We start from the raw sequence: 69,071 nt of genomic DNA, 5'->3' as shown, positions 1-69,071 counted from the left end.
ATGGGTTCAAAACTTTCATTATCCATTTGTCAAACTACTCAGCAAATGGAAATTTTCCATTTCTGCACCATGGTTGGACTGAACCAAATGCGCCAAGGGATGTACAGGTGGCGCCTCTTGCTAGTTGTAGAGATAGGCTATGAATGATAGCCTACAGATAGAGTAATCAAGTCAAATTCATGCCAAGTGAGCTCGAGATGTAGGCCTACAGTATCTACCAGACCGACTGGAGGCGATTGAGGACAGCTCAAATCCTCAATCCCTGCGCCCTCGATGGTTAGACTTCACAGACCTTCAGATAGCCTACAGTAACTTGTCACATGCACTTGTTGCAATCTCTGCTGGTGGTGCTGATGTGTGTGTGTGTGTGTGTGTGGGGGGGGGGGGGGGGGGGGGGGTCTATGGTGCAGGGTCGGTGATGCTTTGATGTCGCCTATGGAGGCCTATGATTTGTTCACGGTTGTTGATGGTTTGAATAAATGTGAGAAACACTACCCATGAATAAAAACCTCTCCACCAACATGCCTACAGAAGCTGTTAAACAAGTTGACAAGAGTAAGCCCATTAATAACATTCCATTCTTAACCCAAGCAGACATCGGGTGAAGTGAAACCTCTGGGCCACAACGCAACTCTCCTCGGTAACCCCAGCGTTCATGGTTCAGTCCAACCCCAAGCGCAAAAACACAAAGTTAGAATATTGAGTCATCGTTTGACTTTCAAACTTCTAAACGAGAAAATCCCAAATGTAGTCAATGCAAAAAATAAAACACGCAACGGTCATCAATTTACCGAGTATAGGCTGAAAAATGGATAATTGAAATGGAATTATTTTCTTTTCATGTGAAATCTGCAAATAGAACAAAGCACTGCAAAGCGTTACACGGACCAAAAACAACCTCCATGATTCAGCACCACAGAAGCAGTTGGTTACTGGGGCAACAGTGTGAGCAAGGTCAATGATTTACACACTTTAGCCAGTACACCTGGGAACCCCCCTCTTTGTGATAAGTGCCATGGGATCTTTGATGACCGCATAGTGAGTCAGGACCTCAGGTTAATGTCTCATCCGAAAGAGGGTGACTCAGAATGCAATCAAGCTCATCCATGTGAAGCTTTTGGTATAGGTGCATGAGGTCATTTCACACTCTAACAACTGTTGGTGCGTATCGGCGTGCAATTGAGCTGTGATTTTGGTTTGTTTCAGTTGTTGAGTACCAAGGGGCGGTACGTGAGTGCCCCAGAAGACAGATCTGAGGTACCGTTCACGGGAATACCAGTGCGGCGCAGACTGGAATGATGACTGCTGATTCATCCAAATTCCCTCACTTTTATTTGTGTATTTAATATTACCACTCCACCCAAGACATCACACATGCCTGCCCTTAGGATTCCCCTGCCCCTCTCTCTCTCTCTCTCTCTCTCTCTCTCTCACACACACACACACACACACACACACACTTACAGGCTCCCTCTACTATACTAGCATGACCCCAGGCAGTTGGGTTGGCCCCTTGAGCTGTGGATATGCCCAAGGTTTCTTCCTGGACAAGGGAGTTTTTCCTTGCCCCTGTTGCCACTGCATTCTTTACTTCGTAATCATAATATGCATGTGACAAATAAACCTCCTTGTATCCTTGTATTGAAGAAAACTAACATTCTTTAAAATACAGTGACAAGAGGACAGCTACAGTATGGTAAGCTTCAGGGAACGTGCATGCTCCGCAAATGAGTCTCAAAACTGCCCTGTCTCCACCAAAATAGTTCAGATTCTGGAAAAACGTTAACTAGCACAGCATGCCAGTTTCCACAACTTCTAAATCGTGTCACCATCACCTCCGTTTTAGTGAGGATAGAACAAAAATCACTTCATTCCAACAGAGAGTAGCTGTGCCGCCAGATGATAAAAATCAAGGGTAACAGGCCCCAACAAAAAAAATAGGATTCCTTAGGTTGAAGAAGCAAATGACAATGCTTTCATTAACAAGCTCTTAAGTGCTGAGATCTTATTAGGAGCGCTCTAAGAATGTTCTAAGAACGCTCCTAAGAAGATCTTAGCATTTAAGAGCTTCTTAACGAATCTGGGAAACGCGGCCAATTTCATTAATGGCTACTCTTAATAGTGGGAAAAAATATGGGATCAGTTGGACCCCGAAAAAGAATATTAACGGCACATTATTGCAGCGTGACTTAACAACCGAATAGCCTCTCTGGCCCCCATTGCCAGGGGCCCTTGAAGAACCCCTCAGAATGCCTTGGGTCTGGATTCCATTTGGGAAAGTATGCAGGCCCTGGTTTATAGTGGGGGGGCTGAGCACTGAGCACGACGGACCAACTCAGGACCAATGTGGTTTGTCAGCTGATACGGCCGTCATCTTTTCTTAATGACTAGCAGGTTATCTGCAACCACAGACGAATGGGGAGACAAATGTGGGCTTTCTCTTATCCATTTTGAACCCAGCTAAAAAACCTGGTACTCTCCACTAGTAATTCCTGTGGACTTTTGAATTACTGAGAGCATGATAGGATTGATTTATTAAAATAACTCTATTGGCTAGCTCGGGGGACGGCGAGATTTATGAGAACATCAGGGCCGATGTAACTCAAAACAGACACTGTGTTTTGGACTAGGAAATGGTTGCATAAAGTAAACTGAACAGAGGCATTGCAGTAATTTCCCTTGTATAAGCTGCATTGTGTTTAATGCAAATAATAGTAATAAAACTGTGTTCTAACTGCAGTTCCTAATTGCTCAGAATGAATCAGTATCAGATTGTGCTTTAATCATAAAGAAGTGTGAAGAAGTTCCCATGTACTGTATAGCCCATTCCTGTGTATTGACCTTGGTGGTGCATAGTGAACAGAAGCAGACAGAGGAGTAGAGGAAGGGAGACCATCTCTCTTCAGCAGCATCTACAGCAGTAAGACCTCAAATTGTTGCATGAGTAAGTAAGATCAAAGGGTTATGACACATGAACCCTAACCCTAACTTGTCATGACAAAAACTGAATGAGACTTAATGACAGAAGCGTTATGTCATAAACGTTTATGACTTGTTTATCATTTTTATGGCACGTTTATGATAGTGTCATGTCATTCTAATGTAGATACCTTTAAGTCAAGTCAAGTCAAGTCATTTTTATTTGTATAGCCCATTTAATGTGCACAGAGTGTAACCCAAAGCGCTTTACACACAAGACTGATACATAAGACAGTGCCGAACGGAGCGGCGTAGTCGCCAGCGTACCCGTGACAACAAGACATGAACAGACATGTAACCATCCAAATTAAGTCAGATTTTGTTTTTATTTTGTTTGAAATTCCTTTAGGGTTCAGAATATTCAAATACATACTGTTACAAAATAGCATGATAAATGTTTTATCTTACACCTTAATACGACACTATTATCAAATTTGTAAGTCTGGCTTGTTCCATCAGTATTCTCAATTTCTTCACACACAATAAGGATTATTACCCGGTATTACTACCTTCTGTGGCATGTCTGATAAGGCCAACTGATCTAAATGTGTTTTGGAAATGACACATTCAACTTACAGACAGTGACAGACGACAGATCATTTTGAGGTTATTGTTGCTCTCGCAGCAGTGTGTGTAAAGTGTGGGTCCAAGTTGTGCCGTGAACCACATGCAAAGCATCATGAAGTAATCACGCTGTGGTTTTCTTTGACCAATGTGGAATCTGCTAATGTCACATGGTCATATGTTACGCATTACATGAAGCACCAGGTGGTTGCAATGGCATACTGATTACTGATGGGGCAATTCCCAAAACCATTCTAGTCACATAACAGGATCGTTCCATTCCATGCAAGTACAGCTGGAATTCTTGGAAGCATCCTTGTGAAAACACTATTATTATTATTACAACCATGGTTCAATACATGACTACAATCCCCACCCTTAAGGCGACAACAGAACACCAAACGCAAAACTGCTCTCCCATGCCAATTGGCTGGCAACACAAAAACACACACAAACGCTTACTACACACAGACACAATGTCTCCTTTTCGAATGATTTAATTCCAGGTTCGCCACGTGTGTTTATGAGAACAGCTGAGCCATTTCAACAGTACAGTCTGTGGTCATTGGATGGTCCTTCTTTCTGAAGGTTGAAGGGGATTCACAACATTTTAAACTACAACAGACATTTCGTTTAAATGCTTAATTACAAGACAGCGAAATGTCTAAGTATTTGAACGGTTACCACAGGAGATGTATCATGGTGTCTAGGCCCAAATATGTAAACGCAGCCAATACAGCGCAACAGTCATGCTATTGTTCTTGTGATCCAAAGCAATCCACTGTAAGATTTATGCTTGTAGCATATTGTAGTTTTGCGTGTTGTGGTGACGTCTGTAGAATGAAGACAATACACAGTACAATACCCACATGTAGACAATAGGGCAACACACTTATCCTAAATGTCTTACGTATCTCATTATCCAAAAATGTTTCAGTGTCTCAAAAAAAAAATTGCTAATATTTCAGAAAGTGGTAGCCCACTTGTGGCACAATAATTGAAACCTACAGTATCTGTTCATTTATCCCTGGTGTGCGGAATCACCAGCACATTCTCTGCCTGACACTCATTTAGCCATTTGAAAAAAACACACTTTTTGCAAAACACAGCTCTTTATTTGAAACTTAAAACCATGTGCTGGGTGAAATCAAATCAAAACACAGACATATTTTCATGCTTTGAGTCACAGCTTTTGTTAGTTTCAATGGAATACAAAGGACGAAATAAGACAACGTTTTGCAAGATTGAAATAGCCGCTGCATTGTTACTACTGAAGCTATTAATCCATTTTTTTTTTCATATACAGTACCTACTGTACAACACCTGGAGACATACTGCTATGTTATGATGCTATGTGAATAAAATGAAATTCAGTTGAATCAACGCATGGTTGCAAGGTTGAGTGGTTGGAACTATCACAACCACTCATTTGTGGTATGATGCCACCTAATTAAAATAAAATCCCTCTAAATGCAAGTGTCATGGAATTCCGTTCACCGGGCCATACAATAAATTGAATTATGTGTAAATGTAGTGATATGCCAATTGGCCTATAGATGGTGGAGTTGAACGAAGGGTTCCCAGTACTTATTGCACTTCTACAAGCACACGCACACACACACACACACACACACACACACACATACGTGCATGCACGAATGCACACACACACACAAAACCACACCTACACACGCACAGACACTCACACACAGGCATGCACACACAAGCATGCAAACTAACAGACACACATACACACACACAAACATACTGTACATAAACACACACACACACACATGCATGCACACACACAAACATACATAAACACGCATACACACACACAAAAAGACACACACACACACACACACACACACACACACACACACACACACAAACATACATAAACACACACATACATACACCATAACCCCCACACACACAGTCACAAGCGAGCACACACACAGGAGGTTCGTAGGACGATTCAAAGGGCCAGCAGTGACAGGGGACCCCCCCAACAAATAATACTAACCGGGGGGCTTAGAGTTATTGTTTGTCATAGGGCCCACATTTTCGAGCAGCGCTCCTGCTCTGGACAGACATTATTTTGAGATAGTTGTCCTGTGTGTAGTTATACTGTAGGCCTATATGAATGCACTTTTAGCCCTTCAACTGCAAAAATAAGCCATTCAATAACTGAGAAATGTAACTCTTTGAAGAGTTGTATTTTCCATTTGAAGCAAAGTATTGTGACTGCATAGTTTCATTTTGCAGCATAATAAGTGTTTCACATGTTATGACTGTTGTTGTGTCATTTGCATCATTTTGAAAACAAAACAAGACCTACATCCAGAATGTCTGTAAACACTTTTTAATAAACTGCAAAAAGATTCAGGCCTCTCAAGTTTAGACCGCTGCCTTTTAAGGTGGTGGAACCCTAGATGATCTGTATACACCATGTTTTTAGATGTAAATATTTCCCTAATGTGGTGGTGTTTTGCTCCATTTTAGTGTAAGCATGCTTCAATGCGGACATCCTGCTATGAGGGATACACTCTGAGTTTTTCAATGAGACGGACAAAATCTCGACCCTCACCAAGTTGGGGATAAGGTCACACAGGTCAGGTTAGGTCAGATGTGCATTCAGCAATGTATGTGGTCAGCAGGCACGCCTGCAGGAATGACCGCTATGGTACGCACATACATCTACTTCTCTGCTTGCTGAGTGTGCACTGTTTGAGAGGGAGATGGACATCGGTCCAGCTCAGATGTCTTCTCAGTTACAGTATTATTTACTTGAACGCTGCAAAACACCACTGACTAATGTTTCGATGTACAGTAGTGACATCTTCATCAGAGTCCCTTAGTCAGTGATAGTTTGCACCTTTTCAATAACTAAAAACTGAGAAGACGTCTGAGTTGTACCGGTGTCCCTCTCCTTCACATGATCTGTCCTGGCCTGGTTGCACTAGTTTGTTGCTAAATGGCAGAAGTGCGGAGAACCTTCCTTTGTCTGTGAGCACTGTTTCTTTTTTCCTGCTCAAACAAAAGGTGTGTGTGCCTATAGTTCTGCATTAAACTGTTTGATAATGTGATTTCAAACTTTACTTTACTTTACAGGACATTGCAAATAGCCTACGATCATGCAGTTAATGGGATATTGTGCAGAGTTGGGAAGTTATGGTAGGTCAACTTGGTGTGAATACACGCATGGGAAATTCTCAGTACAGTAGGTAAGGCTGCACACGTGCAGGCGAGCCTGGTGGTCAGAAATGGGTAGGATGTATATAAAATACGTATTTGAAATACATACGTTTAATAGTATTTTGTCATTTGTATTTTATTGGGTTGAAGAAATGACTTTGTATTTTGTGTCAAAATGCTTTATAGCCTATAGGTGCGTTTTTTTCTAGTTTAAAATATTGCGCAAAACCAATACTTTTGATGATGTGATGACATCATCATCAAACGTGAAAAACAATGAATGTACTGTAGCCTCTGACTGGACTGATTTAATTTGTCCACTCTTGTGATCAGAATATTGAGATTCAGGGAGATGATCTAGTGCATGATGAGTGATGTGTAGGTTGCGAAAACAACTACACACAGTGATGTTTTTTTCTTCTTCTTTTTATCTATCTGATCAATAGCTTCACATTCTGTGTCTCTGATTTCTGATAGGCTATGAGACTGTACAGGCAGGTAGTTGATCTGTTGACTGTTTTCAGATATACAGTAGGGCATGTCTCCTTGGCAGAGAAAAAGCTGTTGCTCTCTAACACTGCCCACTTTAGGTGCTCTAGGCGATGTTGAGTAACGTCACCTCTCTAACGTTACTCAACTTGCTGTAGCGGGGGGGGGGGGGGGGGGGTCACTTGTGCCTCAGCCTGATTGGTGCTCATGGAACAGGACGTAGGGATCAGTGGGGGGACCCGAGGTCAAACTGGGACCAAGGAGCGAGACCGGAGCACTCACACTTTCAGTGTTTTTAATGGTGCAAAGTGACTAACGTTTCAATGCCCAAGTGTCTTCGTTTGACTCTGAAGAAGACGCATGGCCATTAAAACGTTAGTCACTTCGCACCATTAAAGCATTGAATAGTATTGAGTGCTCCAGTCTCACTCCTTGGTCCTAGTTTGACCTTGGGTCTCCCCACTGATCTCTTGAACTTGCATCTTGTTGGTGATAGGTGATTATTTCATGGCCAAGACTGGACCAGGCTGTTTTTGTTGTTCAGGGGACAGGGGACAGGCAGCTAGCGGATGGTTTGCTGTATTTAACAAAACATGCTTTAGCTTAGAAACCGTGTGACATTGCTTAGAGCACCTTTAAATAGATAGATAGATAGGTAGGTAGATAGATACTATAGATAGATAGATACTGTAGATAGATATGTAGATACTGTAGATAGATAGATAGATAGTATTGATCCCCAAGGGGAAATTCAAGGTCCCGGTGGTTTAGGACACCACACACAACATATTCTACAATGTTAACAGGATGATGAATGATTTTTAAAAAAATCCACATGACTAAAAAGAACTGCAAAATATTCTAAAGATACTAAAACAAGGATTCACATAAATGTACCGAGGATGCATGGGCGCTTGCAGTTATGGGGCAGGATCTGACCCTGAGATCTAGTATGAGGTGTGTGTCAAGGTGGTACTGTAGTGCAAATAAGTCCAACAGTGCAACAGTGTAGGTTTCAAGTCTGGCGACATGAACAAAGATGGACAATAAAATGTAAGCATAATAAGGGAGGGAGGGGTTGTGCATGTGAGCCAATGTAGCCAGTAAACAGTGTAAACAGTCAGTTTACACAGCATTGTTAATGAGGGTCATCATGGAAGTGTAGAAGAGGGTGGAGATGCAGATAGACTGCAGAGAAGTCTATCTTTCCTTTTCCCTTTAGTGAAGCATTGAAGAGTTGTATGGCCCTGGGTACCAATGACTTCCTCATATCTGTCAGTTGTGCATGGCAGTGAGTATAGTCTCCAACTAGTCAAGTTCTTCTGCTGTATGATAGTGCTGTGGAGTGGATGACAGTCATTGTCCAAGATGCTGATTAGTTTGTTCAGGGTCAGGGTTTTGTCTGAATATTAAAGTGAAGGTTGAGCTCGCAACATTGCACAAAGTCCTCCACCAGGCTCCTGTATTCCTTCTCCTGCCCATCCCTGTTTGTGTGTGTGTGTGTGTGTGTGTGTGTGTGTGTGTGTGTGTGTGTGTGTGTGTGTGTGTACAGTCCTGTATGTAAAACAATGTGTGTGTGTGTGTGTGTGTGTGTGTGTGTGTTTGCGTGTGCATACAGTCATGAATGTTTAATAATGTATAGGACTTCATTTCCAGTTGTTTTGTTTTGTTGTCAAGTGGGTCGTCAAGAGAGAAAAAAAGTAAATGGCTCAGAGCGCTACGAGGTGACTTATGCCACTAATCACTTCAAACAGGTGTTCTTTTGTAGCGAGTGTGAGCTAAGTCAAATAGAAAACTAACAAAAGAAAGAAAGAAAAGCCTTTAATTAAACATGGCAACTAGATAAAAGCACATGGGTCTTCAAGAGCTTCTTGTAGACTTTGTTGTTAAGAAGGATGCCCCTGTTCTGGTGGGACTTGGCTGGTCGATCCAGCTTGAGGGGACTACAAATGACTCTGGATTGCAGTATGTGTGGTTGAGTGGTAGGGCTAGACAACATTCCTTAAAGGAACGCAGTGGCCAAGGGGCTATGTATTATAGATAAGCATTGGTGGCAGAAAATGTCTTCTCGCATAGGTAGGCTATGCTACCCCCCCCCCCCCCCCTCCATTACATCCATTGTATACATTACAGAAGAAGTAAATAATATTGCAAGAGAAGACATTTTTTTCCATTGTTCCATTGTAAACTAAATTATTGTGAATAAGGAAGATTTAATTTGACGACTGATGAGAAATTGAAGTTGAATGCATATGCCTAGATAACCCTAATTCAGCAGGTGACTTCAAATAACCCCAACAGACCATTAACATTAATAAATCAGTTGATTAGTATGTTAGCTATATTATACTGTATTTCAATACCTTCTTATTTCTTTAAAGTGTAAGTATTTTCTAACTACTTACTGGTGGTCGTGGGAGCTCATTCCTATGTGGGCATAGATGGCTCTCCGGAAACGTGCCTTGAAATGGTCAAAGAGCGGCAAAATGGCAAAGCAGAGAATGTCTACTCTCTAGGCAACTACAGTACGCTGTCTGCAGCGGGAAAGGGTTAAGCGTCACGTGGTGGTGGGTGATATTGTCACCCTGGCCATGAAGTGGGGGTATAAGAGTGTAATTTGAAGAAAGGACAAAGAAATCATAGCACATAAAAGTTCCAGTCCTCTGTTCTGACAATTTGCCTCTGCGCAAAGCGGATCGCCATTTCTCTCCATAACGCACGGTTGGCTTTTCTGTGCGAATCGAACTGCAGCAGGTTCGATCGGGTTCATCACAATGTGGATCTCTTGGCTTCTCTCGAACACTATCGCCCTTCATTTTCTCTTGTGCCTCGACTGTTTGCCAGTTGTGGAGAGAAGGGACTTTGACAAACGCAAAACAGCAGAGGTAAGTCACACGTTGGTTACCTCGTTCTTGCAATTTTTAAGTTATACTTGCAAATCAGTTCTAAAGTTGTAAAACAAAAGCTAAACTTCTTACTTGACTTACTTGTTTCATCACAAGCTGTAGAGTGCTGCCCAATAATAAGGCAGTAATGCCAAACATAAATAAATGCATACTATTTCATCAGTTTTGTTACGGAATGAACATATCCAGTTTTTCAGACAGGTGAATAGAAACTGTTGCATGGGTATTTCAAAGAAAGGATGGATTTCATTGTTGGAGTTGTATGCACTTTTGGGATTAATGTCGGAACTCACAGGTTTTATACAATATGTAAATGATTGTCAACGGATCGCATACCATGAGATTGCTTCAATGTGTTGTATTTCATAAGTGTCATTCCACTTCGATTTTGCCTATTTCCTTTTAAAGCACTACAAATACACATGCTTCATTTAACAGTTTGGAAGAGAGTGGTTGAACGATTGCTTCTCTACATCCTAAGTACATTGACGAAATGTACAAGGTGCACAAGAGTTTATTACTTCCGACTGGCAGACTGCCGCAGTTCTTTGTTGGCGATGGTCATTGTGCTGATGTGCCTTGATTGTAGACTACAAAGTGAAACTTCGCAAAGAGCACCTAACTTTTGTAACGCCACAAACTTGAATCGTAACGGAATTGGTGTTGTGTCTTGTCCATGTGTGAAACGTTGTCTAATCTAAGCATTGGTCACTTTGTTCTCTGTTGTTGACCAAACGGCAGTATAGACTTATTCGGGGGAAGGTTGCCGCTGCCATCTGTGGCATCTTGCCAGAAACTGTAGGCTTTGTATTCGCACCGGCACATGCAAGCTATGAGCTATGGGACCGGTTTTCAGAAACACTCCCTCTGGCTAGAAAATGTTTTAAGGCTAATTTGAAGTGGAAAGTGTTTGGGCTAGTCTCCTATGGGAGTGTATGCCACAAACGTGGCATACACTCCCATACAGACAAGACAACTTTGTGTTCTCACTTTGTTCAGACAATTATAATCAGTTCATTGATGCGCAGGACACTTTTGCTGAGATTTCAGACCACATTCAGTAGTATTGAGTACTTATCAGCCGTAGCTTGTCTTATTCACTGTAAAAGTAGGTATAGGGCCCTTACAGTACATCAAACCTCATGTACCCTGTCCAACTCACCAATCTTCCAAGACAGCTGTCCTGAGAGCCATTGCTTTGTTAGACAGTAGGCACTCTGAGTGAAACTCTAGTCCCTTGAGTCCTCATTTATCCTGGGGCTGTTGAATATTTACTTGAAACTGGGCCAGCGATATACATGTTAGGTCATCATATCTGTCAATCAGTGGGTCACATGTGTCTTGCATATGTCTCAGATGTAGTGCAGCAACTCCCCCCATGTAACCCCCCCCACCCCACCCACCAAAACACACAGCCCCCCTTCTCATGTAAACAACCCCCCCCCCACCCCACTCAAACACACAGCACCCCCCTCACATGAGTGGGTCATACCAGGGTAGCATGACGTCAGTTTATCAGCCCACTGCTCTGAACAACAAGGAGGCTGCTTCGAGACAAAACAGTGTGCTCTTGAGAAGTCTGTTGTAGGTTTGTGTGTTGTAAGTGTGTGTGCGTGTGTGTGCTCGTGCGCATGTGTCTGTTTATGCATGTGTGTGTGTGTGTGTGCAAGCATGTGTTTGTGTATGTATGTGTGCATATGTACGGGTTCTCATGCATTTTGTTTGTGTGTGTGTGTCTGTATATACTGTATGCACTTGTGGCCCAGATGTTGATGTTGATGCTGTATGTTGATTTGAGGGTTTCTGTAAGTGAAAACGGAAGAATGTATCGGCGCCTCACCATGTGCTAACTTTCAGAGAACATCTCACTGATCCCCCTATCTCCTGAAGAGTATCACACTGATCCATTTCCTGATGCCATCAAAGCCAAGATACACTTAACATAATTCCTCTTAATCCGCTGTGTTTACGGTTGTTATCTAGCAAAGACTTTCAGGAACTCAGCTAAGCGCTGTATGTCTCGTGTGTCCTAGACAGCACACCTTGCCGTTAAAAAAGACAGTGACAATTTCCCCCCTGTAATGTAAAAACCTGGCTCCCCCACAAGAAAATGAATGCGTGCCATTTGTCTGGTGGGTTAAATAACAATGATAGGCACAGAATATGCACCGTGGGGTATTGAAAATGCTATTTGGTGATGAGTGAGGTGCTATCTGGTAGCTACATAGTTACTAAACATATTGAATAGTAGTAGTCAATTCTCCCTTTCAGGACACAAACATCTGTTAGTGCATGAGGCATATTTATCATTTATAAAGTTGTAGGTCAGTGGAGACAAATGTTATTTAAATGATCACTTAATCATTTTCAGGTTAATCAGGTGATCCGAGATCATTTCACAACCATGTCAGTACAGCCGTGCTGTGTGAAGGTAACGTCTCAGTGTGAGAAGTGCATCGTCGTGGCACAGCACAGCACAGCGCAGCACCTGTTCCCCTGTCTGTGAGGCGGCGGTGGGACCTGCTGGTTTTGGCGCGGTTGCGGAGGATGACGGCTTGGGTAAACACAGTGGCTGTCCCCAGGGCTAGCTGGCTGTCTGCTCCCCAGAGCCAGGGCAGGAGGATATCCTTCTCATGCTCCCATTCAGGCGTGAACATGCAGAGCCCAGCCCCCCCCCCCCCCCCCCCCCCACACACACACACACACACGCCCGACACAGCCTGGGACAGACCATGCAGCCAATCCAGCTACCAGTGAACAAATCCCAGCCAAAGACCTAAAGGTCCGCCAGTGATTAAATGCCTTTCTCACTCTTGCTGTCTCTCTCTCTCTCTCCCCCTCTCTCTCTCTCTTTCTCTCTCTCTCTCTCTCACACACACACACACACACAGAGCCATGACTCCTCTGGGCGATGAGCCTGCACTTTCTCCCCAGTGGCCCTGAAGTGGCACGTTTCTCAGGCATGCAAACTATGTTACAAGGTCAGCCTGGTCAGATCTCCTGTGCTGGGGCTGGATCATGGGGGAGCCACAGCACTAAGCTGACTACGTGTGCATTTAGCGTGTGTTTGATTGTTAGCCCATGTAGCATAATGAAGAGCTTTGTGCTTGGAGTGCCTAAAAGTCTGAGTTAAATGAACGAGCTAAGAAGTAAAAGCATCTGAATGGAGTCTAAGGAGAGAAAAAGCCCACATAACCCAAACCCCAACGGCAGCACAGTGAGTGTCGGTTAAAGTTTCACAAAAGATAAATGCCAACGGCAGCACAGTGAGTGTTGGTTGAAGTTTCACAAAACCTAAATGCCAGTGGTAGGACAGTTAGTATTGCAAACCCAAACACTGGTGGCGGCACAGTCGCCATTGATTTAGGGAGTCTGACTGGACGATAGATTGGCATAGTGCATATCCGAGTCATCTGGTTAATCTGACAGGTAGGTGTATGTGTTATTCTCATGATTATATGCCATGTTTTTAATATAATAGTACAAGGTACCTGTGAAAAACAGGCAAATTGTTCAAAGCCTCATTTGCTAAGTGTTCAAGTGTACATTCACTATGTAAATGTATGGCTTACTGACAGTTTCTTAGTAGCAGGATAGTTTTGAAACATCTTATTTCTTTTCAAAGGACTGTTGATGTCTGTTGTTGTTGTTTATGTTGGTCATTGGTCCTTACGTAATCGCACTGACGCCTTGGCTCCAATGCAGTCCCACTGATTCCTTGGTTCCAATGCAGTCCCACTGTTTGACTTTGACATTGACATTGACATTGTCCACACCGGGCCCTGTTGGCTGCTGCGGCTCTCGCAGGTGTTGCACAACAGCACGCTGTGTGGAGGCTCGGCTCCAGCAGGCAAAGAGTCGTATATAACAAGGCAAATAAAGGCCTGTGTCTGTAGTTCCCCCTCCTGCTCCATCGAGTCTGCCCAAACATGTCCTCTATTGTTTTGGAATGGTCTGGTAGCCATTTGTCTGTAGCTGAAAACAGCTGTGTGTGTGAATATGTGTGTGTGTGTGTGTGTGTGTGTGTGTGTGTGTCTGTGTGTGTGTGTGTGTGTGTGTGTGTGTGTGTTGGGGGGGTGGTTGCTGACTTGTATGGAAAGCACCGCTCCTTCAAGTCTGCACCAGAACAAGCCCCCTCTATCTCACCCAAACAAAGCGACTGCAGCACTCACACAGAGGCCCGGCTTTGTGCCGCGCAGCCGAGACAAAGGGATTTGATTTGAAGTCGTTTTGGGAAACTGTGTCTTTCACTCGGCGCATTCACAATATGTGTGTGCTTGTGCCTGGGGGGCTGATAATCATGCATGTATGCGGGTTTGCTTTGTGTCAGCATGTTTATGCAGCCAGTTATGCTTGTGTGTGTGTGTGTGTGTGTGTGCCCGTGTTGAGTGTGTGTGTGTGTGTGTGTGTGTGTGTGTGTGTGTGTGTGAGCGTCCCTTTGCAGTGGGGTGCTGTATATGTGTGTGTGTGTGTGTGTGTGTGTGTGTGTGTGTGTGTGTGTGTGTGTGCGCCTGTGTGTGTGCGTCTGTGTGTGTGCGTCTGTGTGTGTGCGTGTGTGTTTTAATGAATGTGCATGTCTATTTGTCATAGCCGGCAGGCAGGCAGGCAGGCAACATAAACGAGAGTAGAATCCCAGCTCCCCACTGACTTCATCAGGGAGTAATGCAAACACAGGCTCTGCTCCGCTCCGCTCGGCCCCGCTCCACTACGGTGGGGCTTTCAGAGGCCAGCCACCGGCCCCTGCTCCCAGCACATTCCAGGAGGATTCCCGCTGACCATTGTCCTTATTATCCCCCCCCAACTGTAGCTCTCCTCCCCACACACACACACACACACACACACACACACACACACAGCCTCCTCGCTCTCCGCTCGGCCCCGGGCCTCTGCGGTGGAAAACAGCGCTTTATCGCTCTCTTTACGGGCGTGTTTACATGGGAGAGCAGCGTGGGGGCGGGAATGCGGCGACTACAGTTGTGCACAGTGTTGCACTCGGCCTCCGCTCTGCCTGTGCAGGCTTGTCCACAGGTGCCACTATGGTGAGAGGGACAATCAAGATATTTGATGTGGTGAAGTATGTGACTGAAGAATGTGAGAGCGCATACTCATCTGTATGTGATTAGATGGTAAGCACACGTACTGTACTCGTCTGTACTGTATGTGACGGAAGTATGATTACATACTGTACATACTCCTCTAATATGTGATTGGAATGTAAATACACATACTTACCTATATATGATTAGACTGTGCAGTGTTTCCCATACATTGACTTACAGTATTTGTGGCGGCCCACCACAACATCAACACTGACCACCACACAGTGATTTTCTATGTTGTACTGCTTAAATTGAGACTTTCGTGCAGCCTCCCCATGTGTCTCTGTCCCTCAACAAACCTGCATGTACAGTACGTTTAAAGAAAACATTAAAAATCCTGTTTGTTGTTGGCATAGAAGACCACTGGCTAAATTGTGATTAAATCCGGCTAGCATCATAACCACGTTGCGCACATTTTGTTTAGAACTGTGACATTCGAATGAGTCGATGGTCATATTCAAGTTTGCAGTAGTCTCTTAATTTTGAATAGGACAAGTCAACTCTTGAATGTCACTCAGCAACCGTGTGGGAATGTGGCTACACATACTCGTATGTATGTACTAAAGTATGTGGATCATAAGTATGTATGTAGACATATCTACATATGTATATGTCTATACTGTATGTACTGAAGTATGTATGCACACATACTGTACATAGAAAAAAGACACATCTCACATGCTCATCTATCTGTACTGAAGTATGTGAGTACACACACTCCTTGATGTACATACAGTACGTGAGTGTGTCCCACGTGACAGGGAGTGCTTAAATAGAGTAGCCAAATGCGAGTCCTGAAGTGTGTGAGGAATGTGGAAATCATTTAAACTCATTGATACTTTTATGATCTGATATTGAGGCTGTATGCAAATCTATGGTTTGGTTGCACATGCCCACAGGTGACAGAAATACTCTGTTAAGAGCCAGCGCTGGCTGAACATGCACACAGTAGACAGGAAAACTCTGTTAACAGCCAGCGCTGGCCGAACATGGCCACAATAAACAGGAATACACCGTTAACAGCCAGCGCTGGCTGAACATGCACACAGGTGACAGAAATACTGCTCTGGCTGAACATACACGCAGTAGACAGGAAAACTCTGTTAACAGCCAGCGCTGGCTGAACATGGCCACAATAAACAGGAAAACTCTGTTATCAGCCAGCTCTGGCTGAACATGCCCACAATAGACAGGAAACCTCTGTTAACAGCCAGCTCTGGCTGAACATGCCCACAGTAGACAGCATAACTGTTATCAGCCAGCCCTGGGTGCATATGCCCAGCTCTGTTATCAGCCAGCTCTGGTTGCGGAATGAAGACGAAAGCACTGATAGGGTCCTGAAGCACAACATGATGAACAGATGACCTGTCATGGTAATGCTGTGCCAATCTCTCTCTCTCTCAGTCTGCAGTACATCATGAAAGATACAGGACTGCCCTGTCATGGTAACGCTGTGCCAATCTGTCTCTCTCAGTCTGCAGCACATCATGAAAGATGCAGGACTGCCCTGTCATGGTAACGCTGTGCCAATCTCTCTCTCTCAGTCTGCAGTACATCATGAAAGATACAGGACTGCCCTGTCATGGTAACGCTGTGCCAATCTCTCTCTCTCTCAGTCTGCAGTACATCATGAAAGATACAGGACTGCCCTGTCATGGTAACGCTGTGCCAATTTGTCTCTCTCAGTCTGCAGTACATCATGAAAGATACAGGACTGCCCTATCATGGTAACGCTGTGCCAATCTCTCTCTCTCACCATGTACCAACCGGACAAGATGCGGATGAACATTAGCGGCAAAATCTGTTTAATTACATTGTTTTCAATTGGGGTGTCCGGACTGCAAGCGACGCGAGCAGCACGATGCGAGGCAACATTTTGAGAGGACTTTTATCGGACGCCCTGTTTCTATTTTCTTTTCGTCGCTCGCTTTGCTCTGCTCTTTTTTTTTTATAATTTTTTTTGGGGCTTTTTATGCCTTTAATCGGACAGGACAGTAGAGATGACAGGAAATGAGTGGGAGAGAGAGTAGGGGTGGAATCCGGAAAGGACCACGGGGCGGGAATCGAACCCGGGTCGCCGGCGTGCGGTGCAGGTGCCCCAGCCAGTCGCGCCACGGCTGGGGCCTGCTCTGCTCTTTTGAATGAGAAATACGGAAGCCTTCTTATGCAATAGCAGGCCATATTTAACGGATTCAGTGTAGACGACGGACAACATTGACATGTCGCTCGCTCAGAGCCTGCTAAGACACGGTGTCAGTCTGAAGTGTAACCGTTTGTCTCTCTCAGTCTGCAGCTTGGCCTCGGAGCCCTGGCACCCCGGGCCTGAAGAAGAGAGGGCAGGAGCCCCATCCTCAGGACACGCTCAAGTCACCGGTCTGGAGCAGCGCCCCCCACTGGAATGAGACGGGATCCTTCAATCGCCCGCGGTGCGGGGTGCCAGACTACCCCACGCGACAGGGGGCGCTCAAGAGCAGAAGGCAGCGGCAGAAACGCTTTGTTCTCTTCGGCGGGCGCTGGGAAAAGACTGACCTCACCTACAAGTAAGAGAGATGTGCATGATGTGTGTGTGTGTGTGTGTGTGTGTGTGTGTGTGATAAAGAGAGAGAGCGTCCCTTTTCAGTGGTGTGTGTGTGTGTGTGTGTGTGTGTGTGTGTGTGTGTGAGAGAGAGTCCCTTTGCAGTGGTGTGTGTGTGTGTGTGTGAGAGAGAGAGAGAGCGTCCCTTTGCAGTGGTGTGTGTGTGTGAGGTAGCGTCCCCTTGCAGTGGTGTGTGTGTGTGTGTGTGTGTGTGTGTGTGTGTGAGAGAGCGAGAGCGTCCCTCTGCAGTGGTGTGTGTGTGTGTGTGTGTGTGTGTGTGAGCGAGACAGCGTCCCTCTGCAGTGGTGTGTGTGTGTGTGTGTGTGAGAGAGCGAGAGCGTCCCTCTGCAGTGGTGTGTGTGTGTGCTTCCCCAGGATAATGCGCTTCCCCTGGCAGATGACGGAGGAGAAGGTGCGGCGGGTGCTGCAGGAGGCGCTGAGAGTCTGGAGTGATGTCACTCCACTCACCTTCTCAGAGGTGCACAGCTCAGAGGCCGACATCGTCATCGACTTCAACAGGTACGAGGGACGCCAAGCCCGCCCCCTCCCCCTTTACCGTCAACCTGATCCTCAGAGGGCACAGAGCCTGGGCTCCAGAGGCTGCTAGCAGCCTGAGGCACGCACTTTGCATTGACTACGCTAATGCTATATCTATTTTCAAACATTTGACCAGAATTATTCATGATTTAGAAAATGAACACACAAGTCAACAATGTGTTAATGTGTTATCAATGTGACCAATGTTTCTGGGCATATTCTTCAGCCATAGACAGGTACCTTATGTGACCCTAACCCTAACCCTGACTTTAGGCAGGTATCTTATGTGACCCTGATACTGACCTTAGGCAGGTGTTTTATATGACCCTAACGACAGCCTTGACCTTAGGCAGGTGTCTTACTGTATATGACCCTAACGACGGCCTTGACCTTAGGCAGGTATCTTATATGACCCTAACGACGGCCTTGACTTTAGGCAGGTGTCGTATGTCTTTAACACTAGCCCTGACCTTAAAAACCCTGATCTTATACGACCCTTATACCTTATACCGTATACTTTCTGAAGCCGGATTTGTACACCTCTGCCCTAAGCCTTCCCCTGACCCTGACCTTGTATGAGGCCTCTGTCATTGCCTCCCCTCTGATCTCATCTACAGATACTGGCATGGCGATAACCTGCCCTTTGATGGTCCTGGCGGGATTCTGGCCCATGCTTTCTTCCCCCGGACCCACCGGGCAGGAGACATCCATTTTGACTATGATGAATCTTGGACTGTAGGCAATGAGATGGGTAGGACGCCTGCTTCTTCGCCCTCGCAGATACCTGAAGGGTAGAAGGACATACAGGGTCCTAAAGCCCCTTGTTCGTTTCCAGATACTGCACTACTTGTGTCCAAGGTTCACTGTGCAGTATGAAGTATGGCGATAATCTGTTTTGTATCCATAGTGAACCCTTAGTGTGATCTGGGGTTTGTATCCATTCGTTTGTTAAGGCGAGACACGGCAGGTGAAAACATCGTTTTTGTGACCTCCGGTCAATTTCAATATTTTGTGCTAGTTTGCTACCTTAGCATGTATTCTACCACCCTACTACAATAATAAAGTCCGATTTGCACATTTAGGTGTTTATTTCATGACATTTTGTCTACTCGCGCCTATATATTTCTCCTAATTTTACCAAAAGTTCCCATTCTAAAGTGTCATGTACTACCGCGACCGTGATCCAAATCATATCGTGTTTGATACCGTTGGAAAGCCCTTTTCCCCCTGAATGACGCTATGCAATCCAAATATGGACATTTCCTTTGTATTAGCAACCAATCGCGAAAGTTCAAAGGCGAGTCTAGGCTTAGAACGTATCCCATTGGCTGTGTTTCAAGGCTGTTTTCTCAAAACGAGTTTCTTCTCCCACTCTGAGAACATAATCTCCACTTCTGAAGCACTTACATGCACCAAACTTTCCAGTCTTATGCCAAACTATATTTACAAGACTTTTACAGAGGGGTTTGTTGAAATATGATTCCTAACCTGATATATATGACATTTTATGCTTAAAAACATGGCAAAAAACGATTTTTCAAGGCTATTGACACTATATGCTGATTTACAAGACAACAGAAGTAGATATCCATAAATCCCTCTGTAATTTTTCTCCCATCTAATATATTAACACAATGAAAAAATAATTTTGAACCTGGCTTTATCCAAAACTCAGATTATGTATTTTGAAATATATGCAAATTAGCGCATATTTAATGAGATAATGCCTAATTTGCATATTTAAACATTAAATTACAAAAAACTTGTAATACATTTTTTTCTTATGTTGATGTAAGTAATCAACTGGGGAAGTTTCATAGTGATATCTGCTAGTTAAAAAAAATACCCTATTCACCTGTAGTGTCTCGCCTTAAGTCCGATGTCACGGACCCAGCAGCTATTTTGTGAAAAGACGTTTATTAGCGCAGCCAGACGGTTTTTGCGACTTGTAAACGTTGTCATCACCACCTTTGTTTTAGCGGTTTTAAAACAAAATCGCTAAACTTTAACAAAGTAATCACTGTAGCTATGCAGCCAGATGATATATTAATGGGTAACGTCCAGGCTTCCGCGAAAAATATAGATTTGATTAGGTTGAGGCAACAAGTCCATATAAGATGACAATTTTCTTACAGGCTAGTCAGAATAGCGGAAAATAATAGTTTATTTTACTGTCTATGGAGAATAACATGTGAGTTTGAAAGCCGTTGGACCCGGAAAGATATTTATTATCCCATTATTACATCATCACTTAATAACCGAATTGTGTGAACCCTTACTGTAACTTGGGGTTCGTATCCATAGTGAACGCTGAGGTGATTTCCCAAGATCACTCATCACCCTGCCAGCCACAGTAAAAAGGGATCTCAGAAAGCGATTGTTTTTGCACTCAGTGACCTTGAGAAACTGTGTGTGTGTTTTCACGATGTGAAAACCGCCAAAATTCTCCTTTGAGTATTGCAAGAATCCCAACATTTTCCATGACATCCGGAAGATATTTTTGTCATTATATTACATTACATTTCGCAGACACTTTTTGTCCAAAGTGACTAACATATGGCAACTATATTAAAAGGGACTACACTGTCCCCGGAGCAACTTGGGGTTAAGTGCCTTGCTCAAGGGCACAATGGTGGAAGCCGGGAATTGAACCAGCATCTTTCAGACATCTGCCCCTGAACACTAGCACTGATATAACATGGCATCTGCCCCTGAACACTAGCACTGATATGGCATCTGCCCCTGAACACTAGCACTGATATAACATGGCATCTGCCCCTGAACACTAGCACTGGTATGGTATCTGCCCCTGAACACTAGCACTGGTATGGCATCTGCCCCTGAACACTAGCACAGATACAACATGGCATCTGCCCCTGAACACTAGCACAGATATAACATGGCATCTGCCCCTATATGGCATCTGCATATGGGTGGATTATGTTGTCAGTGCCAAATGAAAAATACAGTACCAGAGACGTAGCTCACCCCTCCCTCCAGTATTCCCGGTTTTTAGAGCCTGTTTTTTAATTTCTTTCAAATGTGTACTAACGGAATGGGCAGCTAGTGGGTTGTGAGGAGATGGTTGCTGAATGTGACAAAAAAAAGAATTGGGCTTGAAATTGTGTGAGATCGCTGACTACGCCTTTAACCTTCAACCCTCAGCAGCAAAAGCTCCTCAAAAAGGTCCTCAAATGGAGACATTAAAGCCTTCCTGGGAGGTTGCTGCTCTTCTTTACTGTCCTCTCCTTCAGTTCCCAACCATAACAGCATGTCACATTGTGTGTTGTCCGTACGGGGATGCCTTTTGATTTGTGTATATATATAGCTCTTGTGGTTGGTAGTATTGGTGGTATGGGAATGAGTTTAATGGGGGCTGTGGTGTGTGGTTCTGCGTTTCTCAGTGGTCACCTCTCATCCTTGTTGTCTTTGCAGGCACAGACCTCCTGCAGGTGGCGGCCCACGAGTTTGGCCATGTGTTGGGCCTGCAGCACTCTCTGGAGCCTGGGGCCATCATGTCCCCCTTCTACAGCTTCTCCTACCCACTGGAGCTCAGTGACGATGACAAACGAGGCATCCAATACCTGTACGGCCCTCGGCCAGAAGCTCCGCCTCCACCACCACCTCCACCTCCACTGCCAGGAAATACAGAGACCAATGAGATCACTCCCCATATGGTAAGGTGTACAGTATGTTGCAGTTTAGGATTAGGTGGATTCGACTTCATGAAGCCGTATTTAGACGACTGCAGACGTGATTATTTCTGACATTCTGATACGTTTTCAAACCGGAATTGTGCAAACGTCATGGTTGAAAACGCATCAGAATGTCAGAAATAATCACATCTGCAGTCGTCTTAAAGCGACACTAAAGAGTTTTTTGTCCATAAAATAATGTTCCCAAAATCATTTCAGTGGCTTATCAACTCATAACAGGGTGAACGGCACTTCTGCATTTGCTTTGCGGCCCTCTATCGGCTATAACCGCACTATGTAAGATTACCAGATCGGGTAGTGGTTCTGCAGTACGATGGAATGAAACCGTTTTTTCATATTAAACTACGTTATTCCCTTAACTAAGATGAGTTGATACATACCTCTCACGTTTCAATGCATGTACTCACTGGCTCTGGTGTGCGGCGCAACTTTGATAGCACTTAGCTAGCCCAGTTCATTCATTAGGATCCAAACAGAGATGAAGTTAGAAGCGACCAAACACCTCCATGTTTTCCTTATTAAAATGCAGTGACACGAGTAGTCACACGACCAAGTATGGTGAGACCAAATAAAATGTGGTGCGTTTCTAAGCAGGTAAGAGGGATAACTATATTGTGTGGCACAGTAATATCCTCTCTCTTGCACTTTCAGTTTCACTTTGAAGTGAGGATATTACTGCTCCCAATTGTTACTCCGCCACACAATATAGTTATCCCTCTTATAAGCTAGATTTTTCCACCTCTGCCAAGTACTATTGGTACAAAAAAAACTGTTTTATTTAGGCCGAGTTGCGGCAGTCAACAGTTAAAATAGCCAGGCAGCTACAACGTTACACTCTGAGGGCATGTTCATATGAGCCCCAATGCTCATGCCTCCAGAGTATAGCATTGTAGCTGCCTGCCTGCTCTAGCTGGTGGCTGCAGCTACTCGGCCTAAATAAAACTGCCTTTTCGTACCAACAGTACTTGGCAGAGGTGGAAAAATCTAGTTTGAGAAAGGAAAAGTCCCCCAAAAGTTAGAAAATGTATCCAAATTTGTCGCATGGCAGATGTTGATTTCGTACCCTTCTCACAACCAAGACCAGACCACTACTGGCCGGCAGGATAGGTAAAACCCATTGTTTTAGTAGTTTTTCGAACCAACAGTACTCAGTGACCTCGAGAAATGGAGATCTATGTGAAAAATCACGGGAATTCCCCTTTAAGAGCATGGCGTGCATAAGAGCATAGTGCTGTTATGATATAATGATGAGTGAGTGCATCTCTACAGAAGGAATCTGCTTGCAATCGTGACTGTATATGCAACAACAGGATTCCACCAAAACTTGCTTGCTAACACAGGTGTGTGTGTGTGTGTGTGTGTGTGTGTGTGTGTGTGTGTGTGTGTGTGTGTGTGTGACAAGCAGAGTACACACATCTGTACTCACCTAGTAATTGGACTTGAAGGCTGCGACAAAACAAAGTCTTACTCTTAGTGATTTACTGCCACAGCACTGATTGACAAGGGATTATAATTGAAAACATAGGCTGAAAAAAGCAACACTTAACCCAATAGCATTCGAATGACTGAATAAGCATGCTAATAACACTAGCACAGTCTTTGTTGCCGGGGACTCGTTGCTAAGGGTACGCCACCTGGTGATTTCAATAGTGAAATACAGCACATATCACTTTAGACCAGGTTTTACTAGTCAGAGGTGTTTTGAAAATAAAAGTTCCTGGACACATTGCTTGTTGCGCACAGAGATGGCAGGTGAAAAGTCCTCCTTTTCACTCTCCAGAGTGGTTCATAAATTAAATGTACACATATTCTATGTATTATTTATTAATATTATGTTAAACATCTCATTTTACTTGAAGGCCTTTGTGCACTAGTATGTGGCCTGTGTGCCCTATTTTAATTTTTTTTGTGATAATGAAGGCCAGATGATGTCTAGAATTACAAAATTCCAAGCTTGACATGTAGTCATGAACTTATAGAAAACATTTCATAACAGAGGAATGTAACACTGCTCAATGGGGCCCTACTTAGATATACTGTATGTTTACCATAATCTGATTGGCTCAGCCATATTTGGGGCCGACGTCAATCTGTTTTTCCTTCTTTTGCATTGTGACTATAACTTTCTGCTGCAAAAAACTTAGCGCCACCTATCCTCAAACCTCCCATATTATCTCTAAAACCCATCTTCAACTGGTCTTGACCAAATAAAAACGCTTCAACAATACTGTACTTTGACTAGTATTAAACTTCTGCACCCTTATCCTCTGATATTAGTATTTATTTTAGCAGTGTATATTGTTCACTATTAAAATAAATGTCTGCAATGTAACTTAAATGTTATTCCTCATCATGTAAGTTGCTTTGGATAAAAGTGTCTACAAATGAATAAAAGTAAATGTACATTTGTGCAACTAAAATTTCATAGATATTTTCATTTGGTATTATTCCATTCCCTGCTTTCTCTCTCAAAAATGCACATGTTGTATTTGTTTGAATAGTATATTGAAGTAAAAGTGAGAGGCAACGCTCTCTCTTTCTTTGTGTCTCTTGTTCCCCAAGTCCAAGACGTGATCTCATCCTTATTCTTCTCACACGTCTGCCGTTTCTCTGTAAATTCCCTTTCTCTTGTTTCTGTGATGACAGCCGGATGCGTGCCACACAGACTTTGATGCGGTGTCAGTGATCCGTGGGGAGCTCTTCTTCTTTAAGGACAGCTACACCTGGCGCATCCGAGAGGGCCGGCTGCAAGAGGGTTACCCCGCCCAGGCCTCCCGGCACTGGAGGGGAATTCCCCAGCCCATCGACGCCGCCTTCGAAGACAAATCTGGCAACATATGGTTTTTCCAGGGTAGGTTACTGGTGCCATGTGGATGGGTGGGGGCAGAACGGGATTCTGAGGGTGGTGCTGGGTAGTTATTTAGATGCCAACCGCTTTATGGCTGCAGGGGAAGGTGGCAGACTTCAGTGGGATCCTGTGGCAACATTTTGGAATGGAGCCAGAGTTCCCATGGGCCCTTGGCCCCGTATGTGGTTGGGATACTGTGGCTGGCTCCATATCTCCCTGGTAACAGCTTTTGAACTGATACTACAAGAGTAGTGGTGTGTGAGGTGGAGTGTGGTTGTGTGGTCCCTGTCTGCACTTGGCTGGGGGATTGGGCTGGTGTATGGTGGTGTATTGATGTGTGTGTGTGTGTGTGTAGTTGGTGGGTGTGTATGTGGTGGAGCGAGTTAGTGTGTGTGTGTGTGTATGTGGTGGAGTGTAGTTGGTGAGACTACGGGGTTGAAGTTAGAATACAGGTTTTAGGTTAGAATGCGGGGTTATGGTTAGAATACAGGGTTATGGTTAGAATACGGAGTTATGGTTAGAATACAGGGTTATGGTTATAATACGGGGTGGTTATAATACGGGGTTAAGGTTAGAATACGGGGTGGTTAGAATACGCAGCTGGGGTCAGAATTCGGGCTGGAGTCAGAATACGGGGTTAAGGTTAGAATATGGAGCTGCATGGACTCTGTGCCCTCAGTGATCTGTGTCTGTGTTTACCCCTCCAGCTGTGTGTCACTTCGTGGGCATGACCAGACAAGACAGCAGAACTTACGTGTGTGTCCGCATATACAAGCATGCACACACGCAACCACTCACACAGCCACTCACACACACACACACACACACACACACACACACACACACACACACACACACACACACACACAAACACACACATACACAAACACATACTGACAGTCATACATACACACAAACATAAACACTCATAAAAAACACCAACAGAAACTCTCAGGGTTACGTACAGTACATAATGGTTATGAAAACATGTCCACACATGCACACACACAAACACACCACTTGAGGGTGTTGTTGCACTGCACAACACTTGCTCGGTCATATGTAATCATTATTGTTTCTATAGCTGAGATTCCTGAGTGTCACAGTTTTGTGATCACTATTGACCTGATTGTTCCTATATCGATCTGATAGGAACCTAAAAGTGCTCTAAAAGTGAAATTAAATTGAAATTGAAAATGGTAATTATTGATGTACTGTAGATATATGACCCCTTCCTTCCTCACAACTAGTGACATGAGTGTGTTGTAGATCACAGTCTGACTCTGCTGTCTTGCCCCCTGCCCCTTGTGTGCTGTAGATCACAGCTACTGGGTGTTTGATGCGGAGCAGCAGATCACGGGGCCGGATTGGCTGCAGAGGCTGGGGCTGAGCGTGGCGCCGGTCCAGGCGGCCCTGCGCTGGAAGCAGGGGTCTGAGCACCACACCTACTTCTTCCACTCGGGCAGCTACTGGCGCTTCGACCCGCTCCAGAACCGCGTGGACCCGGCCTACCCTCGCAGCATCAGCCACGACTGGCACGGCCTCCCTGACGACATCGAGGCTGCTTTCCAGGATCAATATGGTACATACTGTATGCATACTTCTATACAGTACTATACTGTATGTCTATACATTATACAGACTGCAAATGCTTATATTTTAAATGATTGAGGATTGGCCTGTCTTTAGAAATAAGCTGGTAGTTAAACTGTATAAATCAGGGAAAGGACATGAAGTATAATATGTGTAAAATAATGTGTGTGAAGTGGGTAAATATATGTGTGAGTGAAGAAAGTGTATAATGACTGAGTAAGACTATCTGTGAATGAGTGTGTTTAAATAACTACAGTATGAGTGTGAGTAAAATATTTGTGTGAAAGAATGTGTGAAAGAGTATGTGTGTGAATGAGTATGTGTAGTGACTATTTTGTCCTGAGTTTCTTTCTTTGTCACAATGGTGTTTGACTGGGGGAATCTTTGACGCTTGTGTTTGTTCCAGAAAATCAGAAAAAAGGTATCCAAAGGAGTAGTTGAAAAATAGATGGTATTTTATTGTAACCAAAAACATTTAACTGGTAAGGTATAAGGCAGACTGGATATTTGTTAAATCTCTATGTAAGAGCACAAAGTTAGTCCAGCAGGTAGCAGGCAAACAGCAAGGTCAAAAAGCTGTGTGCTCCCAGTCAGCCACACCTCCACCAGGTCACCTTCCTATTTAATGGCCTTTTGACCTGTAGAGGGCACAGATTCTCCAGAATAGGACATAAAGCATACATTATTGCAATTAATTCATAATTTAAATGAAAAGGTTAAAAATGGCTCCTACACAACCGGCCCCTAATTGTATTTGTAAACAAAACAATTATATAGATTAAATCAAAATAGGAGCCTTAAATGAATTATTCTGCCTTTGTATTAAATATGAAATAGAAAACAGAATACTAGACCAGATTCTTCAGATGTTATCTTCGTCTGCTTCTAGCATCAGGCATAACTTCGTGATTGGCCTCTCTAAGATGTTGTTCTGGGTCTTGAGCCTCACTGAGCGCACAAGTCCTTTTTGGTCCGGGAAAACCTTGATTATTCTGCCCAGAATCCAAGAACCTCTTGGGGAAGCTGGATCGACCACCAACACAACATCTCCACACTGAAAGTTTTTTCTTTTGGTGTTCCACTTCTGACGCTCTTGGAGCAGCGGCAGGTATTCCAGTGTCCAGCGTCTCCAAAAGAGGTTCGCCAAGTATTGAACCTGCCTCCAGCGGCGTCTGGTGTACTGGTCGTTCTTGTCAAATACACCAGGTGGAAGAGTTGCTTTGGATTTGAGTAGCAGGAGATCATTCGGTGTGAGTGGGTGCAAGTCTTGAGGGTCAGTGGTGACTGTTGTTATAGGGCGACTGTTTAAAATTGCCTCTACCTCACACAAGACTGTCAGGAGTCCCTCATCATCTAGGGTTTGCTGTTTAAGAACAGAACAGAGGACTTGTCTGGTGGATCTTATCAGCCTTTCCCATATGCCTCCATGATGGGATGCGCCTGGTGGGTTAAACGTCCACTTTATACCTTTTTCTCTCAGCGTTTCCTGTATTTTGTCCTGATCTACTGCAGCAAAGGCCTTTTGCAGTTCCTTTTTTGCACCAACAAAGTTGGTTCCATTGTCTGACTGTAAGTGCTTCACTTGTCCCCTCCTACAAATGAAGCGCCTTAAAGCGTTGATACATGAGCTTGTGTCCAAGGAGCTGGCCACTTCAATATGAACAGCTCTGCTGGTCATGCAGGTGAATAGCACGCCATACCTCTTTGCCAGTGCTCTTCCACGCTTAACTTGGAAAGGACCAAAGTAGGGCGAGTCAGGTTGAAGTCTTTCCTGTGGTAGATCGGACATCTTTTGTTCTCCAACTCTGGCCCTGTATCTTCTGCACACAACACATTTGGTCAGAATCTTCCTGGCAGCTGAATTAGCATTTATTATCCAATATTTTTTACGGAGTTCAGACAACATATGATTTCTCCCCCCGTGTCCTGTGGTCTTGTGAACATGCCTTAAGATAAGTGTGGCTACATGTGAGTTCTTTGGAACTATGACAGGACATTTTCTTTCTTCCCCTATGGTTGTTCTGTTTAACCTGCCTCCTACTCTTACCAGGTCATCCTTTACATGTGGGTCAAGTTTGTACAGGGCACTTTTCTTCTTCAACTCAGGAGTCTTTGAGGTGAGTATCTTTATTTCATCTGGAAAGAGCTGCATTTGAGTGAATTGAACAATGGCAATTTCAGCTTTCTTTAAATCCTCAATACTTATTTGCTGTCCACCCAATGTGGGATCAGTTAAGCCTTTTGTCTTGCTTCTTGTGACTACCTTACTCTCACTCATTTTTCTTTTTTGCACCAGTGTTTTTAACATTTCCTTGAGTTTCAGGTACCACGCAACTGCAAGTCGGAGTTGTCCAGTCAGAAAAATGAGTCATCAGCTTTTGTGTTGCGTTTTCTTCCTTTGTACAGGTTGCATTCACTGTGTGTGTTCTTTTTACTTCAGGGTCATCCAGGGGTAGTGCACTGTTTTCTTTGAAGTTGGTGAACTGCTTTTCTTGTTCCCGTACCTCTTTCCATAGAATGTCTGGACCATGGAGCCATCGCTTGTTGTGGATGAATTTGTCTGCACTTTGACCTCTTGTTGCATCGTCTGCAGGGTTGGACTTGGAATCAATGTACTTCCACTGAGAGAACTTTGTGGCATCTCTTATTGCTGCAACTCGATTGGCCACAAACGTCTTGAATCTGGAATGTTCATTTGATATGTACTTTAGTACAGACTGGCTGTCTGTCCAGAACATAGAATGGTCTAGGTGCAGCTGTAAGCTTGATCTCAGCAGCTTGTCCATCCTCACAGCTAGGACAGCGGCAGTGAGTTCAAGCCTTGGGATTGTTACTCCTTTAAGAGGAGCTACACGCCCTTTTCCCATGATGAAAGTGACATGGACATTGTTGTTGCCATTGACCAGCCTCACATAGCTCACAGTTCCATAGCCTTGGTCGCTTGCATCAGTAAAGTGATGCAACTGTGCATGCATTATTGGTCCAAATTCATCATTCTTGAAGCATCGTTGCACTTTAAAGTTTGCAATTTGAGTCAAACCAGCCGCCCATTTTGACCATTGTTCACGTATGCTGAGGGGTGCCTCTTCATCCCAGCCTAGGTTCATCTTGCAGAGTCTCTGTAACAGGAATTTAGCTGTTAATGTGAAAGGGGTTAGGAAGCCAAGAGGGTCGTAGATAGAATAGACCATTGACAATATTCCTCTTCTTGTGAGTGGCTGTGATTTTGGCTGAACATTAAAGGTGAAGTTGTCACTCTCAATGCACCATTGCAGACCTAAAGCCCTTTCAGTTGGAAGTTTGTCTTTGTCAAGATTGAGATCCATGATTTCTTTGGCTCTATCCTCCACAGGAATGAGAGACAACACTTCTCTGCTGTTTGTGGCCCACTTTGAAAGGTGAAAGCCTCCTCTTTGGCAGACAGATTTGACGTCAGCAATGAGTTGCACCGCCTCCTGTACAGTTGGCACTGACTTCAACAGATCATCTACATAAAAGTTATGCAGAACTGTATCGGTTACCTCCAGCTCGAAGTGCTCTCTGTTGTCCTCTGCTGTTCTCCTAAGAGCATAGCTCGCACAGCTCGGGGAGGATGTAGCCCCAAACAGATGGACAGTCATCCTGTGTTCCACAGGAGGTTGGGATACATCTCCTTCCGGCCACCACAGAAACCTCAGGAAGTCAGCATCACTGTCTGGGACCTTCACTTGATGGAACATGGCGGTGATGTCTGCCATCAGTGCTATTGGCTCCTGGCGGAATCTGTTGAGCACATCTATAAGGCTATTGGTTAAGTCAGGTCCTTTAAGTAATTCTGCATTCAATGCTTTTCCACAGAAAGACGCTGCACAATCAAAAAACACTCTTAATTTCCCTTTCTTTGGGTGATAAACCCCATGGTGAGGTAGGTACCACACCTTTCCGTCTTTTCTTGTCAGCTGCCCCTCTGGCACCTTTTCTGCATATCCATTACTGATCACGCCAGTCATGAATGTGACATACTCTCCTTTGAACAACGGATTCCTATTGAACTTCTTTTTCAGGCTCTGCAGACGTTGCTCTGCAATGCAATGGTTATTGGGAAGCACAGTATTATCTTTTCTGAAAGGTAGCTTAAGACTGTAATGTCCATTCACAATTGTAGCCGATTCATCTGCTATTTTCAGAAAACGCCTGTCCTCAACGGACATTTCCTTGACTTCCTCAGACAACCTTTCACTGAAATCAGTGTTATACTGGGCAATCAGCATCTCATGCAGGTTATGCACTGATATTCTGTTGACTGTGTGAGAGGGCATGACATTGTTAGAACCTGTTCCTAACGGGCCATTCACTACCCATCCAAGCAATGTTCTCATAGCATATGGGCCGTCTCCTTCACTGTTCACAATTTGCCAAGGCTCTATGGCTTTGGGTGCATTTGTGCCAATCAGCAGATCAATGTCTGCATCGATGGTGGAAATTTGGATATCTCTAAGATAAGGCCACTTTGACAGAGTTCTCGGGTTGGGTATGTTACTCTTTGACACAGGAATCTTTGCTTGTGTGTATGTCTCTGGCAGAGATATGAACACATTGGTGTGAAGTCCACTTACTTCAAGTCCAGTGATGACATTGGTTGACACAGTTCTCTCCTGGCCCATTGTGCGCAACAAGATGTTTGTTCTTTTCCCTTGTACATTTAGTTGGTGCATTAATTTATCTGTACAAAATGTGGCAGAACTGCCAGGGTCAAGAAATGCATATGTTTGTATTACTGTGTTACCTTTGTTTAATTTTACCTTCACAGGCACAATGGACATTAGACACTGTTCTTCACCGGCCCCAGTATGACTGCACTCTTTAAGAGAGACCTGTCCTGTGTTCACCTTTCTTGGTTCTTCATTGGCCACTCCTTTAGCTGTTTCTGCTCCTTTGTTCTGCTCCAGTTTTCCTCCTATGTGCAGTACTGTAGGATGTGGTCTCTTGCAAATAGTGCATGAGTGATGCTGGGGGCACTCCTTGCTCATATGGCCTGTAACAAGACATGCAAAGCAAATACCTCTTTCTTTCAAAAATGAGATTTTGTCAGTGTGACGTTTCCTTTTGAACAATGAACAGCTGGCCAGTAGATGTTCTCCTGAGCAAAACAGACAGAATGGCTTATGTTGGACTGTTAAAGCACTGTTCCTCTGTTTGAGAGTAGGACTGACCTGGTCAACAGCTGTAGCATTGGTTGTGAAGCTTTTGTCAGTGAATTTGGGTTTCACAGATGTTGATTGTGTGGGCTTTACGATGCGTGCCCTTGGTGAAGGATCTTGTATATCACCAAAGACAGGATCAGTCAAGATTTTGACTTGCCTTTCAATGAACTCAACTAAGGTTCTGAATGTGACTCTGCGCTTGGTTGTTTCTTGAAAGTGGCACGCTTCAACTCGCCATCGCTCCCTTAATCTGTAAGGCAATTTGCTGACCAACAGTTTCAGATTGGAGGACAGATTTAATTCATCCATATATGCAATCTCATTTATGGCATTCAAACAACCTCTGAGATACAGAGCATAAGACTTCAGAGTCTGGGAATCTTCAGCTCTAATGGGGTTCCATGAAAATGCCTTGTTAATATATGCACTGGATATCTGATACTCATTTCCAAAGTGCTCTTGGAGCAACTCTTTGGCCTTTGCAAAGCCCCTATCTGGATCTAAGAAGAGACAAGTTTTAACCAGCTCTCTAGACTGACCGGACGTATACTGCTCTAGATAGTACAGTTTATCCTTTGCATGCTCAATTTTGCTCTCAATAATATGCTCAAATGAAGTGATAAAAGATCTGTACTCAATTGGATCATTATTAAATACCTTCATCTCCTTTCGTGGCATAAATGATTTGTCCTGTTGCTTTATCAGTGAAACTGTGATGTCATTTTGCCTCTGTAGAATGTTGTAGAGCTGAGCAGTATCCTGTGGGATCCCAATGGGAGGTTCAAGAGGAGCAACGGGTGGGTCACCTGCTGGCTGTTGTCTTGAGCGAGGCCGTGCTGGGCCATGATGAGTTTGCTGAGTGGTTTGAGAGGGCCGTGGTTGGTGAGAGGCCACACGGGCTTGTGGGGGCTCATACGTCTGTGACTGAGATGGGCGCAGCTGCGTTGGTTGGGCAGGGTACATGTACAGAGATTGATCTGGCCAGAGCGACTGCCGCACTGATGGAAGAAAGTAGGGCTCCTTTTGGGCATGAAGTTGCATTGGTTGAGGTGGGAGGGCATGAGTTTTAAGTCTGACACTTGCATCTTGAATTTTTGTATGAACATTTTCTGTCTTTGGTTCACTCTCCTTTCCTATGAGTTCCTTTGTTTTTTGTAATTTGAGTGATTTATCTAAATGCTCATTCATTCCATCTCCCACTGAAACATTGCTTTCACTTTTACTTAATATATTGAGTTTGGCAATAGCAGCATCCAATTCAGTTCTGAGGGCTAACATTTCCTTTTGCTTCCTCAAAATGTCCTGTCTTTTAGTCAATTCGGCCTCCTCATTCTCTATGCCATGTTTTTCTTTAAGACCCGTCAATTGAATTTCTAGCGCAGCCTTTTCTGCTGCCGCACGTCCTAACGCGGAGGAGGCTACGGAGATCTTTGAACTCGCATCTCCTGCCTTCTTGCCGAGAGTTGCAGAAACACTGTCATCTGGGCCTATCTCATCTTCTTCTCCTTTATGTCCGTGTGCAACAAGCCATTCTTCCACGTCCTCAACGAATATCCTATTAGTTTGTCTCTTAGGTTTATACCACGCTTCACTATCCAATTCGCTATCCTTCTGACTTAATACGTTCTGATACTCCTTATGTCTATCTTCAAAATCATTCATCAACTCTTCGTACTTATCCATTTGTTCCATTACTTCCTTAACTTGTGTCTCTTCTTTCAGCATCAAGTATTTTACAAAGTTCATTTTGCGTGTAAGCAATCCAAGCTTTATCTTTCGTGCATTACGCAAATCGCTCTCAATTTCTTGAGCGTCTCCCATATCAGGAGGGTTTTTATCTTCATCAGTTTGCAAACACGTTTCTTCATTCTTTTCTGTTTGATTAGCCATCATGTCCAAAAAATCCAACGCAAAAATATTCACCAAATCTAAGTATCTTTTCAAAAAATATTATTTCACGTCTTCAAAAACTAGACTTTTCATTATCGCTTTAATTCCAAAAAAGTGCGCGCATTAACAAGCAACGCTTCTCAAATGTTCTGTTTAGTAACTTAATATTCGTCCAAACTTGATTCGAAAACAGTCCAAAATTCAAATGAGATTTATATCTAACGAAATCCTCCAATATTTGGTTCCTTAATCCTTGAAATCTATCTGATTTAACAACTTAAAGCATCGTCGGCTTACCACTTCTTCGGCGTCTTTCGCACGCGGCGTCGGTTTTCCTTTGTTCCTTTGCGGCCTGTTCCTTGCGCAGCTTCCGAATTCCAATCCAAGTAATCCACAAGGTTTTCAAGATCCAAAAGCGAGCTTTTTGACTAATGTAGTGACTATTTTGTCCTGAGTTTCTTTCTTTGTCACAATGGTGTTTGACTGGGGGACTCTTTGACGCTTGTGTTTGTTCCAGAAAATCAGAAAAAAGGTATCCAAAGGAGTAGTTGAAAAATAGATGGTATTTTATTGTAACCAAAAACATTTAACTGGTAAGGTATAAGGCAGACTGGATATTTGTTAAATCTCTATGTAAGAGCACAAAGTTAGTCCAGCAGGTAGCAGGCAAACAGCAAGGTCAAAAAGCTGTGTGCTCCCAGTCAGCCACACCTCCACCAGGTCACCTTCCTATTTAATGGCCTTTTGACCTGTAGAGGGCACAGATTCTCCAGAATAGGACATAAAGCATACATTATTGCAATTAATTCATAATTTAAATGAAAAGGTTAAAAATGGCTCCTACAGTATGTGATACAGTAGTATGTCTGTGAACGAGAGAGTTTCTGTAGAATTGCATTTTTGTAAAGTTTGAGTGAGTATGTAATAGGAGTAGATGTCAATGTTGTATGTCCTCAGTAGGCATTGAATGGGTATGTCTATGTACTGTTACTGAGAGAGGCGCTCTAAGCGATGTTTGGTAACATCACCTCTGTTGACATTCAGCTCGCTACTCCCTCTCCCTCCCTCCTAGGCAACTTCACAGTGATGGGCTTGGACATTTTGTTGTATTTTTGTGGTCCTGGTTGGACCAGATTGTTTTTGTTTTGGAGCCTGAGCTGTCCACCGAGACTGTGTTTATTTACAGTATATTCAGGGCAGAGGCAGCTAGCGCTTGGGGAGGTGATGTTTGCTGTATGTGACCAAAAAAAAAAAAAGGTTTTTATCTCAGAAACCACATAAAAACGCTTAGAGCACCTTTTAACTAGTATGTGTGGTGTGCATATTTGCTTAGAGCACCTTTAACTAGTACGTGTGGTGTGCATGTTTGCCTCTCTCCAGGATACGGCGTGTTCATCAGCAGACGACACTACTGGAAGGTGGACCCTGTGGACCGCAGGGTCCTGGAGGGCTACCCCCGCCTCGTGGGGCAGGACTTCTTTGGCTGCAGTGGGCGCTAGCGTTAGCGCTTCGGCGACTCTGCTGCTAGTGTGATCCAGAGCCACTGGTGGCAGCGATTATATCTGTGCCTGCTATCCTCACACCCCCCCCTCGCTGAGTTACTGTGTGTGTGTTGGGGAGGGGGGGGGGACTCCACTCTTATCTCCTGTTTCTAGCCATGTCATTTTGTTCAGTTTCATGAGTTTTGGATTAATGAATACGGTTTTCTAATAAGTAGAGCATTTCCATTTTAGCTACATTTTGACATTTTACAAATATTTACACAAAGTTCCAATGGACTTCGAAGCTTAATCGTCTTCTTCTCAGGAATCCATTGAAGCATTTATCCAAGTGAAGCATGCAGTCATATGTGGATGCGTGAACATTTATTTGTAATTTCAGTGTTTGCCTTTGTTGTACTTCTGAAGTCGTTCCCTCTAAAACTCATCAGGTGGTTTACTGAAAAACACAACCTCACATATGGTAGCAGGGAGGGCTTGCAGGCATCTCCCAAATGGTGCTAAACTCTTCCTGGAGATCAGGGACTCCATGGGCACATTTCTGTCTCTCCTCAAGGAAGATGACGCAGAGGTGCTTAGATACTGTTTTTTTTTTTTTTTTTTTTTTTTTTTGTAACACAGTATTTCTCTTCACAAACATGTGAAAAAGACCCAAACAAACAATGAAAACACACTACTGTTGTCCCTTATTCCAGAGCATACTCATTTGTGGGTCTTAAACCACAGTCCTCTGTCAACCCCTTCCATGGGTTTAAATTAAATCTATTATGTAACTAGACCAGAACAGTCAGTGAAGTACTTTTTGTAATTTTGTCAAGATGTAAACATCAGTTTACAGTTGTGCACCTCTGTTAATATTACATTTCAATACAATACATTTTAAATATCCTCTTATGACTGAAGTTTGTACCATCCTCTCAGCGTGCGTGTGACTTTCGGTCAACAGAACACAGTGGGGTCCATAGAGTGGCATGTTAAGCCTCATGTCTCGAGTGGTTATGTGCCTTTAACATGCTACTGGTTCTCAGTGCTGGCCACTGATAGCATTTTATACTTTTAGCACCAGTTTCATGTCGGTTCTTAATCACACTGTCCTTCATTCTACACTAATTAATTTTGATTGCAGGTTAGCTTAATTGTTTAATAATTGTTTTAATAATTCTTTCTGTGGGATGTGAAATGGAGAATTCAATTGGTAAATCCATGTTTCTTTTTGTATGTCTGTTCTCGCTTACTTAGGTTAAACAATTAAAATGGTGGTTTCAATTTAATTCATATTTACTATGTAAATACAAATTCATTATTCTGTACTGTATTTTGGTACAAATAAAATGTACTCTTTAAAAAATCTGAAACTGGCTTATATAACAAGAATCAGCATCAGCATTAGATGACATGTTTTCTGTCCTCTACCCACACATTGGCAAATGAATAGTTGAGAACTATGTGAGAGGTTGTCCATTTGTTAGCGCTGGGTGGTGGTGGTGGTGGCGTTGGGGGGGTCCGTTGTCTTAGGGGTTAACCCTAAGAAAAGGGACACTCTGGGCTTTCCATTCAGTAAGGAACTTAAATGTACCCTAAGCATGTTTTTCACCTTAATATAACAAATAAAGTCATTTTTATGGTGAGCAAACTAATAGGAGAATCACCCTCCGAGCGCATCTGGCAGCATCCTGCAAGCAGAGAAAAGTGTCGGTGCCCCGGACAGTTTTTACAGTAGATATTGCTGTTTGGGGGTTGTCTTCACTTATTTCAGTCCTTCGGTTCCAAAATGAATGCACATGCTATCACTGTCCAGGGAAATACAGCAGGATCAAGCTCTGAAAGGTATTTTCAATAGCAAGACAACTATAAATATTCTGTGACTGTAGGGGGCATTTGAAGGTTACCCAAAAACAACAAACCCATTTATAAATAAATAAACACTCACTCTACTGACCACTCCACAACCACAACACCTCACTGTTAACCCTATATGATTTCTCCAGACTGATAGCCTAGGAGAACCCAGATGAGCCTTTGAGTTTGCAGGTCAGTCTAGCAAGGAGGCCATTGACACCCATTCCCAATTTTTCAAAAACCCAGGAACCGATCACAGTTGCTTACTGTACCTGGCATGGGCCTGACCTTATATTATGACAAATCAGGGATGGATTACTGAACAGGCCTATCAGGCCCAAGCTCCCTAAAGCTACTACTATGACTACGTTCTCCACCCCTGATATCTGAACAGAGCCCTTCAGTCAAATAACACGGGTTATGTTATGTGATTCTTAATAGGGCCTCTTAATCACATAACATGGGTTATGTCATTCACCCCTGATATCTGAATGGGGCCCTCAGTCAACAACACGGGTCACACAAAGGGTGATATTCATGCTTTGTAATTGCCGTCTGGCTCAATACTCAGGGCGACTTGCGGGGCTATGCTGTCGATTTGATGAAGCATAAGAAAGCATAAGAATAAAACAGCAAAGTAAAGTGCGGGCAGATCCAATCCTGAGGGTTTATTCTTTCAGAACATATGTTTTCAACAAAATCCATAAAATCCCATTTATTTCAGTGGGAGATTTATATACAGTACGAGACTGCAGAAATCTTCAGCCACGAGTTTGGAAAGTCCATCACACATTTTTGTCATATGGAGGCATAGCCAAACGAAATAAAACAGGTCAACAATCCTCTCGTGGCACCGACTTCTTCACTGGCTCATGGACAGTGCGCAATTATACAATCACTCCTTTTTGCCAGTAGGGAGGCCGGGGCAGTGGTGACTTGTCAGTGCCCCGCTAAACAATCACTCTTTTTTTTTGCTAGCAGGGGAGTGGGAAAAGGATTGCTAGTTGGTGTTCAGGTAAACAATTACTCTTCTTCTCCAGCAGGGGGGGCTGAAGAGTTGGTGTCTAGTCAGTGCCTCGTGTCTGTTCCTCCAACTCAGATTGAGAACATTAATGTCACTCAATAATTGCACAGGCATTGCCAAATTAACTGCATCTATGTCTATACAACCTTGCAAATGTTTTGGTTTTCTTAACTGCAACCCTGAACTAAATCCCATAATGTATTTTACAAAGCAAAAAGGCAACAGATAGATATTAGCAAGTGAGCACATGATGAACATGTCCTTACTAACTGTACCAAGTGACTCAAATGTCAGAAAAAGCCAGGCAAATATCATTGTCTTCTCTTGAAGTACTAATAATGGATCCTTATCATAACACTTTGTAACTGTATTTTGAGATCCTTGTAAAAACAAGAAGGATTATGATGATACTGAAAGCTAACATAACAAATCTTGTTAGTTGCCATTTGCCTGCAGTATTGGCAAAAAATGTCATTTTGGCACCATGTATACCGACTTCTACCTTAGGTGAAATTCATTATGTACAAATTGCTACAGTAAGGACATGTTGTCGTACTTAAGAAACCCATTGAAGATAAACATTGACAATAAACATGTTCTACATTGAAATGTTCAAGTTCAAGTTGTTTATTGTCATGTACTCATAAAATCAATGAGATGCAAATGGCCAAATTCCAATGCTCTGGAATGTTTAACCAACTCACACTTTACCTTGATGTAATACAATTTATGTCATGATGTAAATGTATTCATGTTTGATATAGTCTCAGTGTAAGGATTGTAATGATTTAAATGCAAGAATGTTTGGAACATTCTATAAGTGACGTTTCTGATATAAAATATCTCTCCCCATGCAGATAAGAGTCAATAGGTGTTTAGGTGTGTGTCGGATGCCATCTGGAGAACCAATCACATTGCCTTGTTTTACCGCCATTTGCCCTTTGTTCAAACTCATACTCAAGTGAGAAATCTGCATTGTTCGACAGGGAAGGAGACTAAAGCTTCAGACTAAAGCTCAAGTTTGCCAGTCTAAGTTAATATCATGTAATATCACAATTTAATATTACTTTCATTACTTAAGAGTCAGTGCAACTTTAAAGAATAAATTAAAGTATATATGTCATCACAGATTGTGATGATGTACTTTAAGGGCATCAATAGTGACTGTAGTTGCAGAAACACCCTAATATCCAGTCTATTTTAATCAATGTTTGGGAAATAAAAACAACACTCTTTTGCTTCATTGATTTTCCTTTTTTTTTATTATATTTTATTTGAAAATGCAAGAGCACTGCTGTTTCAAATGCCAACATGGTGCATTCTCCTTTGTTGCATGTGTCCACATGTCTCGAGACAAAGCCCTCGTGTCGTGTGAGACACCATCACTTGTATGATTCTGATGGTCTCTATAAGTTTGCTTGTTGGTAAACTACCGTAAGGCATTTGTGGCATCATGGCTGAATCACAACCATTAGAATATCTGCTTCCGCCACTCTCATTCGTCCCATATTGCACATTAAATAGATGTCATAGATTGCTTGGAGAATTGCCAGGATGTTCCATAATGTAGTTGCAAATATATCATGTATATGTTCAAACATAGACCATTTGGCATATGCTGAATTAATTATTTGTGTAATGTTCTGAATTATATCAACATAGTTACCTACAGTATGTGACTCTGACGTACCATGAAAGTTGTATAGACGTTGTGAATTGCTGGTGGAAATTGAATAATATTCAACAATATTTGGAGGTTTTCATCACTGATGTAACTCTTATGAGCCGTAACATCTTTGTAGATGTCAAAGATTTTCATTAGAATTTGTGAAATATGGCAGAACATTTTCCTGTTTTGTTCAGGTCCACAAGCCATACGATTTCGGATTTCAAACAGGACGATTAATATTTTACAGCCAGCCAGTATGATGCTGATACATATTAGTAAGATGAAGCTCCAATTATTACTACTTTCAGCTTTATTCGTATTCATCTCTTATCTAAAAATAGCGTACTCACCACGTTCTTTAAGTGGTGCCTTGTTGAATGATCAAGTGGCCTATATGTGTCCTCCTTTAAATACATCTATGACGTGTCTACAGCTAAAGCCAATACAAATTTACCGCATTTTACAACTCTGCCCAATAAGATAAGCTTGCTCTCCAACTGTCCTTAAATGACATGCAAAGGTTCATTGATCACATGAACCTGTGAGACCAGAGGTATCAACCTGCTTATTATGTCAGTGTACCATCAAAATGTTTTAAACCGTCATTTTACAGTTGTTACATCTGAATGTTTTTGTGCAGGAAATGGCTTGATGGTAATCAATCATTATTTGGAGTTTCATATTAGTTTTAGCATCCATGGAGCATGGAGCCCAATCTGACACCTTCCCATCCTTCTGTGAAATGCAAATGCCCAACATTCCAATGCTCTAGAAAAACATATATTGATGTTACTCAAGTTCAAGTTCAATTTTGCTTCTTTGTCCCAAATGGGCAATTTGGTTACAGATCACATACCCCACAACAACAATAGACACAGCGTATTACAGTACAGACAAATATGCACAAAATAATAATTTAGTTGAGATAAATAGGTCTGACAAAGCCTAAAACTTGTCACTCAATCCAGTCCACAGCCTAGAGACAAGTGTTCCGTCAGCTAAATTAATGTTGAGTCAATACTTTCATTATGTGTCTTCAAGAGAAATACATGTAACTTCACAGAGGATTGCCCATGTCTGTGTTTCCCACGTCACAGATCTATCTTTTCTTTTACTTAGTCATAAAGTTAGAGAATTATGCTCTTGCTGTAAGAGCCTCACAGATGTTTTATTTTTATCTCTTATTTGCACACTCTGCATTCCCCAGCCGAGAGTGCATTTACAGTTTTTCTCGATTGTTAACACACATTTTCTGAAAACATGCCTCATATTCTCAGAACTCTACACACAAATCCAAAACAACATACACAATGGGCAAAACTCCACAATTCTCTTGCAAAATGACATTTTACCTTCAAAACAATGTAATTTCTCCTCAAAATGCTCTTTTGTTCTCAAGAGACACACACAAACCATCATATCAAGACATTTATAAGGACCAGTTGAACACTGATGTGCTCAGTGTAAAACACTGCGATGAATTGAAAACACTTCTTCTCCATTCATTATAATGACTTGGGCCTTTTTTTGTTCAGTGTTACACTACAAACAGTACTACAAACAGTAGATAAGCTGATACAGTAAGTTTATATGCTTACCCTATCAATATTTTGAAATATCTCATTGTTTTCTATTCTTTTTCTTTGTATTTGCCGTAATGTTATGCCGTTTTTTCTAGGACAATGCTCATGATTTCAGTTTCCTGTTCAGGAGACAGAAAACCTTGTGTTGGTAATCTTTCGGCTGCCAAACAAATAGTAAAATACTGTAAACTGTGTAGGAATAGAAAGTAGGATTACTTTACCCAAATACTTGAAACATACTTTATTTTTACAGTCCTACAGAACAGCCCACAGGCAATACTGTACTACTGTGCTCATTGAGCTGTATTGTACTGTCCGGTACTGTACTGTATTGATACGCAGCACTGCAATGTTCTAGTGGCTCGGATCTCATCAGAGATTTCGGTCCTTGGCCTCCCCATCCTCCTACTCTCTCACTCCTCTGGCTCTGCCTCTGCCTGTACTACTATACTGTAATACTAAAGCTCTGATTGCTAATTGTAAGACTGTGTGACAGGAGTTTGCCCATGTGATGAGTCAGTGTGCATGGTAGGGCAGTTAGCTTTAGGATTTGAATGGCAGTGTGTTCCTTGAGAGAACAAGACATTTTCTTCATGAAAATTGTGTCAAATGCAGAGAATTGTGTGTAGTGTTTTGAAAACAGTGTGTTTTAGAACGGCAATTTGAGTGTAAAGCAGAAATTGTGCTTATAGTTCAACAGAATCGATTCAGGAGGTTGGTGCATGAGCTACATATTATTGGAATTGAGTCTCAAGTACCAGAAATTGTGTGTAAACAATTGAGAAAAACTGTAACTATGTGGATTTCCACTCTGGAGGCTCCCTTTCTCTTGGGTGTTGGTGTTGCCCTATTTCTCAGTGATGCCCATGTGTTGGTGGTGCTCCATTTCTGTTTCTGTATAGCTCTGTTGTGTGACTAGTAGCCTACATGTCTCTGGCTTTTTCTGAGTTTAGAGAGTGAATAACATTTCTCCATTCATGTGGACCTCTGAGGGCAATATGTCGGATGAAAACAAACTATTAAAAAATAAAGACTTTCCACTCTCACTCTCAATTCAGATTCGAGAAGTGGTCTGGTCTGGTGTTAACCAGACGGCTAAATTGGGGCAAAAAGGACTGCCTCTGTTGTTTTAAATCCTAGTCCCATTCATTTCAGTTGGAGATTTGCTTATGAGACTGTGATCTTCGAAAGTCTATCACACATTTTTGTCGTGTGAGGGCATAGACAAACAAAATAAAACAGGTCAACAACCCTCTCGTAGTGCCAATTTCTTCACTGGCTCATGGACTATAACTTGTTTGACAGCAGGGGATTGGGAAAGTGATGGCGAATTGGTGTGCAATTATACAATTACTCCTTTTTTCTAGTAGGGAGGGGAGTGGGAAAGGGATTGCTAGTCAGTGTTCAGGTAAACAATTACTCTTCTTCTCCAGCAGGGGGGGTTGTGAAGTTGGTGTGTAGTCGGTGCCTCAAGTCTGTTCCTAAGCTCAGATGGGGTGCCTCTCATTTGTGCTGTATAGATCCTCCAGTCCTCAATCCTCGGTCCTCGTTGATCTAGATAAAGAATGATGGGGCGGCAACAATGGGATAGTCTATCCAGAGTTAGTTATAGATCAGTGGGAACGAGCCTGGAGGATCCGAGCATCGAAGATCGAGGAGGGATGTTGAGAGGCACCCATTGAGTTGGACATGAACACTTGAATTAGCCTGCAGAACGGCCTTAAACTTCAACAATTTCACTGAATAATTTTATAGGCATCGTCAAGTCAAATGAATCTAAGTCTAGCCAAACTTAAAGCATACCAGTCATGACAGTTATCAATGGTGTTTTATTTCTGCACTCTTTTTTTGGGGGAAATGCTCGCTGAGGATACACAAAATCATCACACCCATACCGGTAATCTCCCTCATTTATTTCGTCCTATTGTTTTTTTCAAACATGTTGGATAAACATTAATGGGTGTTTCTGCAACTACGGGCACTTCCATGTCCCTGTACTGAAATTTGAATTTCTTTGAAGATTTGTCATAAAATGATTGATAATATACACTGTGCTGTCATACATCTTGTCTTAAAATATGATGTAAAACAAGCTCATTCAAATGCAAAATTACCTTATTTCAAATGACAGTGTTTCACAGATATATTACTCTAAATCATATTCAAATATTGTTTACATTACTCATCCTTTATGTGATTTTTCAATCAAAATACACCTATCCGTTACATTTGGGTCCTTACCACAATTCTGAACTTAATCCCACATAAAATGTATTTCACATTGCAATGCAAAGCTTCAAGGACAACAGAGAATAGCAAGTGCACCAAGTGACTCAAATGTCAGAGAAAGCCAAGTATCATGCCAAAGTCAAGTATACATAATGACTTCCCTTGAAGTATTAATTATGTATCCTGGCTTACACACTTTGTGGCTATGTATTTTTACATTTAAAAAAAAAAAAAATCATATTACTTTATGGTTGATGTATATGCCTAAATCTAGACGCCCCTAGCGGCAATAAAGTGGTAGTCTAGCAACTCTCCGTTGAATCCCCACTGGAAATGTGAAACGACGCTCGGGCCAATCACATTGTGCATACTGTAACACCCAACTCATTACACTAAATATGAAAAATCACCTCTTTTAAAAAAATAAATACTTCATCAATCTTGTCAATGTCAATCATCCACATAGAGGAAACCACATGGAAAGAGGAATACTCTTGACTAAATCTTTTAAAGCAGACACAAGAGTAATTTTCACTTCAATTACTAGAAAAATGTGTAAATGTGTAATTAGTCGTATTACACCATTTTAATTAAAGAGACCCTATGCAGCTTTCTGCAGGAGACGATCGCTCCTTGTTTACATCTGGAAATCTGAGACGAAGAACCACGCTTGCAATTTTATATTTCAATATAGCCTATACATGTATAAATATACACGCTAAAGCTGTCGGGAAGCTCTGCAGAAAAAATGTAAGCATAAAACGAGTGAAAACGAAAAACAAAACCGAAACCAGAGATGAAATCGCCAATCCTGCATAGTTGCTCTTTAAAGCATTGGAAAGCGTAAAAAGATTTGTTTATTTATTCCTCATGTTTATGTTTTCTCATGTATTGTATAACAATGGATTTTGACGGAGAAAGGAGTGAGGAGAAAACAATGACAAGCTCAGTCCTACCCCAGTCCTACTGTGCGCCATATTGAAAAATAAAAACAACTGACGAGTCAGCATCGTTGGTGGAAGGAAGAGTAGGCCTTCCTGTTAGAGAGTACCCATGGAGTTTTATTATTTTTCTGGATGTATATTAAAATAATTTTGTGTACTGGGAATTTCACACTCTTGCCAGGATTTGCACCTGGAATCTTCCACCCAAAGGATGGATGTGTTACTGTTACACAACAAGAGTTGTGTGTCCGAGCACATATGAAAGGCAAGTTAAAGAAGGAAGTAAGTAAACGGGTGCTAAGCAAAATGATCAGCCGAGTATCAGCGCCAGTCACTCATGCAAAACTCATGTCCCTTCAGGGTGGATTGCTTTTGCATGTCAGCTCGTCCATTCCAGCAAAGCAGCTCCAGCAGCATCAATTCGTCAACCGGCGGAAGACAGAGAAAGGAGCCAGGCATACAGCTACAGGCATAGGGCTACAAAAGAAATTGTTAAAGGAACAAGGCCGCGACATGTAATAACTAACTGTAACATCCATAGGCTACACCTGGCGATGGCGAAACCGTTTTGTGCGCGTGTTGTGCTGCTGGGCATTGCGATTAATAATCTTTGTCGTATTGGTCCTCGAATGTCTTCATCCCGAGCATCCAGCACCTTGTTCTTCTGGGCAATGCGATTAATAATCTTTGTCGTGTTGGTCCTCCAATATGTTGTGATCCTGGGAATCCAGCTCATAGACACACGTTAATTATTGCCATCATGTGGCGGTAATGTTACCGCCAGCCCTACAAATGCACCATAATGAAGACGCACACAACACCCACATTTGGCTGCAGGCATAAGGCTAAGAGAATCTGTTAAAGAAACATCTTTGCCATCATGTGGCGGTAATCCTGTTACCGCCAGCCCTAAGAATGCACCATAATGAAGACGTGCACAACACCCACATTTGGCTGCAGGCATAGAGCTACAAGAGAATCTGTTAAAGAAACAAGGCCGCGACATACGTGATAACTAACTGTAACATTGGTAGGCTACACCTGGCGATGGCAACATAACCTCAGAGCTTTCTTCCATTAGGCAAGCAGGTTAAAGAATACGAGTCTGTCTGTCATGATCACTCATATAGGGGCCAAAGCCCAAGTGTTTTATTGTCAAAAAACAGTTTAATGAGATACAAGCCTTTTTGTGCACCTGTCGTGCTGCTGGGTTGCGATTAATAATCTTTGTTGTATTGGTCTTCCAATATGTGGTGATCCTGGGCATCCAGCACCTTGTACTGCTGGGCATGATATTCTTTCTGGGTGATGAAAGTCTTCAGGGTTTGTAGAGCAATGCTGAGGTTCTCCGCCATAGGTGCTGAGGGGGTGAGCCAATTCATTGTTGCTTCCATCATGAGGTCCCGTCTCCGAATGACAGCAGACAAAAAGATATGTGGCTGCAAAGGCTCGTGGGTGGGTCTGGGGCCGGATTACCGCCGTACCGCGGTCATGTGACGCATACCTCAGGTGTGAGTTTGTCACTGTCATCTCCGCTAAAACAAAATAACCTTGAAACTAGGGCTGGAGTGATAACCGCAGTACTGCCATACCGCAGTTCTGTGCGCGCCTGCCATACCGCAGGTCTGTGCGCGCCTTGTGCTGCTGGGCAATGTGATTAATAATCTTTGTCGTATTGGTCCTCCAATAGGCTATGTCTTCATCCCGTCTGGGGCCAAATTTCCGCCGTACCGCGGTCATGTGACGCATACCTCAGGTGTGAGTTCGTCACTGTCATCTCCGCAAAAAACCCCCAAAACTGCCATACCGCAGGTCTGTGCTCGTCACCAATATGTCGTGATCCTGGGCATCCAGCGCCTTGTTCTGCTGGGCAATGCGATTAATAATCTTTGTCGTATTGGTCCTCCAATATATCTTCTTGTCAATTCCAGCAAAGCAGCTCCAGCATCATCAATTCATCAACCGGTGGGAGACGGAGAAAGGAGTGAGGAGAAAACAGTGACAAGCTCAGACCCGCGGTATGGCGGTAATACCGCTCCAGTCCTACAATGCACCATAGGCTATTGAAGATGCACACACCACCCTCATTTGGCTACAGGCATAGGGCCGTAAGAGAAACTGTTAAAGGAACACGTCGACTTTTTGGGACTGCCTCCCGGTGGGAAAGAAGGAAAAGGTAGAAAGATATAGGCATTTTTGCGCATCCTCACATGTCTAGGCGCAAAGCCCTCATCATATTTGACGGTCTGCGCAAGTTTGCCGCTGGTGAAAAATCATATGGCTCTCGTGGCATCACGGCTGAATCACAACCATTGGAATATCTGCTTCCGACGCGGCTCTCATTCGTACCGTATTGAAAATAATCAAATAGATGTCATAGATGGCCAAAAGAATTTCCAGGATGTTCCATGATGTAGTGGCAAACAGTTGTAAATCATTTGTACGTTCAGAGACAGACCATAAAGCGTATGCTGACTGAACAATTTCTATACTGTTCTGAATTATTTGAACATAGTTACCCGTGTAAATCTGCAATAGTCGCAATATAAATAGTATAAATAGTATAATATTCAAACATATTTGAAAGTTGTCTTCACTCCAGGAACTGTCACAAGCCGTAATGGTTTTATAAATGGCAAAGATTTTTGATAGCATTTTTACAACATGGCGGAATATTTTCAAATGGTGTTCCCCCGTCAAATGTCCACGAGATGTCAGATGTTGGATTTCAAATGAGTCCATTATTATTTGACAGACAGCCAGTAAGACAATGCCATATACTGGTAAAGTCCAGTTATTAAACTCAGGTTTTCCCGTGTCATTCATCTCTCTTCTGAGAATAGCGTGCTCAGTGAAAGTGGTGACAAGTGGTGTCTCTTCACTGAATAGTGAAGTTGTGAAAGGTGGCGTCTCTTCACTGAATAGTGAAGTTGTTAAAGGTGGCGTCTCTTTACTGAATAGTGAAGTTGTGAAAGGTGTCGTCTCTTTACTGAATAGTGAAGTTGTGAAAGGTGTCGTCTCTTCACTGAATAGTGAAGTTGTGAAAGGTGTCGTCTCTTCACTGAATGATGATGTTGTTACAGGTGGTGTCTCGTCTCACTGAATGAAAAAGTGACCTGAGAAGTGGCCTTTAAATAGGCTACAACTAGGGCGTGTCTACATCTAGCCTAGCCAATAAAAATCTGCCACATCTGGTCTATAATACTGCCTTCATGGCGCTCGGAAATTCCGCAGACCCGCCTTTAAAAGTTCCGAGTCCCAACTTCCGAAAAAAGAGATCAGGCCGGAAAATAAATACAGGAAACGTATTAGAACTGCTTACTATGGTTGAGCAAGAAGAAAAATGTCTCGGGCGAGTGTTTATAGGATAGTGTTAATTTAGTGACAAACTACCTTGCCTATTTGTAACAACAGTGAAATCCACCTCTTGTGTTGTTGCAAGGGAGGCCGTCATCATGTTTGGAGAATATGATAGTGGCATGAAGTTGGATACCTTGGGACACAAAACTTTTGCACAAAAGTCTCCAAGCAAAAAATCCAATCCGACTGCGTTCCAGTCATTTGTCCACTGTCGGAGGTCAGAATTTCTGAAGATCCGATGTGGCATGAAGGCACTGTAAGATCTGTGATGAGAAACACAGACATGGGCATTCCTCTGTGAAGCTAGATGGATTTTTGGAGAAGACACATTATGAAAGTAGGCTAATAACTCAACACTAATTTAGCTGTCAGAACACTTGTCTCTAGGCTGTGGGCTGGTTCGAGTGACGAGTGGGTTAACATCATTGTAGCATCATTGTTGGGAGGCAGGGGGCCTGTTTTAATCAGTATTTGTGAAATAAAAACAAACAAGCAGTCTTTTGCTTCATTCATTTATTATTTTATTTGAAAAATAAGAGCGCTGCTTTCTCAAATGGGGCCAACAGGGTGTAGTGTGTCCTCCATTTTAGCACATCCTCACATGTCTAGGCACAAAGCCCTTGCGTGACACAATGATTTGTGCCATTTTGACAGTCTGTGTAAGTTTTCCGCTGGTAAAATATGAAAATGGCACTCGTGGCATTACGGCTGAATCCCATTGGAACCATTTGAATATGGAATATCTGCTTCTGATGCGGTTCTCATTTGTCCTGGTGTGTTCCTCCTACAAGGCTCTGAAAAAGCCTCTGGGTGACCTGATGTGACCTTTAAGCCTTTAAGAAAATACACGTCTAATCTTATTAACACCCAATCTATTACACTGAATATGAAACATCACCTGTTTTTTTTGCAAAAAAACAGATTAGATTGGATTCATAGATTTTAACTGTATATAATTTATAATAAACAACAATGGATTTTGACTATTTTTCTTACCATTACAGCATAAGAGTTGTGTCTCCGAGCACGAACAAGTACTGTAGCCTTAACAGGTGCTAAGCAAATTGATCAGCCGAGTATCAGCCCCAGTCACTCACCCAAAACTCTCAAGTCCCTTCAGGGTGGATTGCTTTTGCATGTCAGCTCGTCAATTCCAGCAAAGCAGCTCCAGCACCAGCACCGTCAATTCGTCAACCGGCCCGAGACGGAGAAAGGAGTGAGGAGAAAACAGTGACAAGCTCAGACCCGCGGTATGACGGTAATACCACTGTAAGAGAAATTGTTCAACAAAACAGTGAATTTGCTCATTCACTGTAGGCTATTCACAGTCTTTGATAATGCCTACCTTTACCCTTACTCGTCTGACGAAAATGGGCAGAAAAGGAAGGAGGAACAAATACATTTACTTCTATTATTCTTCATGGTTAATTGAAGGACTTAAATAAAGGATTGAATAGATCATAACTGTAAATAATTTATAATAAACTCTTTTTTTTTTTTTTCCCCAAGAAATACTGCTTTGGCAAACAAATCACACACTCATGCCAGGAATAGCACCTGAAATTCCACCCAAGGGAACGAGATGGTTATGTGTTTTCTGATAGAGGGAAACGAAACTGAAAAACAATCTTCTGGCGCCCACAAGACACCTACGGGCGCGCCTCAACAAGAATCAAACTCCATTGTTTTTAACGGAGCAAAGCCCACTGGAAACGTCTGCCGCGCAGCAGCCGCACAGGGACAGAAAACTTTTCTAAAATCCTGCGTGTGAAGCCCACACCGCTGAACGGCGTGTCCGGTGGGCGCAGGCCTTTAGTTAACTACGTACACTGTAATTTAAGACAAGTCTCAAATCAATCAGCTAAGCCGGAGAGTGTTGTGAATGTGAGGCATAACGCGCAACGATCAAGGACCACACACCCTACCACATCCCCACACATCACTCTCACACAATGTCAGTAACCCTCACATACAGCTCCATTACGACAAACATTAAACAGATTTTAACTCTCACATTCACAATTTTTACATTTCACTTACACTTAGATGTCCTAGTGCAGGAGTAGACTGAACCAGACTGTGGCTCAGACATACACCTGCATGTGGGTGTGCCAGTGCAGGTGCAATTTAGCTAAGCACTGCTCAGCTAGACGTCATAACAAGTGCCAGTGGAAAATCCAACACATAGCCAAACTAAATGCCCATTCATTAATAAAAACAACTGTGTTAACTCCTGTGGAGGGAAGGTACAGTACCTGTTAGAGAGTACCCATGGATTTGTATTATTTTACTAAATGTACTGTATATTAAAATCATTTTGTGTACTGGGAATTTCACACTCTTGCCAGGATTTGCACCCGGAATCTTCCACCCAAAAGATGGATGTGTTACTATTACACCACAAGAGTTGTGTCTCCAAGCACAAATTAAAAACGGCAAGTTAAAGAAGGGAGGAAGTAAACAGGTGCTAAGCTAATTGGTCAGTCGAGTAGTCTGCCCCAGTCACTCACCCCAAGGCAATCTACCGTCCATTGGCAACCATACCCCAGATTTTTTTATGACACAGTCAGTCAATGTTGACAAGCATTGCAGCAATCGCAAATCAGCAATCATGGTATCAGTTTTGCTAGATGGGTGTGCTTACCATGAGCTGTTGTGCCGTTTCTCTGTCGTTGTTGGCTGTTGTGTTCGTGTCTAGTCTCGACGGCGCCTGGTTGTTATGCTTATTTGAAATAGGAGTAGCAATGTATTATTTACTTGTTGCCACCGACTCGGTGCGACCCTGCTCGTCAGAACGCCAGCCGACTGCCTTTTCTGTTTGCTTTATTAAAAATAAAGTAGTCCTCTGAAGAGGGGGGGTGGTGGCGGGAAATAAAAAGAAGAACGCCAGCCTTTCGCCATGCCCGCCACTCGACGTGTCACGTAACAGATTGCATAAGAGATTACACACATTATAAGCATGCTGGCGACGCAGAAATATATTAAATGTGTTTTAAAAGGTATTGTTTATTAGCAATTTTTAGTGACCATCTATCCATCTATTGCCGCGGTTCTCAGGCAATTCAGGTGCTGAGGCTCCCATCCATTTTCAAGTCCTCAGCCGTTCTGCACGTCCCCATTTGACACGGCATCCATTCGACACACCGGCCATCCGTCGCGTCGTGTTGAATGCACTCCGTGCGTCAGATGAGCGCACTGGTCATTCAGAACGTCCTCCATTTGACACGGCATCCATTCGACACACCGGCCATCCGTCGCGTTCTGTTGAACGCACTCCGTGCGTCAGATGAGCGCACTGGCCGTTCGGCACGCCCCCCATCTGACACGGCATCCATTCGACACGCCGGGAACTCAACACGCCGGCTATTCGACACGCGGGCCATTCGACGTGTCCCCGCCCATTCAGCACGGCAGCTGTTCGACACGCTGGCCACTCGACTTGACGCCGGTCGTCTGCCGTGTGGTATTGAGCCTCGAGTGCTGGCCATTCGGTGCACTGGCCGTTCAGCACAGCAGATGTTTGACACAGCATCCATTCGACACGCTGGGCATTCGGCGCACCGGCTATTCGATAGCCTACGCCGGCCATTCGCCGCGACGCTGGTTGTCTACCGTGTCGTGTTGAGCGCCCTCTGTGCATGAGACGAAGACCGGTCGGTCGATGCACTGCCCGATCACTCATATAGGGGCCAAAACCCAAGTGTTTTATTGTCGAAAACCAGTTTAATGAGATACAAGCTTTTTTTGTGCACCTGTCGTATTGCTCATAATCTTTGTCGTATTGGTCCTCAAATATGTCATGATCCTGGGCATCCAGCACCGTCTTCTGCTGGGCATTGCGATTAATAATCTTTGTCGTATTGGTCTTCCAATATGTGGTGATCCTGGGCATCCAGCACCTTGTACTGCTGGGCATGATATTCTTTCTGGGTGATGAAAGTCTTCAGGGTTTGTAGAGCAATGCTGAGTTTCTCCGCCAAAGGTGCTGAGGGGGTGAGCCAATTCATTGTTGCTTCCATCACGAGGTCCCGTTTCCGAATGACAGCAGACAAAAAGATATGTGGCTACAAGGGCTCGTGGGTGGGTCTGGGGCCGGATTACCGCCGCACCGCGGTCATGTGACGCATACCTCAGGTGTGCGTTCGTCACTGTCATCTCCGCAGAAAAAACACCGCAGGTCTGTGCGCGCCTTGTGCTGCTGGGCAATGCGATATTTAATCTTTGTCGTATTGGTCCTCCAATACGTCTTCATCCCGGGCATCCAGCTCATAGACAGAGCTTAATTTAATTATTGCCATCTTGTGCTCCAATTTACTGGGGTTTTATGTGTCAGTACGTGTACATTGACATAAACACGGCATTACAAGAAAAGTAAAAAAAAAACACTACCCCAGATAGGAAATCAGACTCTTTATTTGTGCTTTAAAGTGGTTAGAAGAAATTAAATCGGAATCGGCTAAAATCGGTATCGGCAGGTCAAATTCTATGAAAAATCGGAAATCGGAATCGGCCAAAAAATTGCAATCGGTGCATCTCTAACTGCAGCTGAAGAAGACTTGAAGAAGAATATGTCTATTCACATTTTTTCTACCAGCCATTGATAAGTTGATTACATTTCTATATTAACATGTTGTATTAAAGAAAATATAGGCTAGAAAATAAGTCCTTGTTTGTGCTGTAAAGTGGTTAGAAGAAATTAAATCGGAAATCGGAATCGGCCAAAAAATTGCAATCGGTGCATCTCTACTTTTTATGCGTCAGCACGTGTACATTGAAGTCATAAACACGGCATTACAAGTCATGTGACGCATAGCTCAGGTGTGAGTTCGTCACTGTCATCTCCGCAGAAAAAACACCGCAGGTCTGTGCGCGCCTTGTGCTACTGGGCAATGTGATTAATAATCTTTGTCGTATTGGTCCTCCAATATGTCTTCATCCCGGGCATCCAGCTCATAGACAGAGCTTAATTTAATTATTGCCATCTTGTGCTCCAATTCACTGGGGTTTTTATGCGTCAGCACGTGTACATTGAAGACATAAACACGGCATTACAAGTCATGTGACGCATAGCTCAGGTGTGAGTTCGTCAATACGAGAGTGTACAACTTCATAGCAGCGTTTGTATCCCCGCCCCTGCTGCCACCGGCAGCTCTCGTTGCTGCAAAAGGTCAACTTGAACACGCCTACTGTCATCTCAGCAGAAAAAACACCGCAGGTCTGTGCACGCCTTGTGCTGCTGGGCAATGTGATTTTTAATCTTTGTCGTATTGGTCCTCCAATATGTCTTCATCCCGGGCATCCAGCTCATAGACAGAGCTTAATTTAATTATTGCCATCTTGTGCTCCAATTCACTGGGTTTTTTATGCGTCAGTACGTGTACATTGAAGACATAAACACGGCATTACAAGTCATGTGACGCATAGCTCAGGTGTGAGTTCGTCACTGTCATCTCCGCAGAAAAAACACCGCAGGTCTGTGCGCGCCTTGTGCTGCTGGGTAATGTGATTAATAATCTTTGTCGTATTGGTCCTCCAATATGTCTTCTTGTCAATTCCAGCAAAGCAGCTCCAGCACCATCAATTCATCAACCGGTGGGAGACGGAGAAAGGAGTGAGGAGAAAACAGTGACAAGCTCAGACCCGCGGTATGCATTACCGCTTCAGTCCTACAATGCACCATATTGAAGATGCACACACCACCCACATTTGGCTACAGGCATAGGGCCTTAAGAGAAACTGTTACAGGAACACGCCGACTTTTTGGGACTGCCTCCCAGTGGGAAAGAAGGAAAAGGTAGAAAGATAGGCATTTTTGCGCATCCCCACATGTCTAGGCACAAAGCCCTCATCATATTTGACGGTCTGCGCAAGTTTGCCGCTGGTGAAAAAATCATATGGCTCTCGTGGCATCACGCCTGAATCACAACCATTGGAATATCTGCTTCCGACGCGGCTCTCATTCGTACTGTATGGCAAATAATCAAATAGATGTTATAGATGGCCCAAAGAATTTTCAGGATGTTCCATGGTGTAGTGGCAAACAGTTGTAAATCATTTGTACGTTCAGAGACAAACCATAAAGCGTATGCTGACTGAACAGTTTCTATACTGTTCTGAATTATTTGAACATAGTTACCCGTGTAAATCTGGAGTCGCAATATAAATCGTATAATATTCAAACATATTTGAAAGTTGTCTTCACTCCAGGAACTGTCACAAACCGTAATGGTTTTATAAATGGCAAAGATTTTTGATCGAATTTTTGCAACATGACAGAATATTTTCAAATGGTGTTCCCTCATCAATTGTCCACGAGATGTCAGATGTCGGATTTCAAATGAGTCCATTATTATTTCACAGACAGCCAGTAAGACAATGCATACTGGTAAAGTCCAGTTATTAAACTCAGCTTTTCCCGTGTCATTCATCTCTCATCTGAGAATAGCGTGCTCAGTGAAAGTGGTGACAAGTGGTGTCTCTTCACTGAATAGTGAAGTTGTGAAAGGTGGTGTCTCTTCACTGAATAGTGAAGTTGTTAAAGGTGTCGTCTCTTTACTGAATAGTGAAGTTGTGAAAGGTGTCGTCTCTTCACTGAATAGTGAAGTTGTGAAAGGTGGTGTCTCTTCACTGAATGATGATGTTGTTACAGGTGGTGTCTCGTCTCACTGAATGAAGAAGTGACCTGAGAAGTGGCCTTTAAATAGGCTACAACTAGGGCGTGTCTACATCTAGCCTAGCCAATAAAAATCTGCCACATCTGGTCTATAATACTGCCTTCATGGCGCTCGGAAATTCCGCGGACCCGCCTTTAAAAGTTCCGAGTCCCAACTTCCGAAAAAAGAGATCAGGCCGGAAAATAAATACAGGAAACGTATTAGAACTGCTTACTATGGTTGAGCAAGAAGGAAAATGTCTCGGGCGAGTGTTTATAGGATAGTGTTAATTTAGTGACAAACTACCTTGCCTATTTGTAACAACAGTGAAATTCACCTCTTGTGTTGTTGCAAGGGAGGCCGTCATCATGTTTGGAGAATATGATAGTGGCATGAAGTTGGATACCTTGGGACACAAAACTTTTGCACAAAAGTCTCCAAGCAAAAAATCCAATCCGACTGCGTTCCAGTCATTTGTCCACTGTCGGAGGTCAGAATTTCTGAAGATCCGATGTGGCATGAAGGCACTGTAAGATCTGTGATGAGAAACACAGACATGGGCATTCCTCTGTGAAGCTAGATGGATTTTTGGAGAAGACACATTATGAAAGTAGGCTAATAACTCAACACTAATTTAGCTGTCAGAACACTTGTCTCTAGGCTGTGGGCTGGTTCGAGTGACGAGTGGGTTAACATCATTGTAGCATCATTGTTGGGAGGCAGGGGGCCTGTTTTAATCAGTATTTGTGAAATAAAAACAAACAAGCAGTCTTTTGCTTCATTCATTTATTATTTTATTTGAAAAATAAGAGCGCTGCTTTCTCAAATGGGGCCAACAGGGTGTAGTGTGTCCTCCATTTTAGCACATCCTCACATGTCTAGGCACAAAGCCATTGCGTGACACAATGATTTGTGCCATTTTGACAGTCTGTGTAAGTTTTCCGCTGGTAAAATATGAAAATGGCACTCGTGGCATTACGGCTGAATCCCATTGGAACCATTTGAATATGGAATATCTGCTTCTGATGCGGTTCTCATTTGTCCTGGTGTGTTCCTCCTACAAGGCTCTGAAAAAGCCTCTGGGTGACCTGATGTGACCTTTAAGCCTTTAAGAAAATACACGTCTAATCTTATTAACACCCAATCTATTACACTGAATATGAAACATCACCTGTTTTTTTTGCAAAAAAACAGATTAGATGGATTCATAGATTTTAACTGTATATAATTTATAATAAACAACAATGGATTTTGACTATTTTTCTTACCATTACAGCATAAGAGTTGTGTCTCCGAGCACGAACAAGTAGCCTTAACAGGTGCTAAGCAAATTGATCAGCCGAGTATCAGCCCCAGTCACTCACCCAAAACTCTCAAGTCCCTTCAGGGTGGATTGCTTTTGCATGTCAGCTCGTCAATTTCAGCAAAGCAGCTCCAGCACCAGCACCGTCAATTCGTCAACCGGCCGGAGACGGAGAAAGGAGTGAGGAGAAAACAGTGACAAGCTCAGACCCGCGGTATGACGGTAATACCACTGTAAGAGAAATTGTTCAACAAAACAGTGAATTTGCTCATTCACTGTAGGCTATTCACAGTCTTTGATAATATACAGGCCTACCTTTACCCTTACTCGTCTGACGAAAATGGGCAGAAAAGGAAGGAGGAACAAATACATTTACTTCTATTATTCTTCATGGTTAATTGAAGGACTTAAATAAAGGATTGAATAGATCATAACTGTAAATAATTTATAATAAACTCTTTTTTTTTTTTTTTTCCAAGAAATACTGCTTTGGCAAACAAATCACACACTCATGCCAGGAATAGCACCTGAAATTCCACCCAAGGGAACGAGATGGTTATGTGTTTTCTGATAGAGGGAAACGAAACTGAAAAACAATCTTCTGGCGCCCACAAGACACCTACGGGCGCGCCTCAACAAGAATCAAACTCCATTGTTTTTAACGGAGCAAAGCCCACTGGAAACGTCTGCCGCGCAGCAGCCGCACAGGGACAGAAAACTTTTCTAAAATCCTGCGCGTGAAGCCCACACCGCTGAACGGCGTGTCCGGTGGGCGCAGGCCTTTAGTTAACTACGTACACTGTAATTTAAGACAAGTCCCAAATCAATCAGCTAAGCCGGAGAGTGTTGTGAATGTGAGGCATAACGCGCAACGATCAAGGACCACACACCCTACCACATCCCCACACATCACTCTCACACAATGTCAGTAACCCTCACATACAGCTCCATTACGACAAACATTAAACAGATTTTAACTCTCACATTCACAATTTTTACATTTCACTTACACTTAGATGTCCTAGTGCAGGAGTAGACTGAACCAGACTGTGGCTCAGACATACACCTGCATGTGGGTGTGCCAGTGCAGGTGCAATTTAGCTAAGCATTGCTCAGCTAGACGTCATAACAAGTGCCAGTGGAAAATCCAACACATAGCCAAACTAAATGCCCATTCAATAATAAAAACAACTGTGTTAACTCCTGTGGAGGGAAGGTATGTTACCTGTTAGAGAGTACCCATGGATTTGTATTATTTTACTAAATGTACTGTATATTAAAATCATTTTGTGTACTGGGAATTTCACACTCTTGCCAGGATTTGCACCCGGAATCTTCCACCCAAAAGATGGATGTGTTACTATTACACCACAAGAGTTGTGTCTCCAAGCACAAATTAAAAACGGCAAGTTAAAGAAGGGAGGAAGTAAACAGGTGCTAAGCTAATTGGTCAGCCGAGTAGTCTGCCCCAGTCACTCACCCAAAGGCAATCTACCGTCCATTGGCAACCATACCCCAGATTTTTTTCTGACACAGTCAGTCAATGTTGACAAGCATTGCAGCAATCGCAAATCAGCAATCATGGTAACAGTTTTGCTAGATGGGTGTGCTTACCATGAGCTGTTGTGCCGTTTGTCTGTCGTTGTTGGCTGTTGTGTTCGTGTCTAGTCTCGACGGCGCCTGGTTGTTATGCTCATTTGAAATAGGAGTAACAATGTATTATTTACTTGTTGCCACCGACTCGGTGCGACCCTGCGCGTCAGAACGCCAGCCGCCAGCCTTTTCTGTTTGCTTTATTAAAAATAAAGTAGGAAGGGGAAAAAAAGAAGAACGCTAGCCTTTCGCCATGCCCGCCACTCGACGTGTCACGTAGCAGATTGCATAAGAGATGAACTTATACACATTATAAGCATGCTGGCGACACAGATGTGTTTTAAAAGGTATTGTTTATTAGGATTTTTTTTAGTGACCATCTATCCATCTATTGCCGAGGTTCTCAGGCAATTTAGGTGCTGAGGCTCCCATCCATCTTCAAGTCCTCAGCCGTTCTGCACGTCCCCATTTGACACGGCATCCATTCGACACACCGGCCATCCGTCGCGTCGTGTTGAATGCACTCCGTGAGTCAGATGAGCGCATGCACTGGTCGTTCAGAACGTCCCCCATTTGACACGGCATCCATTCGACATGCCAGCCATCCGTCACATTCTGTTGAACGCACTCCGTGTGTCAGATGAGCACCGACCATTTGGTGCACTGGCCGTTCGGCACGCCCCCCCCCCCATCTGACACGGCATCCATTCGACACGCCGGGAATTCAACACGCCGGCTATTCGACACGCCGTCCATTCGACGTGTCACGCCCATTCAGCACGGCAGCTGTTCGACACGCTGGCCACTCGACGCGACGCCGGTCGTCTGCCGCGTCGTGTCGAGCGTCGAGTGCTGGCCATTCGGTGCACTGGCCGTTCAGCTCAGCAGATGCTTGACACAGCATCCATTCGACACGCCGGCCATTCGGCGCACCGGCTATTCGATACGCCGGCCATTCGCCGCGACGCTGGTTGTCTACCGTGTCGTGTTGAGCGCCCTCTGTGCATCAGACGAAGACCGGTCGGTCGATGCACTGCCCGATCACTCATATAGGGGCCAAAACCCAAGTGTTTTATTGTCGAAAACCAGTTTAATGAGATACAAGCTTTTTTTGTGCACCTGTCGTATTGCTCATAATCTTTGTCGTATTGGTCTTCCAATATGTGGTGATCCTGGGCATCCAGCACCTTGTACTGCTGGGCATGATATTCTTTCTGGGTGATGAAAGTCTTTAGGGTTTGTAGAGCAATGCTGAGGTTCTCCGCCAAAGGTGCTGAGAGGGTGAGCCAATTCATTGTTGCTTCCATCATGAGGTCCCGTCTCCGAATGACAGCAGACAAAAAGATATGTGGCTACAAAGGCTCGTGGGTGGGTCTGGGGCCGGATTACCGCCGCACCGCGGTCATGTGACGCATACCTCAGGTGTGAGTTCGTCACTGTCATCTCCGCAGAAAAAACACCGCAGGTCTGTGCGCGCCTTGTGCTGCTGGGCAATGCGATTAATAATCTTTGTCGTATTGGTCCTCCAATGTCTTCATCCCGGGCATCCAGCTCATAGACAGAGCTTAATTTAATTATTGCCATCTTGTGCTCCAATTCACTGGGCTTTTTATGCGTCAGTACGTGTACATTGAAGACATAAACACGGGATTACCAGAAAAGTTAAAAAAACACTACCCCAGATAGGAAATTAGACATGAGCAATGTCTAAGGAAGCTAAACATCCTCCAGACTGCAGTCGTTGTGAGCTCTGGGTGCTCTTGCTGGTGTGCTGCTCCTAAAACGATTTATTAATTATTTTACATAACAGATCAACTTATACGCATCATAAGCATAATTGGCGAACGTGATGAAAGTCTTCAGGGTTTGTAGAGCAATGCTGAGGTTCTCCCAGGGGGTCAGGATTTGACTGATTAGCTTCGCCGATTAGCAAAGCACTTCCTCGTCGCCATTTTCCAGAAATACATCATGTCCGGTGCCGTTTTACCTGCGTTTTACTCATGCTGATTGGTGGCTGTTCCACTCTCAGCTCATGCACGAGCTAAGTGTGGGCACGAGCTCTCCTTCTGTACCTTACGTCAATCGGTAACCTGGCACTTAATTGGCTAAGTAAAACGGTACCGGAAACAAGCCCCTTGAAACGCCATGTTGAAGCCTGAAAAAATCGTTCAATTTTGGCACTTTTCACTAGCCTAGCATTCCCATTGAAATGAATGGGACTTGTTCACTTTCTCCAGTTCTTATAATACCTCCATGGGTTCTCCGCCAAAGGTGCTGAGGGGGTGAGCCAATTCATTGTTGCTTCCATCATGAGGTCCCGTCTCCGAGTGACAGCAGACAAAAAGATATGTGACTACAAAGGCTCGTGGGTGGGTCTGGGCAAAGATCCTTAAGGCGGAGCAAGATACGTCGTCGTAATTCATGTCTCTGGGCGCAAAACGGGGATCACTTCCTCTGCATAAAGGGGGTGTGTCATGCGTGTCATGTCCATAGACTTCAATGGAAAAGAGGCGGAACAGCTCTGCATAAAGGGGGATGTTGCCCCCCTACCTCTTGCGATTCGGGTTCCAGGAAGTGGCTTCTCATGAAGTATCTTGCTCCGCCCTTAATGATCTTTGGTCTGGGGCTGGATTACCGCCGTACCGCGGTCATGTGACGCATCCCTCAGGTGTGAGTTCGTCACTGTCATCTCCGCCAAAAAAAACCCAAAACTGCCATACCGCAGGTCTGTGCTCGTCACCAATATGTCGTGATCCTGGGCATCCAGCGCCTTGTTCTGCTGGGCAATGCGATTAATAATTTTTGTCGTATTGGTCCTCTACTATGTCTTAAACAATATGGCTTGTCAATTCCAGCAAAGCAGCTCCAGCATCATCAATTCATCAACCGGTGGGAGACGGAGAAAGGAGTGAGGAGAAAACAGTGACAAGCTCAGACCCGCTCCAGTCCTACAATGCACCATAGGCTATTGAAGATGCACACACCACCCTCATTTGGCTACAGGCATAGGGCCGTAAGAGAAACTGTTAAAGGAACACGTCGACTTTTTGGGACTGCCTCCCGGTGGGAAAGAAGGAAAAGGTAGAAAGATATAGGCATTTTTGCGCATCCTCGCATGTCTAGGCGCAAAGCCCTCATCATATTTGACGGTCTGCGCAAGTTTGCCGCTGGTGAAAAATCATATGGCTCTCGTGGCATCACGGCTGAATCACAACCATTGGAATATCTGCTTCCGACGCGGCTCTCATTCGTACCGTATTGAAAATAATCAAATAGATGTCATAGATGGCCCAAAGAATTTCCAGGATGTTCCATGATGTAGTGGCAAACAGTTGTAAATCATTTGTACGTTCAGAGACAGACCATAAAGCGTATGCTGACTGAACAATTTCTATACTGTTCTGAATTATTTGAACATTACCCGTGTAAATCTGGAATCGCAATATAAATAGTATAATATTCAAACATATTTGAAAGTTGTCTTCACTCCAGGAACTGTCACAAGCCGTAATGGTTTTATAAATGGCAAAGATTTTTGATAGCATTTTTACAACATGGCGGAATATTTTCAAATGGTGTTCCCCCGTCAAATGTCCAAGAGATGTCAGATGTTGGATTTCAAATGAGTCCATTATTATTTGACAGACAGCCAGTAAGACAATGCCATATACTGGTAAAGTCCAGTTATTAAACTCAGGTTTTCCCGTGTCATTCATCTCTCATCTGAGAATAGCGTGCTCAGTGAAAGTGGTGACAATTGGTGTCTCTTCACTGAATAGTGAAGTTGTGAAAGGTGGCGTCTCTTCACTGAATAGTGAAGTTGTGAAAGGTGGTGTCTCTTCACTGAATAGTGAAGTTGTTAAAGGTGTCATCTCTTTACTGAATAGTGAAGTTGTGAAAGGTGTCGTCTCTTCACTGAATAGTGAAGTTGTTACAGGTGTCGTCTCTTCACTGAATGATGATGTTGTTACAGGTGGTGTCTCGTCTTACTGTATGAAGAAGTGACCTGAGAAGTAGCCTTTAAATAGGCTACAACTAGGGCGTGTCTACATCTAGCCTAGCCAATAAAAATCTGCCACATCTGGTCTATAATACTGCCTTCATGCCGCTCAGAAATTCATCTGGTCTATAATACTGCCTTCATGCCGCTCGGAAATTTCCGAGTCCCAACTTCCGAAAAAAGAGATCAGGCCGGAAAATAAATACAAGAAACGTATTAGAACTGCTTACTATGGTTGAGCAAGAAGGAAAATGTCTTGGGCGAGTGTTTATAGGATAGTGTTAATTTAGTGACGTTTAGTGGAGTTGGTTAACATCATTGTAACATCATTGTTGGGAGGCAGGGGGCCTGTTTTAATCAGTAGCCTATTTGTGAAATAAAAACAAACAAGCAGTCTTTTGCTTCATTCATTTATTATTTATTTATTTATTTTATTTGAAAATGCAAGAGCGCTTCTTTCTCCATTTTAGCACGTCCTCACATGTCTAGGCACAAAGCCCTCACGTGACACAATGATTTGTGCCATTTTGACAGTCTGTAAGTTTTCCGCTGGTAAAATATCATAATGGCACTCCTGGCATCACGGCTGAATCACATTGGAACCATTTGAATAACATTGGAATATCTGCTTCTGATGCGGCTCTCATTTGTCCTGGTGTGTTCCTCCTACAAGGCTCTGAAAAAGCCTCTGGGTGACCAAATGTGTTGACCTTTAAGCCTTTACACGTCTAATCGTATTAACTCCCAACTCATCACACTGAATATGAAACATCACTTATTTTTTGTAAAAAAAAAAAAAAAAATAGATTAGATTAGTTTAACAGATTTTAACTGTATCATTTATAATAATAAACAACAATGGATCTTTAGTTTACTAAATGTATATTAAATTAATTGTGTGTACTGGGAATTTCACACTTGCCCAGATTTGCACCTGGAATCTTCCACCATGCATGTGTAACTATTACACCACAAATGTTGTGTTTCCGAGCACAAATTAAAACGGCAAGTTAATGGAGGGAGGAAGTAAAGAAGTGCTAAGCTAATTGATCAGCCGAGTAGTCTGCCCCAGTCACTCACCCAAAGAAAGACAGAGAAGAAAGAAAGAAAGATAGAGAAGAGGGGGGATGGGGTAGAAAAGAAGAGAAAAACAAGTATATTTACTTCTATTATTCTTCATGGTTAATTGAAGGACTTAAATAAAGGATTTAATAGATCTTACCTGTAGGCCTATATCTTTTATAAGAATTTTATGAAATTGCTCTGGCAAACAAATCACACACTCATGCCAGGAATTGCACCTGAAATCCCACCCATACGACAATGTTTCCCGACACATGAAAAAATGTGTGGCTCAGACATAGGCCTACACCTGCATGTGGGTGTGCCAATCCAAAGCACTGCTCAGCTAGACGTCACCACAAGTGCCAGTGGAAAATCCAACACATAGCCAAACTAAATGCCCATTCGATAATAAAAACAACTGTGTTAAGTCCTGTGGAGGGAAGGTACAGTACCTTTTAGAGAGAAAACATGGAATTTTACTATTTTACTAAATTTATATTCAAATAATTCTGTGTACTGCAACTCTTGTCAGGATTTGCACCCGGAATCTTCCACCCAAAGGATGGATGTGTTACTATTACACCACAAGAGTTGTATCTCCGAAGCACATATTAAAAACAGGCAACTTAAAGCAACACTTCCCCGTTTTTTTTTTTTAAATTAAACTACGTTTTTCCCTTAAGTAAGACGAGTTGATAAGCTACATTTCTCACGTTTCAATGCGTGCACTCACTGGCTCTGGCGCACGGCGCATCATTGATAGCACTTGTTCATTCATCAGTGTCCAAACAGAGATGAAGGCAGAAGTGACCAAACACCTCCATGTTTTCCATATTAAAATACAGTTACACGAGTAGTCACACAACCAAGTATGGTGAGACAAAATAAAACGTGGTGCATTTAGGGAAAACATGGAGGTGTTTGGTCGCTTCTAACTTCATCTCTGTTTGGATCCTAATGAATGAACTGCTAGCTAAGTGCTATCAAAGTAGCGCCGCGCACCAGAGCCAGTGAGTGTACGCATTGAAACGTGAGAGGTAGCCTATATATCAACTCGTCTTAGTTAAAGGAATACGCCACCCAAAAATGAAATTAAGCTAGTCTCGGTCACCCCCAGAGTTAGAACAGTGAAAAAAACCCGGTTAAAATCCGTCCGGGCATTCTCCTGCTTTGGGAGCAGCGATGTTAGCTTTAGCTTAGAACAGTTGCTGTAGATGAAGGGTGTCAGTGAGCACGTCCTCCAAAAAAGTGACCGAGACGTCTACATTTTTTTCTAAATATATTTTGGGAGCCGTGTGTTCAAAACGAGTACAAATCATAATGCAAAATCGAACGAGACTATTACCTGGGCAGATCTTTACTTGGAACTATTTTCAGCCTCATCGCCGACGAAGCACCGCTAGCTAGGCGCAAAGTTCTCACGTAGCAGTCTTGTAAACTCCCAACTAGCTTCGACTGGAACTTCACAAGTGGTGCTACGTGAGAACTTTGCGCCTAGCTAGCGGTGCTTCGTCGGCGATGAGGCTGAAAATAGTTCCAAGTAAAGATCTGCCCAGGTAATAGTCTCGTTCGATTTTGCATTATGATTTGTACTCGTTTTGAACACACGGCTCCCAAGATATATTTAGAAAAAAATGTAGACGTCTCAGTCACTTTTTGGAGGACGTGCTCACTGACACCCTTCAACTAGGGGAGCGCCGGGTCAATTGAGACACTTTTCAGTTAAACGATCTTTTCAAAGATTACGTTATGTACACAAATTTTTTTATCATGTGATCAACAACTCACATGTGTTGTGTCTTAGTTACAAGTGTAATTTAACACATATGTTGGATGATCAAGCTGTTTTCAAACTTTGAACGTAAGTTGACATTTGTCTCAAATGCCCTACCTATGCGTGTCGTTTGAGACACATAAAAGGGGCAATTAATACAGCATGTTTTAAACAGAAACTACTGACCTTACTCACGTTTTTATGAAGCATATCGGACAACATACTAGTGTACTCGTCATCCCGAAAATGTCACATTATTTCTCGCAATATAACTAGGTCAAACAAATATTTTTGTCCCGTGCGTAACTTCAGATCAAAAAAAAAATCTACCGCATGTAATATTTGTTTACCTCACTTCGCTGAATATCTGTGGATTCATGTCATACACATGTTTTGTTCATTCAAAATATATGTTGTTCATTCAAACAAGTTGTTGTTAACTCAAATCAGTTGTTGTTCCTCGCAAAACAGTTATTAATTCGGTGATTTATACAGATATTGGTCATGTAATGTGGCCACATCCGGGTTATAGCGTTAGGGATTTAAACAGCTGTACCAATTGAACCTCCAGCGACTACTGACACTTAAACCTGTTTTGCTTCTAAACTTCAAAACTATGACATTGCATACTTTAGGGTCTGTTTAAGTACGAATTCATCTGTTGTTTGATCATATTATTATTGCATGGCACCCAAAATAGAACTTTTGATCACAAAAAAACTACCGCATGTAAGATTTTACTTACCGTAGACGAAAACCGGTTCCCGCTAATAACTTTTGAATGGCGTGACGTAATTTCACGAGATTTGCCAGGATTGGTAGGTGTTATGTGCTAGACGTAGTGTCAAAATCTGACGGCTCAAGCTTGGATGGTTTTCGAGGAAATCGCTGTGTATCAATTGCCCCATGTCCCAATCGACCCGGCGCTCCCCTACAGCAAGTGTTCTAAGCTAAAGCTAACATCGCTGCTCCCAAAGCAGGAGAATGCCCGGACGGATTTTAACCGGGTTTTTTTCACTGTTCTAACTCTGGGGGTGACCGAGACTAGCTTAATTTCATTTTTGGGTGGCGTATTCCTTTAAGGGAATAACAAAGTGTAATATGAAAAAACGGTGAAGTGCTCCTTTATGGCCTGTGCAGACTACACGATTTCAGCCCGATTTTGCCACGATTGTGTCGGGTCCGAATATTCAAAGTCGGGAACGACGTTCGAAGGAGGAAGCGTCTTGTAATCTGACATGTTCAACGACCCGCGATTTATTGTCTGCGACATTCTAAGACGTTACGACCAAAAGTCTAGCATGTTAGATTTTTTGGGGAATCTCCTACGACTCCCGTGTTGACACTGATATTGTGACACACGACGAGAAGGCTATGATAAATGATCTTGTAATGTGGCCACTCTTGCGGCCACGACGCTGCATGATTTTGTGGTTCTCTGATGATCGCCTAGTCTGACATGGTCATAAGACAAGTCTCAAATAGGCCGGCGCCCACAAGACATGTAAATAAACTTGACTTGACTTGACTGACTTAAACAAATGATTTAATAGATTTTTAACTCTATATGATTTATAATAAACTCTTTTTTTTTTTTTAATGAAATACTACTTTAGTATTTGCTTTTTGCTAGGAATTGCACCTGAAATTCCACCCCAAGGGAACGGGATGGTTATGTGTTTTCTGATAGAAGGAAACGAAACTGAAGACAATCTTCTTGAAATCATGTGACAATGTTTTCTGACTCATGAAAAAATGTGTGGCTCAGGTAGGCTATACACCTGCATATGGGTGTGCCAGTCCAGGTGCAATTTAGCCTGAAGATGCTCAAAGGAGATGGGTTCAAAAGCAGATGCCGAGGGTAGACTTTCAGTGGCAGATTTTTATATAAAACAAAAATATTGATTTTGATTTTGATGCCTCAGGGTGATCTGATATGGAATGACCTTGAAACCCACCGTGTGACAATGTTAGACTTACAACTGCAGATGAGTGTGCCAGTCCAGGTGCAATCTATATGTCCATATAAATTTGTACAGTTAATTGGTTGTGACCTTTACTGCAGAGACCACAGGGAAATCCGTCAATTACAAAGGTAAGCAACAGAACGACACACGTGTGTGGTGCAGCAATGTTATTAAACATATTAAACATATTAGATTAATATCCATACATTTAGCTCGGCACTGCTCAGCTCCACATCACCAAAAGTGCTAGTGGAAAATCCCCATTTTTGTGGACCTGTGAGGACAATATGTCTGATCAAACTACATTACAAATATATCTTTTTTCAAAATGTTAACTTTAATCTAGACCCTTCGACATAATTTTTCAACTTTATTCTTGAAATGTTGAGTTTAATGCCGATAAATCAACTGTAATCTGGTCACGGAACGAAAAAAAAAATTCTCTTCATGTGTGGCCCTAATACTAGTACTATACACAGAATCAATGATGGAATAGAATGATGACAAATGTTTTGAAAAATGAATCTTTATTCACCCTAGAAATCACAGAGAAAGTATAAATGTACCTGACAAAGCAACACACAATTTCTAAGGATCGATGACTGAAAATGGATACTCAGTCACCAAATAAAAGGCATGAGCTGTGAGCTGCCATCCATTCATGATTGTAAAACAGACAATGCATTAGTGAAGCCCAAAAAATAGATGAGGAAAGACTGTTTCAACCGTTGCTCAGACAGCAGCCCTGTCTTTGCTGTATTACTGAAGCTAAGCAGGTGTGGGCTTGGTTACTTAGATGGAAAACCAGGTTGCTGCTAGAAGTGTTGTTGGTAGATGGCCAGTATGTGGCACTCTTTGCACCAGCCAAACCATGGATCCCAGTGCAGTGACGAGGACACAATGGCTGTCGTGCAGGTGGATACTACACATCGGTGGTGGTTGGTGAAATTCCCCCTTCCCTGTGAAGCACTTTGGGTTTCTAGAAAAGCGCTATATAAATGGAAGTTGATGTTACTGCAGATGTCCGAGACCAAAAGCAGGGACACAATCCCAAAAATGTGTAAAAAAAAAAAAAATGGGGACATTTTCAGTTTGACCAGTGCCCTCCAAAAGTATTGGAACACATGCTTAAAGTTAAATATAACATCATCCTTTGGAAATTGATCTTAATGCCTTAAATGAAAAAAATGGGAAATATTCAACCTTTAAGGGCATCAATTTTCTTTGTGAATGAATAATGAATTGTAAATAAATAAATGTTTTCCTTAGAATACAGGGGTCATAAGTATTGGAACGCCCCGTTATTTCATGGATCCAGGACACTATGCACCCTGATAAAGTCCCTTTGGCCTTTGGAATTAAAATACTGTAACCCCACATCAACACTATTACCCTTCACCATACTAAGAGATTGGCATGTTTTAAGTCAGTTATTAGCTGTTAGCTAATTAGCTGGTTTCATTAAAAAAAAAAAAAAAAAAATAGGTAGACATAGGTAGTTTTTCTGTATTTTCCCAGGGACAGGCAACCAAAAACGGGGACTGTCCCCTGAAATCGGGGACACCTGGCCACTACACTATATGTTACTGTTATCTGGAAAGCGGAATCATAGCCTCAAAGCCAGGAACCTGCAGGTTTATGTCTGCGAGTGTGTCTATCGATCTCATGATCACATACACTCACACACTGTCACTCATCTAGGATCCAAAATGATTAGCCTATTATTAATTATTTGCAATATGTATTGATGAGGACCCCAAACCCAAAAGTTGTATCTTCTCATACAAGTTTTATGAGACATAATTACGAAGTAAATTTTGAATCGTGAATCTTTTAGTGTTGGGTATCCAACATGTCTTGCTGCTCAGCATGTCCTCACTGTCCTCAAACACTACACAGTTGTTCAGTTAACCTTCCTACGCAACAGAGATACAGGCCTCAATTGTAGCAACGTGTACAAAAAAAAGAAAAACGTGGGATTTTTATTTATTGCCAACGTTGTTTTTTCCATGTAGGCTACTGTACAACAATGGATGTTGGTGTGAAGGGTTAATGTATATCGTGTGCCAAAGGGGATGAGGTCCAACAGGTTTTTAGGTGTGACCAGGACAATGTCCTTTCCAATACATTAATGCAAATATGAGTATCTACATCTTGATGCTTTTCCCGACATCACTTCCTTTTAGTTGGAAATATATAACAGCTATTTCCATGCAAGTGTTGACTGACTTGGCTACTGACTGACCTGGCTACTGTACAACAATGGATTTTGGTGTAAAAGGTTAATCAGCATATCGCGTGACAATGTTTCCTGCACGCCAAAGGGGATAACATCAAGGATTACAGTAGGTTTGATGAGGACAATGTCCCTTTTAATCCACCAATGCAAATCAGTATCAACAGTACATGATGTAAATGCTGGTCCCGGCATTACTTCCTTTTAGTTGGAAATGTTTCTGAAATATAGAACAGATATTTTCACGCAAGTGTTGACTGACTTGACTACTGAGAAGTGTGAACGTTTGAAAATGGGTCAGTTTTTTGGAAAGTGATGTGATGTCTTTCACTTTTGGAAATTGGAATATAATGTCCTCACTGTTATTCATGTGTTGGAATGTGGTTGAATATCATCTGTATTTATTCATCTATTTCAAGAATTTTCCTTTCAAAAAGCTTGTGCGCGTCCTCCTACAAGGCTCTGAAAATAATAGAGCATAATAGATAAGTAGCCTTAGTAGAGCATAATAGATAAGTAGCCTTATTTGTGTCATAAAATCTACAGGACAGGGGTACATGGGACATGCAAAAAACATATATTTGGAGTCTACTACATGAGGGAATTTCATTGGTATGCTCCACAGCCATTTTCGGTCATTTTGAATTTTTAGTGTTAAAAGAATGTTGAATATTAAACTAATTTTACCGCAGTGATCTGGCGTTATGACCTTTAAGCCTTTAGAAAATGCACACCTAAGCTATTATTATTAACGAT

At 42.9% G+C, this 69,071-nt stretch overlaps 1 protein-coding gene and 1 long non-coding RNA gene across 2 annotated transcripts; one reads left to right on the top strand and one right to left on the bottom strand.

Moving 5' to 3' along the window:
- The first annotated feature begins 9,717 nt into the window (after window positions 1–9,717).
- Window positions 9,718–36,415, top strand: mmp11a (matrix metallopeptidase 11a). The gene is made up of 8 exons (XM_062543463.1): window positions 9,718–10,115; window positions 17,522–17,775; window positions 18,186–18,329; window positions 18,965–19,098; window positions 21,783–22,024; window positions 24,710–24,914; window positions 26,230–26,493; window positions 34,958–36,415. The coding sequence occupies exons 1-8, from the start codon at window positions 10,005–10,007 to the stop codon at window positions 35,074–35,076; spliced, it is 1,473 nt and encodes a 490-aa protein (XP_062399447.1). The 5' UTR covers window positions 9,718–10,004; the 3' UTR covers window positions 35,077–36,415.
- Window positions 36,416–55,235: 18,820 nt separating this feature from the next.
- LOC134089687 (uncharacterized) lies at window positions 55,236–56,728 on the bottom strand. The gene is made up of 3 exons (XR_009940116.1): window positions 56,691–56,728; window positions 55,742–55,911; window positions 55,236–55,483 (listed from the first exon to the last, which is right to left on the bottom strand). It is a non-coding gene; the product is annotated as an uncharacterized LOC134089687 (long non-coding RNA).
- Between the last annotated feature and the right edge of the window lie 12,343 nt (window positions 56,729–69,071).

This window comes from Sardina pilchardus, chromosome 8, assembly GCF_963854185.1.
Source record: "Sardina pilchardus chromosome 8, fSarPil1.1, whole genome shotgun sequence".
In the NCBI taxonomy this organism is placed as follows: Eukaryota; Metazoa; Chordata; class Actinopteri; order Clupeiformes; family Clupeidae; genus Sardina; species Sardina pilchardus.
The sequence above is the reverse complement of the archived record's forward strand: the minus strand, read 5'-3'. Positions and strand labels throughout refer to the sequence as shown.

Coding starts and splice junctions, on each gene's coding strand:
- mmp11a (XM_062543463.1), top strand. CDS start 10,005: ATGTGGATCTCTTGGCTTCTCTCGAACACTATCGCCCTTCATTTTCTC. Junction 10,116..17,521: donor ACAAACGCAAAACAGCAGAG/GTAAGTCACACG, acceptor TGTCTCTCTCAG/TCTGCAGCTTGGCCTCGGAG. Junction 26,494..34,957: donor TGCTTTCCAGGATCAATATG/GTACATACTGTA, acceptor GCCTCTCTCCAG/GATACGGCGTGTTCATCAGC.